This window comes from Amblyraja radiata, chromosome 31 (assembly GCF_010909765.2).
Source record: "Amblyraja radiata isolate CabotCenter1 chromosome 31, sAmbRad1.1.pri, whole genome shotgun sequence".
In the NCBI taxonomy this organism is placed as follows: Eukaryota; Metazoa; Chordata; class Chondrichthyes; order Rajiformes; family Rajidae; genus Amblyraja; species Amblyraja radiata.
Window position 1 is genome coordinate 32048784 of NC_045986.1, and position 72089 is coordinate 32120872.

The following is a 72089-nucleotide window of genomic DNA, read 5'->3' on the forward strand; positions in this document are numbered from 1 at the left end:
TGAACAGATAGTAGGTCCCAGGAAAACCAGAGCAGTCAGAAAGAGTGTGATTATGGAACCGCTCCTTTTATTTCTACTGAGCTGTTAATACTCAATTTTTGGCTGAAGGGCAGAGCAGCAAATGCTTATTGTTTATTTAATGGTCAGCATTGCTGATAAATGTCAGCTCATGATCTCAATTAAAATAATTATCAACAACATGTTTCCAATTGATTAATTTGCATCCATCATTATCATGTTTTATTTTTAATGAAAGCATCTACTCCCTATATTTGCTTTTGAGTCAGAGACTGAGGTCTAGTGACGGTCAGCCCAAAGTGACATTTGAAAGACACGGATTAGATGTTGAAAGAGGGAGAAGGGAAAGAGGAGGTAAAAGGAAAATATGGGAGTCAGGAATGGGAGATGAGTGTATGGAGGAGTGAAAATATGGGAGTCAGGAATGGGAGATTAGTGTACGGAGGAGTGAAAAGCACAGGGTGATACGGTGCTGGGAGATGGTTGGAGAAATATCTGAAATTATGAGTTTGTGGGTATTGGAGAATTCAATGTTCATACGATTGTGTTCCAAGTTACCAATCAGAATATGAAGTGCTGTTCTTCCAGTCTATATATAGCTCCTCTGGTTATGGAGGGCAAAAGGACAGAAAGAATGGTGCGGGAGTGGGAGTTCAAATGGTTAGCAACCAGAAAATCCAGTATGCTTTGGTGCACCGAGCGCAAGTGTTGAACAAAACGGTCGCCTTTTTTACTCTTGGTCTCATCATGTAGAGGAGGCCACTCGGGGAATACAGAGGTTGGAAGAGCTGCATTGGGACAGGTTGCAGAGTCCCTTGGATGGAAATAAGAGAGGAGGTGTAGAGATAGGTGTTACATAGAGTCATACAGCATGGAAACTGGCCCTTTGGCCCAACCAACCAATATGTCCCAACTGCCTGCCTTTTGCCCATAATGCCGTCCTATCCATGTTTATCTTTTTTTCTTTTTTCTTTATTTATTTAAAAAAAATGTTTTTAATTTTTGTTAGAAGCAAGTACAATAATGTGGTACCACAGTACCTAATACTTATTGACATATTACATTTCATATACAACTTCTTATTTTTAATTTAATAGTAAAGCAGGAGTACGGAAGAAAATAATAGGAAAGAAGAGATTGACATAGAGTAGTGCGTGAAATAGTAAGATAGCCCGAAAGAAGACAAAAGAAAGAAGTAAAAAGAGAAAGAGACGAAGTAGAGAAAAAAAAAAAAAGATTGAAAGTGATATACCTATTTTATGTTCCTGGCCACCCGTCACCTGATTCTGAAACATTTTATTTCTATGGTTGTGTTGCACCATATGCTTGTAAGAAGTCGATAAAAGGAGACTAAATTACTAAGAATTGGTCTGCTTTACCTGTTGGGAGGAGTTGCATTTCTTCAAGATCTGCCGTTTCCGACATATATGAAATCCACATTTTAAGCGTCGGTGTTGGCACATTTTTCCAAAATTTAAGTATGTTTTTTTGCCGTTATTAAACCATAATTAAGGAGAGATTTTTGAAACGTATTTAGCTTATTCCCATCTTCCATTGATTCAAAGATAATCATCAAAGAAACTGGCCCTTTGGCCCAACATGTCCACACCAACCAATATGTCCCAACTGCCTGCCTTTTGCCCATATCCCTCTAATGCCGTCCTATCCATGTTTCTGTTTAAATGTTTCTTAAACATTGTGATAGTACCTGCCTCAACAACCTCCTCCAGCAGCTCATTCCATACAGGCACCACCTTTGTGTAAAAAAGCTACCTCTCAGGTTCCTATTAAATCTTTTCCCCATCTCCTTAAACCTATGTCCTCTGGTTCTCAATTCCCCTACGCTGGACACAAAACTCTGTGCGTTTATCCAATCTATTCCTCCTATGATCTTGTACACCTCTATATGATCATTCCTTATCCTCCTTCACTTCAAGGATTAAAGTCCTAGCCTGCACAACCTCTCCCTATAGCTCTGACCCTCAAGTCCTGGCGACATCCTTGTAAATCTTCTCTGCACCCTTTCTAGCTTGACATCTTTCAGATAACATGACCAAAACTGAACTAAAATTGGCCTCACCTATATCTTATATAACTGCAACATGACCTCCCAACTTCTATGTTGAATACTCTGCCTGATGAATGTCAATGTGCCAAAAGCCTTTATGATCCCCCGATCTACCAGTCAACACTTTCAAGAAACTATGTGCCTGCACTCCTAGATCCCTCTGCTCTACAAAACACCCCACAACCCTACCATTCCCTGTATAGGCCATGTCCATGTTAAGACTTGCCAAAGTGCAACACCTCACATTTCTCTGTATTAAATACCATCAACGATTCCTCGACCCACCCCCCAAACTGATTAAGATTCCCTGTGATTGCAGGAAAAGTGCCCGAGAGAGGACAATTAAGTACCCACCTAACACAAAAATCCACATCTCTTTGGGATGTTGGCGGCATCCTGGCAATTACTTTGGAAATCTTCTCGGCTCTTTCCAGCCTAACATCCTTCCTAACCAAAACTCACTAGTTTACACCAAATGCAACCTCGCCAATGTTTTCTACTAAACTTTCTATTTGTAGTAGAAAGTATATTGAAAACTTTAAGATTAAACACATGCGGTCCTATTTGAAAATATTAATGAGAATAGATGCCAAGCAAAACTTGCGTTCCTTTCCATATGAGGATTGAAATTGGTTCTCTCAAGTTTCAGTGATCATCGTTGCCTACAGCTTTTGACCTGTATAAATGCTGTGTGAGAATCTGTTGAACTGATGAGTAACCGATTATCTGTGATAATTACATTGTCCTGAACCAATGTTCAAAGCATGATCACCACAAGCGTGGTTTGACAATTTCCTACAATTCAGGCGAATTATACCAGGTTAAGGCAGCACTAACCAAAAATCCACATTCAGAATCCGTAAGTTACCAAAAAAGATACTCGATTACGTATTAACCAATCAATTCACACTGCAATACAAAATATGACAGGAAAAAGTAATTCATTTTTTTTCATTTATTCTTCACTTGAAGATCCAAGTTTGTTTGGGTTTTGGCATTTATAAATAAATTCAAAAATACATAATTTAAAAAAAAACACTGCCTCCATTCATCAAGTAATAAAGTTATTAATGTCCAGCCAATGGCTTTTAATAGCTACCAGCATGATTAGGTCATGTTTAAACATACAAAAATATTTTGTGCTCTTTGCATTTAGATCTCAATATAAACAGAATGCGAGCTACAGAGGAACAAACCACAAGCATCAGGAGGACTTCAAATCACCAGCTTTTGTGTCGATATTTAGTATTTTCATCAGTTTGAACATATTGATGTTGTTATCTGAACGGAAAAAGTACATACAAGTTGATAGACCCATTGATGATTTAGTCGCCAGTGATGAACCTGAAACTCGACCGGCAGAGACACGCTCGGCAGCTGCACGCACACAGACATGGGCCTCATTCGCAGTCAGGATCAAACTCGAGTCCCCGGCGTCACAAACGCTGCCGAACCGCCACTGGAGCGCTCTCGTCACCCCACTCAAGTGTCCCATCCCCACCCAGGGGGCAGCCGGAGACGTCCGGACCGACAGGACACCGGCCCGCAGCCAGCGCGGAGAGCCCACAGGTCCACAGCCAGCGGCAACTCCAGCCCAACCCCGCTCCAACTCCAGAGGAACCCGCTCCCCGATGGGCCGCTACGGCGACGTGCCAGTTCGCCCACGGCCTGGCCGAGCTGCACCCCCTCAGCCGCCACCCCAAATACAGGACGGAGCCGTGCCGCACCTTGCATGCCACCGGCTTCTGCCCCTACGGTACCCGCTGCCACTTCATCTATAACCCCGAGGAGGAGCGAGGGCCCCAGCCTCGCCTGTGCCAGTGTGCCAGCCTGGGCTCGGCCTACTCAGGCCCGGCGCTCAACTGGGCTGTGCTGCAGGTGGCCTTCAGCCCCGACCTGGACTTGGAGCTAGCCGGGACTCTGGGCTTGTGGCTGGGCAAGGGAGGGGGAGGAGGTTGCTGCTGCCACCAGCACCACCAACACCAACAGCACCAGCAGCTCCAGTGGGCGCTCGGCCTGCCTATGGCCGGCAGGAGCCAGTCCACAGATTCTCTCTCCAACCAGGACGACTCCAGCAGCAGCGGCTGAGTCGCCCATCTTCAAGCAGAGCCAGCGGCTGCCCATCTTCAGCCGGATCTCGGTGTCGGACTGAGGGGAGAGGAATGGAGGTGGAGGGCTGCTGGCCAAGCCGGCGGGACAGGCAGAGCCGCGCTGGTGCCAGAGGTTGCAGCGCTGCCCCGCCAGCCCAGGGCCACTCCGGACACCTCAGGGCAGGGACACCGGGCATGGGATGAGGATGGCCCAACAGCAACTGAACAGCACCCGCAGCGACGGAGAGCTGGGCCTGACCCTGACTATGGATGAAATGCAAGCCTGCACACAATGCAGCACCACCATTACCGAGACTGCTTATAGCTAGTGACCTATGACCTGGGCATGCGCAGTCGGAATACCGAACTCGCTTATTTGACTGAAGATTTTCACATAATTTAATTAATCTAGTATGCTTGCTTGTTGACTTGGGTATGACAAATCTACCTCATGAAGATTAATGTTTCTTCAGAAGCAAGTTTATAAGGATAGGTTTTTGTGGAAGACCAAGTCGCAGAAATCCAGAAGAGTTGCATTTTTGTAGAGCCCATCTATTAATCTCTTTTCATTATTCAAATTTTAAAATAGGAAGCAAGATCGCTAGTCAATAAAATACAAAAGCAATAAATGTTGTAATAAAAAGCAGCAAGGTGTTGCAATTTTACCAATAATAGATCTCTCCTGTTCCAGGTGACACCCTGGTTCTAAACCCAACTCTGACAAGGATCTCCATTAAAACACACATCCCACTTTTGAAAAGATTCATCAATCTACTGCACAGCGTTGTACGCTAATTCACACTGTGTAGTGTTGTACACAAATGCACTGTAGTGTTGTACACTAATGCACTGTAGTGTTGTACACTAATGCACTGTAGTGTTGTACACTAATGCACTGTAGTGTTGTACACTAATGCACTGTAGTGTTGTACACTAATGCACTGTAGTGTTGTACACTAATGCACTGTAGTGTTGTACACTAATGCACTGTAGTGTTGTACACTAATGCACTGTAGTGTTGTACACTAATGCACTGTAGTGTTGTACACTAATGCACTGTAGTGTTGTACACAAATGCACTGTAGTGTTGTACACTAATGCATTGTAGTGTTGTACACAAATGCACTGTAGTGTTGTACACTAATGCACTGTAGTGTTGTACACTAATGCACTGTAGTGTTGTACACTAATGCACTCTGTACAGTGTTGTACACTAATGTACTGTAGTGTTGTACACTAATGCACTCTGTACAGTGTTGTACACCAATGTACTGTAGTGTTGTACACTAATGCACACTGTAGTGTTGTACCCTAATGCACTCTGTACAGTGTTGTACCCTAATGCACTCTGTACAGTGTTGTACCCTAATGCACTCTGTACAGTGTCAGCATTTGTTTTTGATATTTTCAGCAGCTGTTTGGCTTTATCTGGATGTCAAAACCAATTAGAACAGTTTTACAAGGCATTAAAATCAGACACTTGGATATGTAGCTTCCTATAACAGAGGCGCTTGTATGGGGAGGTTTTCAACATCCCACTTGGAATTACTGCCAGATTGTCTACCTTATCTTAACTGCACAAAAAAAAAACTTATTTGGTTCATCCTCAATGATCAATGGAAAAGAAATTGCAGTTAAAACTGACAAAGAAGATAACTCCAGATGAGGTCACAGATTCAAATTATGAAAGAGTACAGAAGTTTGGGGCACAAGGACGTTGTACGTACTTTAGGACTAAAGTGCTGAAACAAGGTCCAAAGTATTTCTTTACCTCTTCAGAAAAATGGGAGACGGAGGATATTGCGAGAATCTTCATTCTCCTTTGCATTAAAAATTCAAAAGACTGAGTGCCAAAATACATTAGTAGTATCACATGAGACTTTGAAAATAGAGATAATTTGTTATTTTCACATTATTCAAGCACTGGAAAAGTTTACTGCAATTTTTATAATTCGTCAAAGGAAAATATGAAGTTATTTGTTTAGATTTACTCAAATTATTATATTAATTAAAAAAAGTTACATACATTCTGAGCACCTTTGACGAGCCAATTAACTGATCTAACATCAGCAACCAGCTGCTTTAATGGCAGACAATACCAGGGGAATTAAATTACAAGAAGTTATTGAAAGTCAAGCTCCCTCCTACCCTCCCCACATCCATCATCTGGCTTACCCACTTACATTAAAGCTAGGTTTTACAGGTGCTCGTATTCATGAGCAGCAACAACACTGAACGACAATCCAAAGTGCCTCAACATCCTAATAGTGCACTTGCCAGCAATGAATCATCAGGATCGGGACCATTCTCCCTTTTCACTACCAAGACAGCTGAAGACAATTAAAACACTTCTGGCCAAGATCAGACTGAACTGGTGGTCCTCCTGCTTTGTGGAAGTACCGATGTAGACAATGCATTGACCCACTAAAATATCTAGGCAATATTACCCAGACAGATTATGACTAGACGCCCTTGAGCCTCTAAATCTATTAAAGTCTTAACTTTCAACTCATCTCACACAAGATAACGTTTTAATGAGTCTTTGATAGGTCACCATAAAAGCAGATCCACTCAAGGATCTAGCTAGTCAGATACAGAAATCCCTTCTTACAGTTACAAGGATTAAGACCTGATGATTTAAAGGGATGAAGTTAATGTGGTGGAACCTATTAAAGTGACGTTCTAAGAAAGCAACACCACTTTTCTGAACCATGTTTTGACATTGTTTTTGATAGACATTGCTACTGAATGATCAGGAGGTGCTCAATGGCAAATAATGTTTAGTTAACTGTACAAGATTGCAGAATTGTGTTTAATCCTGATATAGGTCAGAGTTGCATCTATAAATCCTCAAATACAAAAAGGTGACCAGTAGTTTCAGCCATCAGAATCAATTAATAAAATCGGTATGGCTCAAGTCCAATGAAGCACAGCAAGCCTTTATTCTCACTAGAACATCAGTGGAAGTTTTAGACCAACACCAAATGTCTGGATTGTGAGGTAGCAGCAACTCTTCAGGTGAATGGTGGCCCGTGAAGAGGGGTGGCTCACAGTTAGGGAGACTCAAAGCCTCTGTGCAGGACCAGTGTGCACTTGCTCCACATCGTAACTTGCTATCTGGCCGCTTTCTTCTATCGCCACCATCTTCATAAACCCAGCTTTAAACCCCACCCATTGCTGATGTGGTTTTAAACTAAAACCCAGAAAATGTCGATGATAAACAGTGGGAAAAGAATTCTAATTATAATGCACATATATAATTTCCCTGAAAATTGATTGCATTTTTTTTTTTTTTTTTTAAAGTCTTCACCAAAATGTTACCTGATATTTCAGAAAACAGTAGAATCAAATATGTTATTGAAAATCTTAAACGTTAATGCATTTTCAAAAAGTGAAATGCACAATTTACACCCAACTCAAAGACTGAATGAATAAATTGAGGTCAGTTACAAAACAAGCCATTGCACTATTCTTAAAAGAACAGAGGCATTGATGAACTGCACTGACTGCAGGTGCTCTTTTGTGCCCCAGCAGACACTTCATTCCTCATAGGACAATTAATGCAAACCTAAAGAAAGGCTATAAAATAAAAATGGAAAGTGCTGAAAACACTCAGTGGAAAGGGAAACGGTTACATTTCAGGTATGAAATCTGTCAGAAAAGGGGGTGTCAGCCTGAAACATTAACTTGGTTTCTCTCTCCATTTATACTGCCTGACTTGCTGAATGTTTCCAGCATTTTCTGTTTTTAGTTCACATTTCCAGCACCTGCAATTGTCAGCAAAACACAAAGTGCTGGAGGAATTCAGCAGGTCAGGCAACATGTATGGAGGGAATCGATAAGTGATAGGACCCTTCTTCAGATCCAGTGGGGTTTTTTGTTTACCAAGGCCAGATAATTATTACAAATCTTACCTGTTCCTACAATTAAAGACATCCAGATTTATAAATGAATCGAGTAACAATCAATTCAGATGCTGGAAATCCAAAGTAAAAACAGAACATGCTGGAAATACTCAGATGGCCCAAACAAAAGATGACATGCTGCTCCTCAAGTTTGTGATGGGCCTCATTCATGAAGGGTCTTTAACCAGAAACATTAACTTTTTCGCTTCCCACAGACATGGCCAGACCTACTGAGAATTTCCACTATTCACTGGTTTTATTTTAATTTTCCAATTTTTCTGGTCATGTTATGAAAGTGGCATTTTATTTACAAGAATTGCTAGAATAACGTATTCCCTGTTGCAAATTATATGCCTTTTACTGATACTACAAGCTCCCATTTACAGACAGGGCAAGCAAAAAAATGATTCATTATATCTAGCATCAGTGACCAGGAAGGGCCATAGACTTTAAACCGGTCAGTGCATAGCAGCATTTGTGTTGGATTCAGCCCACCATAAAAGACCATGATTAATAGCCTGGACCCAGCTTTTGGTTAAACACTGTCAATATGGGACAATTGCTAACAGAGGTATTTAAAATCAAATGGCTACCTCTGCTACTGGAAATTCTGTGCATTTATAAAATGCCCAGATTTAAATCAGAATGCAGTGAAAATATTACCGATTCCAGTCTTTAACTGTTAAATAAGGTCCCTGTCCTTACTGGCATGAAGCAGTTTGTTTCGCTGCTACATACATCTACTATCATATTTAAAAGATACGTTTTCTGATTAGACACTGAAGATCTTGAACAATCACAAACAAGGATATTATACAATTACTAAAAACGCACCATGGACACTAACTGTAGAATGTTACCTGAAATTAGAGTTTTCTGACCGACAAAAAGAGTTGTCACCAGCTGCAGAATTCCACTTGAAGTACAATGATTTACAATGTGATCTCAGCAACAAACAAACATTTCATATCTTAATGGTTAGAATAACTATTTTCTAAACTTAAAAATTCTCTCACTAAACAACACTGTGTAAGCAAAGATGAGGTTCAGCTGTGGTCAATTGACCATTAATCCTACCTTCATTTGTTAATTTCCATCCCCTCAATTACACTTTTCAGGAAAATTAGCATAGCCAGTAATTACTAGAAAAGATTTTAGGATTCATTATATTTAATCTGTGCTCTAGCAGGCCATAAATATGATACAAATCATCCATTATTGTAATATAAATGAGATTTTATTCTTCATTTGATATGCAATTATTAATACTGTTGAGAAATACGGCATTGACAAACTATTCACATTAGGGATCAGATCTTTAAAAAAAAATCCAGTTCCAAACAAAGCCTGGTTCTAGGTTTGTGGTTTAGCACCATTGACAGGGTCAGGCTTGGGATTTCTTTTCCTGGTCAAACAGCAGTGAAAATTGGCATCATATAGAAAGGACGGAGTAGTTTACAATGAAAATACTTCCTTTTCACCAGGACGCAGCCTGATCACATTATTATATTTTGGAGTGAAAGTCATTTATATTCTGTTTAAAAAACCCATTATCTAATCTTAAAGGCAGACAGTCTTTAAAAAAGACACAATCTCAGGCAACCAGAGCTCAAAACTGATTGTATAAACAAAAAGATAATATATCACATGATGCACCATTGTATCCAACAAGTGTAAAATTCACACATAGATCTACAGGTGAACCAGATTGTCTTGATTGTTCCACTGAGCTTGTGTCACTTCATGCACACTCAGATCCCCTCCCTGAAGTTCAGTTTTTACAATGTTCAAAGTATAGGAGGGCATGACAAGAAATGCCTACAGGAGACCATTAGGAAAAGCCTATTTCAACATCACCATAGTCTGTGTTGGTGCAAGTTCCGACTGAGGACCGACCGGACATCTGATGTGAACCTGAAAAGTTGCAAGAAAGAAAAATTAAAAGTTAAAAAAGCATTTGGTTTAAACAGAGCAAGGAAACTATACATCACCTCTACATTCCGTCTGCAAATGCTGTCTGACCCGCTGAGTCACTCCAGCATTTTGTTGTAAACCAGCTTCAGGGTGAGCTCGTCAAGCCCGTCCTCCCTGGAGGATTGCGGCCTACACGAGGAAGTCGCCAAGCTCGTTGGACCCTGGGGACCCTCGGCCTGGAAGGGGAGCCAGGAGAAGAGCCAACATCTAGGTTATGAGGATGAAACAACCGAGCCGGCCCCTTCTTATCCCCAAACAATAGACCAGGAGGAGGGAGCGAGAAGCAAGGTGGGTAAGAGAGGGAGAGGGATACCGCACCATCGTGGTCGGCTGTGGGAGGCAAGGAGAGTCACGACACATCCAATGAAGGAGATGGCTGAAGGTGGCAACAAACTGGGACTTGCCTGGAACAATGGTGCCTCTAGCATGTGGGCGCTGTAGACCATTTCTGGACACTTGCAAATAGAGGATTAGAGGTATGGAAATTCTCCATAGAACCGTTTGTAAGAACAATAACTTCACATGTAACAATATCAGCACCATTGTAGTAACTCAGTGGGTCAGGCAGAATTTCTGGAGAACATGGATAGATGGGAAGAGAGGAAGGGACAAGACAAAGACAGATGTGAAGGGGGGTTTGATAGGCAGATGGTTGGATAAAGGCCAGAGATGAAAACTTGTAGGTGGAAGGCAAGGGGGAAGGAAGAAGACCTCTGACCCATGAAGCCCATATTCTGCACCCCCGTCCTAGACAACCACAGGAACAGGTTGTCAACTGGAAGAGCCAGAGTTCTAGGTTTTGACGATGAAACAGCAGCTGGCGTCTATATGGCTGAGCATTGTTTAAGGAGATGTTCACCCAAAGGCAGGTAGTTTATGGTTGTAGGATGCTGTAATGTCTCCCTGATCCCAGAGTTGAGGATAGAGCAGTGGCATAAAGTCTGGATGTGGAGAGTGAGTAGGCAAAGGTCACAGCTGCAACAGTACTAGTAGTAAGCAGCAGCAAAGGAAAGAGACCTCAATAAGTTAGTAAACTCTTGATTATTCCATGTACCACACACACTAGTGAAACAGAAATAGTAGATAACAGCCTGCACAGCTAGAATGCATTAGATTCTTGGGAGCTGCTCAGGACAAAACCTGACAGAGATAAGATCAATGTTTTCATACGATATGTTGGCGCTTTGGGGGAGAACTAAACTAGTTTAATAAGTTGGCCCAGAGAGGTAGTGACGAAAAATAAAAATCAAGTTCAAAAAAGATTGGGAGACATATATAGAACCAGATGATGGAGGTTTCGGACAGAGCTAGGTAAAAAGATTCCAAAGTCTAAGATTCGATAACATCCATGCTCCATGAATCTGAGTACAGGTGCACAACCTTTTATGCGGAGTTCCGGAAACCGAAAAGCTCCGAAAACCGGACATTTTTCCCAGGATGTCGTCTGCACACCAAAGCTCGCGTTTGGCGCCAAACTTGACCCGAAACGACCCACGGTCAACCCAGGTCTGTACTACTGTAGCGGCTGCCACCTCCCGGAGACCGGGGAGACACTTAAACATCTGTAAATCATTGCTTAAATGTTAGTCAGTTAGTTTGGAGGGCTTTTATGTGAAGGGGGAAACTTTAATTCTTAGTCCCCTACCTGGTTGGAGAGGCGGGGAGCGGGCAATGCCTTACCGGGTCGCCGTGCAGTAAGCTCCGGAGCGCTGTGGCCGCCGACTCCCAACATCGCGGAGCTGGGGCTGCGGGCGTCCGGCCGCGGGCGGCGCCTGTTGTAGCTCCGACCCCGGCAACTCTACCCCTGGCTGCACGGCGCTCCAAATCCAGCGCCGCCCGCGGCCGGACGCCCGCAGCCCCAGCTCCGCGATGTTGTGTGTCGGCGGCCACAGCGCTCTGGAGCTTACCGCACGGCGACCCAGGTAAGGCATTGCCCGCTCCCCGCTGGTATCCCAGCGCTGCGACGCCGCCGACTCCTAACATCGCGGAGCTGGGGCTGCGGGCGTCCGGCCGCGGGCGGCGCTGGATTAGGAGCGCCGCACAGCCAGGGGTAGAGTTGCCGGGGTCAGAACTCCAACCGGCGCCGCCCGCGGCCGGACGCCCGCAGACTCAGCTCCGCGATGTTGGGAGTCGGCAGCCACAGCGCTCCGGAGCTTACTGCACGGCGACCGGTAAGGCATTGCCCGCTCCCCGCCTCTCCGACCAGGTAGGGGACTAAGAATTAAAGTTTCCCCCTTCACCCCCCCCCCACCACATAAAATCTCTCCAAACTAACTGACTAACATTTAAGCAATGATTTACAATGATTCCCCGGTCTCCGGGGAGGAGGCAGCCGCTCCAGACTTTTCAAGCCGCCCGCGCTACCCACCTAATCTACGCTAAAAATCTTCCATTCGGAAATCCGAAAAATTCCAAAATCCGAGCAGTGTCTGGTCCCAAGGCTTTCGGATAAAAGGTTGTGCACCTGTAGTTTGGAGAACTGCAGGCACAAGCAAGCAAAAGGACCATGAAGCTGTGACAAAAGCACTGGACTGAAAAAGGAGAAGGAAATATTCTTGAATACAATATGTTTGAGAACAATAGAGAAGAAAAGATGGGGAATGGTAGAACCGAATGTAGAGAATTCTGCAGTGCTGGAAAATATTGCAGAATTAGCAGAGTTTGTACACTCTTCCCATGACCATGTAAGTAAGTGGCAAAAGAATCAAAGGGAAGTTGATGAGCCTGCACAAGACAATGTGTTGCATTTCTGCAGGGAAATGGAATTGATAGGATTGCTCTGCTGAGAACTGGCATGGGCCTGATGGACCAAATGATCGCCTCCTGTGCCATAGGAAGAAATAAAGAATCTGTTTAGAATTAAGCAAAGGTGTTGATCACATCACTGCGACTACTCCTTAGGCTGCTAACTAGCAAGGAGGAAGGCTGCAGGGAAAGTGCAAACAAGACTGATAATGTACTGATAATGGGGGATTTCAACTATCCAAATGTAGACTGGGAGTAGCAAGATAACAATGGGAAGGAGGCTCTGAAATGTGTTCAGATCGTCGATTAATTTCTGGCCAACAAAGCAGCATTTCTGGATTTGGTTTTGAGGTATTAAGGACATTGTAGGAAACCAAAGAGGAAACTGCAGGAGCCCTGGTTGAAATTTACGAGTCGTCTTTAAATACAGGAGAGGTGCCGGACGACTGGAGGGTGGCAAATGGTGTGCGTCTATTCAAGAAGAGCTGCAGGGAAAATGCTGGGAACTATAGGCTAGTAAGCTTAACATATGTAGTCGGAAAGTTACTGGAGAGTATTCTGAGGGATAGGATATGACTAGGACTGATTAGGGACAGTCAGCATGGTTTTGTACGTGGGAGGTCGTGTCTTACAAATCTGGTTGAATTTTTTGAAGATGTGACTAGAAAGGTCGATGAGGGCAGAGCTGCATATGTTGTATATAGGGACAAGCAAAGCATGGTTCTGCATGGTAGGTATGTATGCTCTGGAAGGTATGACTGCATGGAACCCAAGGAGATAGTTGAATGGATATAAAATTGGCTTCATGGAAGGAAGCAGAGGGTGATGGTAGAAAGTTGTAATTGGACTGGAGGCCTGTGACTAGCGGTGTGCTTCAGGGTTCGGTCCTGGACTCGTTACTATTTGTCATCTATATCAATGATTTGGATGAGAACAGACAGGGCAAGATTAGCAAGTTTGCAGATGATACAAAAGTAGGTGGTTTTGCAGATGGTTGTAAAAAATGGCAGCAGGAACTTGATCGATTGGCCAGGTGGGCTGAGAAATGGTTGATGAGTTTGATACAGAGAAATGTGATGTGCAGTATTTTAGAAAGTCTAACATGGGCAGGACCTACACAGTGAATGGTTGGGCTTTGGGGAGTGATGTAGAGCATAAGGATCTGGGAGTACAGGTGCATGGTCCCTTGAAGGTGAAGTCGCAGGTAAATAGGGTGGTCAAAGAGAAATTTGGCACATTGGCCCTCATCGGTCATTGGTATTGGGTATAGAAGTTGGGAGGTCATGTTGCAGTTGTATAAGACATTGGTGATGCCACATTTAGAATATTGTGTTCATTTCTGGGCACCATGTTATAGGAAAGATGTTGTCAAGCTTGAAAGGGTACAGAGAAGATTTACAAGGATGTTGCCAGGACTAGATGGTCTGAGCTCTTGAGTAGACTGGGACTATTCCTTGGAGTGCACGAGGATGAGGGGCGATATTATAAAGGAGTATAAAATCATGAGAGGAATTGATCAGGTAGATGTACAGTCTCATGCCCAGAGTGGGCAAATCGAGGAAAAGAGAACATGGGTTTGAGGTAAAGGGGAAAAGATTTAATAGGAATCTGAGGGATACCTTTTTCATACAAAGAGTGGTGGGTGTAAGGAACAAGCTGCCAGAGGAGGTAGTTGAGCCAGGGACTATCCCAACATTTAAGAAACAGTTAAACTGATAAATGGATAGGACAGGTTTGGAAAGATACGGGCCAAAACACAGGTAAATGGGACTAGTGTAGCTGGGACATGTTGTCTGGAGTGGGCAAGTTGGGTCGAAGGGCCTGTTTCCACCCTATATCACTCTGTGAATCAGGAACTGGATGTGCTGGAATCTTACACGGAACACGTCACACACAAATCCTCCAGATAAGTTGCCAGACTCGTTCAGTTAACCCAGCACTTTGTATTTCATCTACGATAGAGTAACTAACAAAGCATGATGGCTAAGAGCAGTTACGGTAAAGGATATAGTTACGAAGGGCAGTTTTAATGAGACAAGACACTTCAAAGCTTGGCAGGCATTAACTGAACATTTTTTCAGCTTGGCACATTGCCCCGATGATAGGGAAACTAAATCTATGAATGGCCGAGAATAAAATTGCATTGAAAAGTAACGTGAGAACTAAATTAATTACCAAATATTCAGAAGCAAAGTAAAAAAAAGAAATGAGAGAGCATGAGCAAAAACAGGCAACAAACCTAAAAAAACCTTAAAATGTATTAGTATGTGAACTGAAAGAAGGTAACAAGTAGGCCAGAGACAAAGGGGAAAAAAGTGTTCATGTATGCAAAGGACATGGCTAAAGTACGAAATGAACATTTCACATTAGTCTTCACCAAGTAAAATGCTGAAGGAGTCTTGACAAAAAGCTGTAATGTATCGATGGGATAAAAATACTGGAAAGACAAGTTCCAGATGGGCTGCAGCGTGGCTTTTTTAAGGGAAGGGAGAATTAGAGGTTCTGGTGAAAATCCTCCAAACATCTATAGATTCAGGATGATGCCTGAAGAGTGTAAATTACAAATATTAAATCTTTGTTTAAATAAAACATGCAGGAATAAACTCAGTAACAGATATATCCGAGGACACTGTGGGAAGCCAAAGAAGAGATTGCAGGCACCCTAGCTGAGATATATAAATCATCATTAGGTATGGGTGAGATGCCCAAGGACTGGATGGCTAATGTTGTGCCCCTATTTAAGAAGTGCTGCAAGGAAAAGCCTGGGAACTATAGATCAGTGGGCCTAACGTCTAAGGTAGGCGTTATTGGAGAGTATTCCGGGGAATAAGATATAAATGCATTTGGATAGACAGGGGCCGATTAGAGAGAGTCAGCAGAGTTTTGCACATGGGTGATCACATCTCATGAATCAGACTGAATTTTTTGATGGGGTAACTAAAAAGGGCCAAGCTGTAGATTGTCAATATGGAGTACAGCAAGGTATTTGATAAAGTTCCGTCTGGTAGGCTGCTCTAGAAGGTTAGATCGCATGCAATCCAAGGAGAGCTAGCAGACTGGATAGAAAACTGGCTTCATGGAAGGAAGTTGATGATGGTGGAAGATTGTTTTTTGGATTGGACGCCTGTGACTAATGGGGTGCCTCAGGGATCAGTGTTGGGGCTTTCGCTGTTTGTGGGTTGTGTCATGTTACAGATGACACGAAAGTGGGGGGCATCGCAGATAGTGAAGGAGGTTTTCAAAAATTGCAGCAGGGTCCTGACCAGTTGGGCAGGTGTGCTGAGGAATGTTTAATGGAGTTTAATACAGGTGTTGCATTTTGAGAGGTCAAACCTGGGCAGGACCTTCAGAGTGAATTGCATGGTTCTGGGAAGTGATGTAGAGCAGAGGGATCTTGGAGTAGCAGGTACATAGTTTCTTGAAAGTGGCTTCACAGGTAAATAGGGTGGTCAAGAAGGCTCTCGGCACATTGGCCTTTATCAGTCAGTGTATTGAGTATAGAAGTTGGGAAGTTATGGTACAGTTGTACAATAAATTGGAAACGCCACATTTGAAGTATTGTGTTCAGTTTTGGTCATCTTGTTATAGGAAATATGTTATTAAATTGAAAGGGTGCAAAGAAGATTTACAAGGATGTTGCAACGACTTAAGGATCCGAGCTATAGGGAGAGGTTGAGCTGGCTAGGGCTATATTCCTTGGAGCACAGGAGGGATGGTCTTATTGAGGTGTATAAGATCATGAGCGGAATAGATTGGGTAAATTTTCGGATCACTGAACTCACCTTCCCCCCAGTAGCATCATTTGAATTCCTCGCCTTCAAAGCCCTTTCCTCCATGACAGTCATCCTCATTTACCGGCCACCTAAACCAAACCCCTCCTTCCTATCTGACTTCACTGAACTCCTCACACTTGCCTCATCCCTCTCCCCACGTCTGCTGCTACTTGGTGACTTAAATATTCACATGGACTCCCCCACCTGCAAGCTCGCATCTGAATTCGCCTTTTTACTTGACAACTTCTCTCTCACTCAGCACGTCACCTTTCCCACCCATGACAAAGGTCACATCCTTGACCTGGTCTGCTCCACAAATCAACCGGTACTCGACCTCCATCCATGCCTCTTCCCCCTCTCTGATCATAAGCTTATACGGTTCACCATCCCTTCTCCGACACCTCGCCCCCGCTTCCTCCGAGAAATCACCTTCCGTAATCTAAAATCCATTGATCCCCACCATCTCTCTGACCTGCTCTCCACCACTCTCCCCCTGGACTCAACCCATATCTCACCTGATGATCTCACAAACCATCTCAACTCCACCTTGTCTACCTCCCTTAACACTATGGGCCCCCCTCAAAACAAGGACCGTAACTTTCAACACATCTTCACCCTGGTACACACCTGCACTTCGTAAACTGAAACAGACTGGTCGCCGACTTGAACGACTCACAAATAAATCATCTCTCACAGTCCACCTTGAAGCTTACAAACTCCACCTCACGGACTACAAAGATGCCCTCATTGCTGCAAAATCTGCCTACCTCTCCTCCATATTCACTGATCCCTGCCTAAACCACAGAACCCTCTTCTCCACAGTGGGCAACCTCCTCAAGCCTCGAGCCAACACTCTCCCTACCTCTACTCCGGATCTCTGCAACTCATTCCTCCACTTTTTCGCTGATAAAATCAGCACCATCTATCAATCTTTATCCCCTGTACCCGACTCCCCAGCATCTACTCCACCACCTACCAAGGCCCCTCCTTTCAACATCTCCACTGACCTCCTTACCCCTCCTCCACACTGCTTCCTCTCCCAGTTTGACCTGGTCACCCCTACTGAAATCTCCAAACTCATCAGCTCTTCCAAACCCACTACCTGCTCCCTCGACCCTCTCCCCACTCCCCTGCTGAAGTCCTGCCTCCCCGTTCTCTGCCCTTACCTCACTAATCTCTTCAACTCCTCATTGTCCCAAGGAATTGTCCCCTCCGCTTTCAAAACTGCTGCTGTCACACCAATCTTAAAGAAACCTGGTCTTGATCCCTCCTCTCTCATTAACTACCGCCCAATCTCAAACCTCCCCTTTCTTTCAAAAACCCTGGAGCGTATCGTTGCGTCGCAACTTCATTCCCACCTCCTTGCGTATAACCTACTTGAACCCCTCCAATCTGGCTTTCGCCCCCTCCATAGCACAGAAACTGCTCTCCTCAAAGTCAACGACCTCCTCACCTCTGCTGACACTGGTTCCCTCAACATCCTCATCCTCCTCGACCTGAGCGCAGCCTTCGATACAGTGAACCATAACATCCTGCTCACCAGACTCAAAGACCCCGGCATTGAAGGCTCTGCACTCAGCTGGCTCCGTTCCTACCTTTCCAACAGATCCCACTTCATCTCTCTCCACAACCACACCTCTGCTACAGCCACAGTCACTCAAGGCGTTCCCCAAGGCTCCGTACTCGGCCCCCTCCTCTTCATCATCTACATCCTTCCCCCTTGGTCAGATACTCCGCCACTTGAACCTGGACTTCCACTGTTACGCCGATGACACCCAGATCTACCTCGGCACCAAATCCCCCCACAACCCCCCCCTCTCCCATATCAACTCCTGTTTGTCAGCTATAAAAACCTGGATGCAACATAACTTCCTCAAACTCAACAGCGATAAGACAGAATTCCTCCTCATAGGCTCCAAAGCCACACTCAGCAAAATCAATAACCCCACTCTCACCATCGACGGCACCACTGTCTCCCCATCTCCCCAGGCCCGCAACCTTGGCGTGATCTTTGATTCCACCCTCTCCCTTGAGCCTCACATCCGCCATGTCATTAAAACCTCCTTCTTTCATCTCCGCAACATCGCCAAACTCAGACCCTCTCTCACACCTCCCGCTGCTGAAAGACTCATCCATGCCTTCATCTCCTTCCGACTGGACTATTGCAACTCACTTCTCCTTGGCATCAGTTCCACCTACATCAACCGACTCCAACTGGTCCAGAACGCAGCCGCCCGACTCATCACCCACACCAAATCCTGGCATCACATCACTCCAGTCCTCAAACAACTTCACTGGCTTCCCATCTCCCACCGGATCACCTACAAAATCCTTATCCTCACCTACAAAGCCCTCCACAATCTGGCCCCCCCATATCTCACTGACCTCCTCTCCCCCTACCAACCCTCACGGTCCCTCAGATCCACATCAGCCGGTCTCCTCTCCATCCACAAGTCCAACCTCCGCAGTTTTGGGGACAGAGCCTTCTCCAGGGCAGCTCCCAGGCTCTGGAACTCCCTCCCCCAACTGATCCGCAATTCCGTGTCCCTCACCATCTTCCAGTCCCGCCTCAAGACCCATCTCTTCACCTCTGCCTATCCTTAGCCCCACGTCCCCCTCCCTTTTCATCTGTGCATTAATTGCCTCATATTGTGTTTTGAATTGAATTCTGTCTTTACTTTGTGTACTAGTCATGTCTCCACTATTTATTTCATTCCCCTTACATTTTTTTCCTCTACCTGCTAAATTTTTGTAAGGTGTCCTTGAGACTCATGAAAGGCGCCCATAAATAAAATGTATTATTATTATTATTAAATGCACAGAGTCTTTTACCCAGAGTAGGAGAATCAAGAACCAGAGGACATAGGTTTAAGGTGAGGCGGGAAAAATTTAATAGGAACCCGAGGGGCAACTTTAAAAATATATATATATGCAAAGGGTGGTGGGTGTATAGAATAATTTGCCAGAAGTAGTTGAGGCAGGTAGTATCATGATTAATAGACATTTTGACAGGTACATGGATATAATAGGTTTAGAAGGATATGGGCCAAATGTAGGCCCATAATGCCCTTTAAATAAACACAAATTCCAATAACTGCAGGTAGCTTGACAAAACAAAATCGAAACATTCTATATTTCAAAATTCAGTCAACCTACCTTAATGCATCAAGCATAGGTAAAAGATTTAATAAAGCTGTATCTCCAGGATCACTAAACCAGGATTTGATAGGAATAGCATTATCTGTGAGAGTGAGGAGAAACAAACATGTGTAATATACTCTACTTGCCGGAGTTTATAAGAATGAGGGGGGGACCTCATTGAAACATACCAAATAGTGAAAGGCCTGGATAGAGTGGATGTGGAGAGGATGTTTCCACTAGTGAGAGCGTCTAGGACCAGAGATCATAGCCTCAGAATTAAAGGACGTTCCTTCAGGATGAGGAGGAATTTCTTTAGTCAGAGGGTGGTGCATCTTAGGAATTCATTGCCACAGAAGGCTGTGGAGGCCAAGTCAATGGACATTTATAAGGCAGAGATAAATAGATTCTTGATTGGCAAGGGTGTCAAGGGTCATGAAGGCAGTAGAATGGGGTTAAGAGGGAAAGATAGATCAGCCACAATTGAATGGCAGAGTAGACTTGATGGGCCGAATGGCCTAATTCTGCTCCTATCACGTATGAATTTATAGCTTCCCCAAAGGATAAAGGCCAGGGTACTCTATCTCATTCCGAACAGTAGATGATCTGCCATCTACATATACTTCCCTCCCCCTCCACAACCCCTGCAACCCCCCCCCCCCAACCACCCACCCATATATACACGTTCCATTCACTTTATTGTAACCAATGCCAAAGTGCCATTTATAGCAACAGACATTACCAATTCACAAAAAGGTAGTTTTCTCTTGCCAAGGTTTAATGCAATTTGTTCCTTGCAGGTTACAAGCTTAATTGCAAAATGCCATAACACAATAGATTCCAGTACGAGGTTAACTGTGATCGTGGAAGCGGGCACATACATTGGCAAATGCTTGTAAATTAGTCGTTCCACACATAATGGTTATGGCGTGGAAGGAGGCCATTCAGCCTGTTGGGTCTCTAGCTGCTCCAAATGCTATTCTCACTCCCCTCCTTTCTCCATGGCCCTCCAAAGTCTATCCCTTCATATACGCAGTCAGATCACTTTTGTAAACCATTATTCAAGTTGCCTTCAATACTACACCCAGCAGTATCTTCAGAACAAGAAGCACTCATTGTGTTCAAAGAAAACTCTATCATTTTTGGTTCTTGAAAAAATCCCAGGGATTTGCATAAAAAACAGTTTGCCTTTATCTAATATCTTTATCAGTCATAATTTTAGTAACTCAACAGATCCCACTGCAAACACCTTGGTTCTAATAACAATTCTAGCTCCTCAGATCAAACAACACAACTAAAGGCAACTCGGGTTGTGAATACCCAACGGAAAAGACAGTAGATAAAGGCAGTGTGGGAAATTCAAACGCGAGCCAGGAACAAGAACTGCCTAATAATTGTTCTGTTCAGTTTCATCAATCATCAAGGAAGGTTACAACGTAGTTACGCCATCATCTGGGGAGTAAGCTACAAGAGTATGTGGACCCACAGGTGTGGGCAGAAGACCCTAATCTGGTAGGATTTCAGATTGATCCCATCCAGGTAGCTCTCCAGAAAAATGTAACACTGCCTTCTATACAACAGTACCCACTGAAGCAGCAGGCAATACCAAGCATTGATCAGTTAATTCAAGGATTGCTAGAACAGGGCATTCTGGTTAAATGTCAATCTTATTGTAACACGCCTATCCTCGCAGTACCCAAAGCAGGGAAACCGGATCAATATAGATTGGTTCAGGATTTGCAGTCCATTAATCCTATCGTAGAACCACTTCATGCATTGGTGCCTAATCCAGCTCACATTTCAGCCCAAATTCCAGCACAGGCACAGATCTTTTCAATTGTGGACTTACAACATGCCTTCTTCTCACTACCTCTGCACCAGCACAGTCAGTACCTCTTCGGCTTCAACTACAACAGACAACAGTACACATGGACTCGATTGCCTCAGGGATTTGTGAATTCGCCACAGTCTGAGAATAAAGGCGAGGTCATTTAAGACTGAGGTGAGAAAAAACGTTTTCACCCAGAGAGTTGTGAATTTATGGAATTCCCTGCCACAGAGGGCAGTGGAGACCAAGTCACTGGATGGATTTAAGAGAGAGTTTGATCGAGCTCTAGGGGCTAGTGGAGTCAAGGGATATGGGGAGAAGGCAGGCACGGGTTATTGATAGGGGACGATCAGCCATGATCACAATGAATGGCTGTGCTGGTTTGAAGGGCCGAATGGCCTCCTCCTGCACCTATTTTTTATGTTTCTATGTAGGCACCAGCATTATGAAGGCCACTTTATGATCAGCCATTTCAATTATACTGCACAATCCTCTCTGATTGCTCCACTGCAGTTTTAACACAAAAACATGGAGACAAACATCGACCAACATCGGCTCACTGCTCCTCCAAGATTGATCCTGTGGCACGAGGACATCCCATTTGCACACAGATCTTGACTGCGATCTACACTACCATCAATCCAGCATCCTTTCTCGATAAACCACTGGAAGAACAGATAGAATCAGGGCATGGTTACCTATTTGTAATCAAGAAAGACACTTCTATTAGGGAAGATTTAATAGATATCCCCATTGCAGACCCTGACCTAACCCTGTATGTAGATGGGAGTGCATCAATCGGACCCCTAGGAGAAAAGCTTTCTGGATATGCCATTATAGATCAAACAGGAGGTAGTATAGAAGCAGCTGCCTTTGAAACACCATTCTCTGCCCAACAAGCAGAACTGTTTGCCTTAATAAGAGCCTGTATTGTAGGAGAGAATTTAAGGGTGAATGTTTACATCGACTCTAGGTATGCCTTTGGACTGGTCCATGACTTTGGCCAGTTGTGGAGAAATAGAGGATTCTTGACTTCCGCAGGAACTCGGATATCCCACCAGAAATTGGCATCAGGCCCGTTACAAGCCATTATGTTGCCAAAACAAATTTCTGTGATGAAATGTAGCGCCGATACGAAAGGTGAGACCCCAGTAGATACAGGATATCGTCATGCTGACCAAGAAGCTAAAGAAATGTCCCGGGAGCGCAGGGTGGTTGTACATAAAATGATGAGATAGACTAAACGTGTAGATAAAGACAAGTTTCCCTCGGAAAAGCCAATGCCAACTATCCAAGACGTCACTAAGTTACAGGAGGATGCCCCTGAACGAGATGTAGAAATATTGGCACAATTAGTTGTATGGTTGTTCAAAAGGGAACTGCAGATGCTGGAATATCGAAGGTACACAAAATTGCTGGGGAAACTCAGCGGGTGCAGCAGCATCTATGGAGCGAAGGAAATAGGCGACGTTTCGGGCCGAAACCCTTCTTCAGACTCAGACAGTCTGAAGAAGGGTTTCGGCCCGAAACGTCGCCTATTTCCTTCGCTCCATAGATGCTGCTGCACCCGCTGAGTTTCCCCAGCAATTTTGTGTACCTTAGTTGTATGGTTGATTGTTTATCAGGATTGTGGGACAAACATGTATGTCTGACGAACTAGCTACATGGGTCATTGAATGTGTACACTTTGCAACAAACAATACACTATTAGCTACATGGTGGCATCCGGGGTTGCAGACTCTGGCTCAGAGGATTTGTTGCCGTTGCCTGATCTGTCAGCAACATAATTCCGGGAAAAGTGTAAACTGTGGAAGTGCGGAAACACCCTTACCCATGGGTCTCAACAGTTCCGTATGCCTTTATATTCTGCTTTTCCTCCACCATCTCTCCACTTGTTGTTATAAAATCCTCCACATGTAGTTCCAAATGCCTTTATATTCTGCTTTTCTTTTCCGTATAAATATTTTGATCTTCTTTCTGAAATGTTTCCAATCCTTGGGCTAATACTTATGGTGGGAATATTATAAGCCACTTCCTTTGATCTAACATTGACTTTTAATTTCTTCTCTTAGCCACAGCTGGACCACACGTTTGGTTTTTGCGTTAAAAAATGGATATAAGTTTCTTGCAATCGACACACAATTCTTCGAAGATTGACCATTATTTACGGTCAGACCTTTTAAATATAATTTCGCAATCTACCATACCTTTTCACGCCTCACGGTTTTTCAATTTGCTTTATTCAAAACTAAGCCCTTAGTTTCAGAGTAAACTGAACTAGTTTCAATTTTTATGTAAAATTCTTCATTATAATTACCCTTCCCTGAAGGCCATCTAACTACCAGGTCATCAATTAATTCTCTATCATTACACAATACTACATCCAAAATAGCTTGTTCCCATGATAGTTTCTCAATGTACTGTATTACAAAACCAATCCATCCTCCACACATTTTCACCGCTAATTTTGTTTGCCCAACCTATATCCTAGTATATCATTATTGAATTAACTTCATTACTTTCACCTCTGATTTCCTTACTTGCACTATAGCCTGTATTAGCACGTGACGGGGGCAGCAAAGGCCATGCACAACTCCCATCAATGTTTTCTGCCTTGGCTGTTTCTTAGTTCTACTCGGCGAATCTTCTATCTGATTTCTGAGCTAAGATTCTCCCTCCACACTTTACAACTATATCTATATAATGGCTATTATACTGTACCCATTTACTCTTATTTATGGCATTAGTTTATTATCTTTTCACAAATCCTATATGTGATTTTTTACAATACTGGAAAGTTTTTGACGAACAAGATCAGTACTCACTTTTTTACACCAATACACTGTTCTTAACAAAAGTCTACCCATCATGTGAAACCTTATAAATAGCAGATATAAATTAGATAACTTCAAGACCGAAAGTCAAAAACTTTTTTCATAATAAATTTACACCTTTTTCCACCAGTTTGGACACCAAACGTATGACATTAAAAACTCTGCCACATTTAGTCATGAATATTTAATTCATAAATAAAGTTCATATGGACCCTCATACATATATGTTTTGATAGTGATCATGGGAAATATCTTCATCTATACCAGGAGAAAAATACAGCAACGTAAAGATAATACAGTACAGTAAAGATCCCGTAACGGTCGTTGTGCTTGGTGTCCATTGTTATAATGACCGTTATTCGGGTCGGAACCTCCGTAAGTTAAATCACGGAGGCTCCAAACCTCTACTGCTTTTCAAACACCCAAAGAGGTATCCTATGGAAGTAGCGATCTTTGTGCGAGTTAATAATTTTTCTTAATTTCCAATTTAATATCAAAAACATCATGGTGTCAAAAACGCAACGACCGTTTACGATATATTTTCCGACTTTTTAAAATCAATGAACAAAATGTTTTTGGACATAAATCGGTCATCAAAATTAAGAAACTGAGCCAATCTTCAATTTGGCAACACACTGTCTCTTGTTTACCTTTCGTACGGACCAAGTCGCTAATTTCATTCCTTCATGTCAACTTCCGGAAGTTCCGCAACGACCGTTACAGAGACATTTTACTTACAAAAAAAAAATCAGCCCAAATCAAACGATCTGACGAATTATCGGCCGTCGATAGCTCAAATACATTAGGTAATGTAGCGTTTAGATCACATTGCAGAAAATGCTTGGTTCTCGCTAATAATGTAATGTTCGTTTTCTGGGACACCAAACATTTGCGTCCACTGCAACAAACGTTTGTGTAACGCGCGTTGCGGGTCCACTCAGATGGATGCAGTATTCTACTACATGATCAGGTGAATGAAGTGGAAACGGTGTTTGCAATTTTATTGTTCCATGTGGTATTCATAAACATAGAAAGGAATAAGAAATACGTGCACTTACTGTGCCAACTATTACACAAAATGTACTTGTGTATTCTGATGCCATTTTTAGAAACTTTCATTCAATATGCTATCTTTTCTTATATTTGTTGTTGATACTAGGTTCGTCATGAACCCAATAAAGCTCTTGTCAACTTTTTTGAAGGAATTTGAAATTTGACCCCATGTCACATTTTTGTGTGCAGTATTGTAATAAGTCACATATGCATTCAGAGAAAGAACTTTAGCACTATCTTTGCACCATTCTCCCAGTTCTTTTGATTTGAGGTATATTCTGATTTGAGGTATATTCGTACAGTCCTCGCCCCCAGAGGTGAGGACTGTACAGAGCTGGTCGGGTGGGGGGGGGGGGGGGGGGGGGGGGGCAGAGGAACAACTCCAGGACTGTTTGGAGTCGGTAGACTGGGCAATGTTCAGGGACTCGGCAACGGACCTGAATGAATATGCCACAGTCGCTACAGACTTCATAAAGAAATGTGTAGACGACTGCATCCCAACAAAAACCTTCCGAGTGTTTCCTAACCAGAAGCCTTGGACGAACCATGAGATCCGCATTCTTCTGAAGACCAGATCCCGGGCATTCAGGTATGGAGATAGAGGTCTACAAGAAGTCCAGATATAAACTTGGTAAGGCCATCATAAAGGCCAAAAGGGACTTCTGCTACAAGCTGGAGGATGAGACGGATGTTCGGCAACAGTGGCGGGGCTTGAATGCAATCACCTCCTACAAGGTGAAATCAGGAGGCAGCTCAAATGTCAGCAAAGCATCACTCCATGATGAGCTCAATGCGTTCTACGCACGCTTTGATAGGGAGAACACTGATGTGCCTTCCCCAGCCCCCATTCGCCGTGATGGTATTTCAGTCAGTCACAGAGGCCGACGTCAGAAGATCCTTTAGAGGGGTGAACCCTCGGAAAGCGCCTGGACCTGATGGTATACCCGGGCGTGTTTTAAAAACCTGTGCGGACCAACTGGCTGGAGTTTTTACGGAGATTTTCAACCTCTCACTTCTAAGGTCTGAGGTTCCCACCTGCTTTAAAAAGGCATCAAGAAGAGCAAGGTGACGTGCCTCAATGACTATCGACCAATGGCACTAACGTCTGTGGTGATGAAGTGCTTTGAGAGGATGATCATGGTGCAAATCAATTCCTACCTCGGCAAAAACCTGGACCCACTGCAGCTCGCTTACCGCCACAACAGATCAACGGTGGATGTGATCTCACTGTCTCTCCACTCTGCTCTGGACCACTTGGACAACAAAAACATATGTCAGGCTGTTATTCATTGAATACAGCTCGGCATTTAATATCACCCCCTCCAAGCTGTTTACCAAGCTCTCAGATCTGGGTCTCTGCGCATCCCTTTGCAATTGGATCCTCGACTTCCTCATTCCCAGACCACAGTCTGTCCGTATTGGTGGAAATGTGTCATCCTCGATAACAATCAGCACGGGAGCACCTCAAGGCTGCGTGCTCAGCCCCCTGCTGTACTCACTCTATACTCATGATTGCGTAGCCGGTCATAGTGCGAACTCCATCATCAGGTTCATCAACGACACCACTGTTGTCAGACGTATCACTGATGGGGACGAACTAGAATATAGAAGTGAGATCGATCGATTGACCAAATGGTGCCAGCATAATAACCTGGCTCTTAACACCAGCAAAACCAAGGAACTGATTGTGGACTTCGGAAGGGGTAGGACGGGGACCCACAGTCCCATTTATATCAAAGGGTCGATGGTTGAAAGGGTCAAGAACTTCAAATTCCTGGTTGTGCATATTTCCGAGGATCTCTCCTGGTCCCAGCACACTGATGCAATTATAAAGAAAGCACATCAAGTTAAGTCAAGTCAAGTTTATTTGTCACATACACATACGAGATGTGCAGTGAAATGAAAGTGGCAATGCTCGCGGACTTTTGTGCAAAAGACAAACAACCAAACAACCTATAAACACAATCATAACACACATATTCTTTTACATAATAAATAATGGAAGGAAAAACATTCAGTAGAGTTAGTCCCTGGTGAGATAGGCGTTTACAGTCCGAATGGCCTCTGGGAAGAAACTCCTTCTCAACCTCTCCGTTCTCACCGCATGGCAACGGAGGCGTTTGCCTGACCGTAGCAGCTGGAACAGTTCGTTGCAGGGGTGGAAGGGGTCTCTCATGATATTGTTGGCTCTGGAGTTGCACCTCCTGATGTATAGTTCTTGCAGGGGGGCAAGTGAAGTTCCCATAGTGCGTTCGGCCGAACGCACTACTCTCTGCAGAGCCTTCTTGTCCTTGGCAGAGCAATTCCCAAACCAGATGGTAATGTTCCCGGACAAGATGCTTTGCGCTGCGTAGAAGCACTGGAGGATCCTCGGGGACACTCTGAATTTCCTTAATTGCCTGAGGTGGTAAAGGCGCTGCCTTGCCTTACTCACGAGTGCTGAGGCGTGTGATGCCCATGTCATATCCTCGGAGATGTGGACTCCCAGATATTTAAAACAGTTCACCCTATCCACAGGATCCCCATTTATCCTCAATGGAGTGTACGTCCTCGGATGATGTGCCCTCCTAAAGTCCATGATCAGCTCCTTCGTTTTTTTGATGTTCAAGAGGAGGCTGTTATCCTGGCACCAGAGTGCTAGACCAGCCACCTCCTCCCGGTAGGCCTTCTCGTCGTTGTCTGAGATCAGGCCCACCACCACAGTGTCATCAGCAAACTTAATTATTGAGTTGGAGCTGAACCTAGCCACACAGTCATGTGTGTACAGGGAGTACAATAGGGGGCTGAGGAGGCAACCCTGGGGCGATCCTGTGCTCAGGGTGAGGGACTTCGATGTATTCCCTCCCATCTTGACTACCTGGGGCCTGGCAGTGAGAAAGTCCAGGACCCAGGCACACAGGAAGGTGTTGAGCCCCAATTCCATTAGCTTCCCGGCCAGTCTGGTGGGGACTATCGTGTTGAAGGCTGAACTGTAGTCTATGAACAACATCCTCACGTAGCCCCCCTTCTGGCTGTCCAGATGGGAGAGAGCGGTGTGCAAGACCTGGGAGACCGCATCGTCCGTGGATCTGTTCGGACGGTATGCGAACTGCAACGGGTCCATGTTCCGAGGGAGGAAGGCGCAGATGTGTTTCTTCACCAGCCTCTCAAAGCATTTCATGACTACCGAGGTAAGGGCCACCGGACGGTAGTCATTCAGGCAGGCTGGGGAGGCATTTTTTGGTACCGGTACAATTATGGATTTTTTGAAGCAGGCAGGGACCACGGACTTGTCCAGGGAGAGGTTGAATAATGTAGTGAGCACTGGAGCTAGCTGCGTAGCACAGGACTTGAGTACTCGCCCCGAGATGCCATCGGGGCCTGCAGCTTTTGTCGTGTTCACCCGTGTCAGAGCCCTCCTCACGTCGTGCTCGGACAGCGAGAATGTGTGCACATTCCTCCCTTCAGCTTCGGTAGCCAGCCCGCTGGCGGTATTGTCGAAAGTCGGCAGACCTGTCGGCAGTCCCTCTACTTCCCGAGAAGATTACGGAGAGTCGGTATGTCAAGGAGGACTCCTTCGAACTTCTACAGGTGCACAGCAAAGAGCATGTTGCATCATGGCTTGGTTCGGCAACTTGAGCATCCATGAGCGGAAAAGGCTGCAAAAAGTTGTAAACACTACCCAGTCCATCATTGGCTCTGACCTCCATACCATCGAGGGGATCTATCGCAGTCGTTGCCTCAAAAAGGCTGCCAACATCATCAAGGACCCACATCATCCTGGCCACACACTCATCTCTCCGCTGCCTTCAGGTAGAAGGTGCAGGAGCCTGAAATCTGCACCATCCAGGTTCAGGAACAGCTTCTTCCCTACAGCCATCACTGTTAAACACACCTTCAAACAAACTCTGAACTATAACAGCCTATTGCATGCAAGAATTTCATTGTCCTATCTGGGACACATAACAATAAACTGTCTTGACTTGACTTCCTGACAGACTCTGGTTTTCATTGCCCATTTTACTATCCTATACAATTAATTTGTTCTTTCCTGTATCAAACCCGTAAAATCCTTTTAATATTTCAAAAACTTCAATTGCCGCACTTCTTGTACTTAAAGGAATGGGAATCAAGTTTGTGCAACCTGTCCACCAAGTCTCATCCTGGCATTTTACCAGAAGTGAACATCATATAGAATGACTAAGAAAGAGCTGCAGATGTTGGAAAAATCGAAGGTAGACAAAATTGCTGGAGAAACTCAGCGGGTGAGGCAGCATTTATGGAGAGAAGGAATAGGCGGCTTCAGGTCGAGACCTTTCATCAGTCTGAAGAAGGGTCTCGACCCGAAACGTTGCCTATTCCTTCTCTTCATAGATGCTGCCTCACCCGCTGAGTTTCTCCAGCATTTTGGTCTACCATCATATAGAATGAAGACATGTTGCCATAATATCAAACGTAGTACAGCTAGAGTAGATTCTACACCACATCTTAAGTTACTGCGCGATTTGCACTTTTAAAATATTATATCCCCAGTGATTCATTTCATGGAAATCCCACAAACAACAAGAGCTCAACAGGAGAAGCTAAAAATTACTGAAGAATTAAAAAGTAACAATCTTACCTGGGTGACTCCTGTACGCACTTGGCGAATTATCTAATATTACAATGCTGGAGAGGTCATTGTGAATGGCTGCAAGATCTTTCACATAGCTGCCCAATTCAAGTGTACAATGCTGAGGAAAAAAAGGATTTCAGTAAGGTATCAGGTTGCACTTATCATTAATTAACAAAAAAACAAACGTCATTTTCGTTTGACAGCTTTTTAACCAATTTACTTTCACTCAAGTTAACAGGCCTTGCACTGGCTCGGCTGACACTATTTGATACTCACTCAGGGAGCATTATTTACAATGAAACAGGGATGTGTAGCAAAGCCCTTAACTGTGTTATGCTATTCAATTAGAGCATTGATGGGTCTGTAACTCTCCTCCATGTACCCACCTTTGACCCATAACTTTTATTACAAAGATCTATAATAGAAAAACCACTGGTCCAAGCCAAAGGCTCCAAAGCGGGAAAGCTCAAATAAGGTCACGTTTCCTGTTATAATGGCCAATTAAATCAATTTCAGCATTGAAGAAACACAATAAAGGTTTAGCTAAAAGTTCTCTCTGAAAAAGTTGCTGATGTTCCTGCCACGTGATTCAGCTGTGCCACCTGTGTTACGGTTTAAATAGCGAGACGAGTTGGTTGTGAAAGTTTCTAGATAGAAAGATAGAACGTTTCCAGAAAGGAGCTAGATAGGGCTCTTAAAAATAGCGGAGTCAGGGGATATGGGGAGAAGGCAGGAACGGGGTACTGATTGAGGATGATCAGCCATGATCACATTGAATGGCGGTGCTGGCTCGAAGGGCCGAATGGCCTACTCCTGCACATATTGTCTATTTCCCCTCCGTTGGAAGGTCTGTCATAGTTGGACTAGTTTGGATGCTAAACTCTCTACATACTCTGAGCAGCTGCTGTTGTAATCCCAGGAAGTTATTATTTTGCCAAGATCTCAATGCTGAAACATTTGGCTCATATTGGAGTACATGGCCCATGCATACACATGGAGCAGAAATGATGCAATCCAAAGCAAGCTGTGAATAACTAGAGGCGGCTGAGAGAGTTAAGACGTGGGCGATGAGATGACTGCCGATTGTCAGCTGAACGATGTATCAAAAAGATGACCTACAGTAGACGAGGATAATGGTGTTTTCATTTGGTGTTGTTGATTACATACGAGGACCAAACATAAGATTACAAACTGGGACTAAACTTAATGCATTATTGTACACCCCAACTTGATTTATTCTCATATTCAGAGTTCCCAGAAAGTGCAAACAAAAACACAAAACTGGGAGATAGCAGTACTGCATGAGAGGCAATGAGCACAAGTGCACCTCTGCATATAATTTACTAACCACTCAGCTCGCGCCAGCAATATCATCACTCTCCCCTCCACCCTATCACAGATCTACTCTTTCATTTATTTTACCCGCCTCTTTTAATCTACACTTAAAACACCACTTACTAGTCTCAGTCCTGGTGAAGTAATTGAATCAAAATGTTCTTCATTTCTTTCAGCAGATCCAACTGGACAGCGGAATGTTTTACTTTAGGATAGGTTTAATCTACCAGTAAAATCTGCAGTGCCAATGATTGAAGTACTACAACATTTTAACTAGTTCACAGCATAGCTGAAAAAAACAAAATGTTGCAGGTCTTAGAAGATATCATATGTCCAGCAAAAGGAGAAATAAATAAAAAATTTGTCAGAGGCAAAGTACAAAATTACTATGTTCATTCTCAACACGTTGGCAGATTTTCTGATTTTTGTCTTGTAAACATCATGCAAAAACCATCCTACTGAAGCTCCCAATGTTTAGAAAATCACTTTGAATTGCCCTGTATCAGATCTGGGAGGTAACCTGGCATGAAAAATGGAAGGCAGATACAACAAACCAGTGAGACTGGCATAATTTCATGGGGGAAAAAAAGGCATGGAAAAAGATGGCATTTCAATATAATTAGCGTTTCAATATTTTCAATTACAGGAGAGCATAATGGACCCCCATTCTATATTGATTTGGGCAAAGCAGTGGTAAAACTCATTTCCTATCACTGCACATGTGGAAACATTGCATCATCCACAGCTAATATCATAATATCTTGCGATATTATACATCAAGTTAGTCTTTGTGAGGAAATTAATGTTAAGTATGGTAATGTGCTTTATCATACAGAATGGAAGCAGCTCAGCATGATTAATATCTTGAAAAGATTGGATGTACTACAGCCCCAGAGAACTGCCTTTTGATAGCAGAAATCCAAACAGAAATTACTTTGTTAATGTTTGGTATTAAAGTGACTTAACATTAGTTACCCCTTTCACAAGGTTACAGACATTAGAGGGAATTTAGGCTGATAATCTAGCCCTGTCACTGGGCCAAACAGAAGTTGTGCACCAGTCCCTTAATAATTCTTTAGGAAAACTGTTTTAAATTAACAATTAACTCAATGTCAAATGCCACAATGTTCCAAATGTCCTCAATTTTACATTAACACCTCCCACTTGAAAAAAGGACAGGTACACAAAATGCTAATGGAATGTTACTTTATATCCAATAGAACACAAAAATATGCTGCAGCTGTACAAAAACCTTGGTTACAATATATCTGTAGCTCCTGCAAAGGAAGCAACGCTACAAACCAGTATACTGACATTTCCTACCTTCATTCCTGAAAAGACTATCTCTAGTTTTCAGGTAATGTCTATAGTCCTAGATTTTCCAAATGTAAATAGAAAAAATATTTTTTTTCCTTGATCTGTTGAACATTTAGATTAAAGCTACTCTTGACACAAATTATGGAGAATGCTGAAGATTGCACGATTGTTCCTCTTAATTTAACCCTTGGGAGTCCAGATTCATTAAATCTGCTTAAATCTGATTCACACAGCCATCTTCATCAAATTCAGCCAAAGTAGTTCACATGAGGAGCAAACTGGCAATGCAGTTCTGTTAGTCACTGGAGGACCCCACTAAACCTCTGGGGAAAGATTTCCATTGGTTTTATTTATTCCAGGAATACAAACTTAAATTGTCATGTTCACAACTTCGTACTGAAATAAGCAATATTTTTTTAAAAAGCAGGAAAAAGTAACGTCTTATTTTATAAGACATGGCTGATCCAGTTTTGGCATCCACATCAGATTATTGTTCTTTCCCCATACCCCTCAAATCCCATGTTCAATGTCCATCAATTGTGGGCCGGATATCAAATAATGTTGAGACGGGTACAGGAAGGAGATCAAGAACCTTGTGTCATGGTGTCGAGACAACAACCTTTCTGCAAGAAATTGCAGCAAATTGTTGGCGCAGCCCAGATCATCACACAAACCAACCTCCCTTCCGTTGACTCAATTTCTGCCTCACCCTGCCTCGGCAAGGCCAGCAACATAATCAAGGGCAAGTCACATCCTGGCCACCTCTTCTCCTCTCTCCCATCGGGCTAAAGGTATTGAAGTGTGAAAATGCACATATTTTGATTCAGGGACAGTTTCTTTACATCTGTTATCAGGCAACTGAATCATCCCATCACGACCAGAGAGCAGTCGTGAACTACTTAATTGGTGAAACATCAGACTATCTTTGATCAGACTTTATTGGCTTTACCTTGCACCAAACATTATTTCCTGATCCTGTATCTATACACTGTAAATAGCTCGATTGTAATCATGTATTGTCTTTTTGCTGATTGGTTAACACTCAAAAGCTTTTCACTGCACCTCGGTACACGTGACAAAACTAAACTAACTGATGAGACCACACTGGGAGTATTGGGTTCAGTTTTGGTCACCCTACTGTAGGAAAGATGCCATTAAGGTGGACATATTGCAGAGAAGATTTATGAGGATGTTGCCAGGATTTGAAGACCTGGGCTATAGGGGGAGGTTGGGCAGGCTTGGACTTTATTCCTTAGAGTGCAGGAGGCTGAGTGATCTTATAGAGGTGCATAAACCCATGAGGGGCATTGATAGGATGAATGTACACAATCTTGAGGGGGAAAAGAACCAATAGGACCCATGGGGCAACTTTTCAGAGGGTGGTGGGTATATGCACCAGTTGCCATTGGAAGTAGTTAAGGCAGATACAATACCATTTAAAAAGACATTTGGACAAGTACGTGGGTAGGAAAGCTTTAGAGGGATATTGGTCATATGTGAACAAATGGGATATCTTGGCTGACATGGCTGAGGAGCCCGTTTCTGTGCTACGTGACTATGACACTCCTATGGTGGACAACCCCTTACTCTGAAACTATGCCTCCTGTCTTCCATCATACTCAAAACGCAACAACTCGTGTTTCAATAAGACAACTTCATTCACACGTTGGCCCCTTCATCTGAGGGATCAAGGCATGAACATTCTCTGCATTATTTCCTATGCAAGCACATTCTTCCTTAAATCCAAATACAGATCCAAAACTATTACAGTATTACCAGTCCCAAATGCCCTGTAAATTTGCACCAAAGTTTCCCCATGTTTATTGGCCTTACTTTTGGTAATAAAAATCAATATTACATTCACCTTCCTTGCTGTACCTGCATGCCAACTCATTGTACTTTGTGTAACTTCTCCATCCCTTTGAACTTCAGCATTTTGTCGTCTCACATTTTTCAAATAATTTGTTGCTTCATTCTTCCACCAAAGTGGATCACCTCACATTTCCTGCACTACACGGGATCTGCCATTATCTTGATTATTCACTTAACCTATCTACATTCCTTTGCAGACACTATGCACCCGCCACAACACTTGCTAACACACCTACCTTTGTATCATAAGCAAACCCTACTATGATGCGCTCAGTCCCTTCATGGAAGTCATTAATATGAATTATAAATAGTCAAGGCCCTAACATTAATCCTTGTGGCACCTCACTAGTTACTGATTCAAAAATTATCCACATCCCAATTCATTTTTGAGTATTTTCAGCACTAGAAACAAATGCCTAAACAATGCCACTAACAATAATTTGAATGAATGAGTAAAAATAAAAGGGAGATGATATCTAGTTTTAAAGAGAAAACCATATGCACAGGAAAATAGACCACACACAAGAGCAATACGTTAGGCAAGAAAATATTTCTGACGTATCCTTACTTTCTACGTTGTTATGGAGGCTGTGCTGTTCCGTACCTGTCTGTAGTAGCGACGGTTTAATATCTTCTTGTTGTTGTCTAGTTTGTCTGCTACAGCTGCACCATAAATCTCCATACTAGCAGTGAAAATCACTAACTCATACCACTGGCTGGCCTGGTAAAGAAAATAAGTCATTTGATTATGAAATCAATTTACAATTTAAATTAAAACTACCCGTGTTATAATGGAAAATGTAAGGTTTTAATACTGATTAAAGGTTACTCAATATTTTAAATGATCCACTAGGCTCGCTTCCAAGCATGAATGTCTCAGAAAATATTCACAAAATACAATAAACTGCTCAGAAGTAACTAATTGCTATCAATAACATTTACTATGATCTACTTAAGCGTACGATCACCTTCAGAAAGCTTGTTTGAAAATTAGATAGTTCAAAAGCAGTAATTTCCACTCAGCATCACCGTTATTTCCATGACTGCTGAATCAACTTTAAAAAGTCACTCACATCCAACCACAACAGCCCTCATTACCATGGTACCGTCAATGTAGCAACATATCCTCTGGTATTCTCTGGATATTATGTAGTGAGCTGGTAACTGCCTATAAACATTGAAACATAGAAAATAGGTGCAGGAGGAGGCCATTCGGCCCTTCGAGCCAGCACCGCCATTCATTGTGATCACGGCTGATAGTCCCATATCAATAACCCGTGCCTGCCTTCTCCCCATATCCCTTGACTTCACTAGCCCCTAGAGCTCTATCTAACTCTCTCTTAAATCCATCCAGTGATTTGGCCTCCACTGCCCTCTGTGGCAGGGAATTCCATAAATTCACAACTCTCTGGGAGAAAAAGTATTTTCTCACCTCAGTCTTAAATGACCTCCACTTTATTCTAAGAGAATGACCTCCCCTTTATTTATGAGAGAGGCCAGATCAAATTATTTTGCTACTTGCAAAACTGTAGAATCACTGTACTTAAACCACTGAAACTGCAGCCCATTAATTTATGCTTGTAGTATTGAAGCACTTAAGTATGAAGATATCCAATTCAATCTTGCGTAGCAACAGCAGTTAAGGTGGCCCCACAGCTCACACCCTGCCCTCTCCTTTTTGTGCTGCCATTTTCTTTCAAGAAAAAATACGCAATCACTTTGCAATTCCCTTGTAACTAAGCCTCAGCATAAATTAGCATGCATGGATCAGAATTCCAGCAACACACACAGTCAATCTCTGAAGCGAGAAAGGTAGCTGAAAATAAGCAACACCTTTCTCTTCTTGTCAGGAACATAATTTAGGCAGATTACTGCAACTAAAGTCTTGAATTTGAACGTTTAATGTTTCCAACTAACTTACCACTTCCAGAAAGAAGTCAACGTGAGGCCTTTTATGTACAAAAAATCTGATTGGTTGTCTGTCAACTAGCACCTGAATAAAAAAAGCATCATTAAATAATAGTCCATATATAAAACTCATGTTATGATTAATGATCACAGCCAAATGATCTCCTGGCCAAACTCAAAATCCATTAATGAAGTCTATTTTCCAGTAGTAATTAATTCCATTTATTACAATTAAAATTTAATGTCACACACACAAAAACAACTTTAAAAAAAGTAAATCTGTTCACCTAGAGATCTCATTAAGAGGAATAGTTCTAGTACTATGGTCAAGCATGAAAGAAAATGGTATTGCTATTGCCCAATACTCATGTCCCACTTGTGTTGTCCACATGTTAACATTCCTTACTAAATGGATCTTTCACCTCGTTTATTGTACCTGAAGGTTCTTTAGTAACTTGTCAGTTTCTTTGTTGAACTAAATTAAGGCGCCTGTTGCAATCAAAAGCGCTTGAACAATTGGTTGGGAAGAAAGCCTAACTGTAAGAAAGACGACTGCGCCTCCTTTTCAAGAGCAATGGTCTTTGCTCACCCTCTCGTCAACTCAAGATTTTTTACAAGCAACCATCCTTAGCCCTCTTCCCTGCTTAACCTACTCTCTTTTCTTTTGCACTTCACCCTAATACTCAGAGTTTCCTTTTCCGAACCTTTTCACATCTGTAATTCCATCTCCATTCTATGCAAAATCTATCTCAAACCATAATATGTAACGTCCGAGCTCCTCAAAAATAGTCCATATATAGGACTACACAAAGAACAGCTGATCTAGAAGAATACTTGGAAGATTTCAAAATATTTCTCGGAGGTTAATAATTTGATATCTAATACCCATCTTATTAAAAGTATCACTTGTCCACTTCATACAAATACTAAATTCCTGTAATACTTTGGTCAATTATTCGTGTCTACACAAAAGTATCTTTCTTCTTTGCTCATGCAGATCGAGGACAGGAAACATTTGTGTTTAACATTCAAATTGAAACCAGTAGACCATTAATTCTCAACACAAAATACTTCCTGTCCTCCAAGTATTTATTCATGTGTGTATATTTATATCATGGTATATGGACACACTTCAAGTTCAAGTTCAAGTTCAAGTGAGTTTATTGTCATGTGTCCCTGTATAGGACAATGAAATTCTTGCTTTGCTTAAGCACACAGAAAATAGTAGGCATTTACTACAAAACAGATAAATGTGTCCATATACCATGATACTGTTTTGATACCACTTATCTGTTTTGTAGTAAATGCCTACTATGTTCTGTGTGCTGAAGCAAAGCAAGAATTTCATTGTCCCATACAGGGACACATGACAATAAACTCACTTGAACTTGAAAAAAAAACCCCAATTGATCTCCAAATATGGTGATAACTCATCAACAGTTTCAGATTTTGAAACAGCACAACACTTTCTGTAAGTAACTACATTTTACAGCTCTTTTCCTACACTTAATGACTTATTGCATTACTACAATTCCCGAGTATAAATTACTATTCAAAAATTAGCTTCTATTTAGTAAGAATATTTAATCCAGGATAAAACAATTTCAGATTTTTAGGGAGTCCGGGGGAAAGAATTAATTAGCTTTCAGAGTCAGAGTAATACAGTGCCTTCGGCCCAACTTGCCCATGCCAACCAACATGCCCACCTACACTAGTCCCGCCTGCCTGATTTTGGCCCATAATTCCTCTAAACCTATCCATGTACCTTTCTAAATGCTTGTTAAAAGTTGCGATAGTACCTGCCTCAACTACCTCCTCCAGCAGCTTGTTCCATACACCCACCACCGTTTGTGTAAAAATGTTACCCCCTCAGGTTCCCATTAAATCTTTCGCCCATCACCATAAACCCATGTCGTCTAGTTCTCGATTGCTCTACTCTGGGCATGAGACTGAGTGTTTAACTGATCTATTCCTCTCATTTTTGCAACACTTTTTTAGTGATTGTGATCTAAACATTATGAAGTCATGGAGTCATACACACAGAAACAAGCCCTTCGGCCCAACTTGTCCATGCCGACCAAGATGCCCTGTACTTGCTATTGGTCTGTATCCCTCTATACCTTTCTTATCCATGTACTTGACCAATAGGAATGCAGAATAAACTAACAATGGCTGTGAAGGGGAAAACTTCAGACAGCAAGATTAGGTAGATGGTAGAGATATAATTGCGCAGAAAATAGCGAAGGCAATTTAATTCAGAAAAGTGATTCAACAATTCTGAATCTGAGGTCGTTATGCTGTAACATAAATTAAATATAACACAAATTATGAATCAGGGAACAATATTTGCATTACATGGGCCAAATTGGTTAAAATGTGATTTTGACTGAGAATGTTTCCATGTACCCAGCCCGGAGTAATCAGGCACCAATATACAGTTGCTAATTTAACTGCAGGTAGCCATTGAATTGACAAGCAACAGCTTTTATTGACACTTGTGCAATATTACTCCATTAAACAATGTAACATATAGCCTTTAAGATGTTTATCTTGCAATAACAAAAATAAACTTAAAGCTATTAAAAGACTTTCATTTGAGAAATCCCGTGGGAAAAATATCCATTATGTAGCAATGTTACAAAATTTTGAGATTTTAAAAATCAAGTCTGCAATTTATCCCATCAGATAAAGCATAAAAATAAGTTTCATTTGACACCTAATTCACTTTCATATCTCAAGTATTTAAAAAGTTATGGCCATTTTCATACTCGGAAATTAGCATCTTGTTCCCTATTGATTTTCTATGGACATAACAAAAAAGCTGTGATCGTGAACAGTCAAAAGCCCATAACTTTCTTAAAAATTAAGAGAACTGAATGAAATTTTCAGTTATCATAGATTGAAGCATTCTGAAACAAATATAAAATAATCTTACTTGGATGACCTGAAATTAAAGCATATAATTAGTTAGTTACCTAATTGTAGCTAATTTCAGACTTCAATTACTAGATCTAAACATCTATCCATTTCTTATAAATGATTAACATTTTTAAATAGCCTAAATGTCCAAATAATATTCACAAATAATTCACAATAAAACATGATTTTTAAATCTCATTTACATTAATTTATAGGCCAAATGGAAGGAATTCAGTGTTCAATTGCTGTAAATAAATGCCCATTTAAATCAGCTTTCCAGTGGGTCCCTGTGAACGCGCTGGTTTAGAACGTTCACATTGCGGTAGATTTGTGCCCCCAAATGCCCAGAAAAATACTGCGGGATATAATGGGCCCAAAATGAGCTACTCGCAATATTGAACTTTGTATAAAGGGATCTTAAGAAGCCCTTTTTAATGTAAAAATATACAGCCGACCTTCAGTTGTCTGCTTTATGAGACCCTGCGGTTGCTGGTGGTCGCGGGTTTATAGATTGATTTTTAAACTACTATAACTATTATTCAAGGCCTTTAAAACTAATAATAGCTTTTGCGACGGGGTCTTTCAGCGATTTTTCGTTAATAATTTACTAGGCTGAACATCTTCGATTGGAACAGCCTAGAAAAAAATCGCGTTTTAAACCCGCCCCCCTCTAAACGGCGCCAAAATCGCGCACACCCGCAGCGACAGATTTTCAGCGACGCTTCAGGTAGGCTTTGCAACATACCTACATTATGAAAGTCTGAATTATCTAGCCCTGAATCCCCTTTCCACCACTGACACAATTGCCTTCATACACAATTTTCTGCAATACGAGCTTTCTTAGGAACATACCCATTTGTGTTATAGCAAACCCCAAATTATCTGAAACAAAACATTCTCAAATATCAAATAAAGACACAAAATGCTGGAGTAACTCAGTGGATCGGGCAGGATCTCGGGAGATCATGGATAGGTGACGTATTGGGTCAAGATCCTTCTTTATCTTAAGGGTCTCGACCCGAAACATCACCTATCCATGTTCTCAAGAGATGCTGCCTGACCCACTGTGTAACCAGCAATTTATGCCCTTTTTTGTAAACCAGCATCTGCAGTTCCTCTATTCTTAAATATTATATTTCTGAACTTGGGGCTGAATTCTTCAAGGCAATTGACTTTCCAAAGTTTTAAAATGTTGTACAACTAAAAAAAGGCAGGCAGCAGCAGCTTATGCTCTGCACATTAATATTTATTGTTGGTCCTTCCCATATCCAACTGTTGCAAGTGCTGTGGAATGTGGCCCCTTGTACTATTGCAGAAATAGAAAACACTGCAACCATTCAGCAGGTCAGGTAGCATATGTGGAGAAAAATAGAGATAATGTTTCAAGTCCAAAACCCTTCCTATACTGTCTTGTTTGCATCAAAATCTTATGTTTGAAATCAGGAAATAAGAATGGAATTTAGTTGGGGACATCCTTTGGGTATTCTGGCTCTCAGTTTTGTGCACGGTTGTTACCTGCCGACAAGAAAAATGCTCCCTTTGTTCAATAAAAATATCACACCATTCAAATGCTGCTACATTACTGCTAAATAGTTATATTATTAGCACAATAAACAAATTGCCAAGGGAACTCAGCAGATCAGGCAGTGTGTTGTGGCAGGAAATAGACAGAACTTTTTTGGGTTAGAACCCTTCCTCAGACGGATTGCAGCAGCTGCGGTTTTTTTTGTTAACTAGTTAGAGGGAATGCATTCTAGGCTATTAAAAGCTGCAAGTGAGGAAATTGGAGAAGCTCTTAGTACAGTTCTTTCCAATTCTTCATGATAAGTGCTAACTTGGTTGCACTGCTTAAAAGAGAAATGAGATCATTACTCAGTGGTGGATAAATTATTGAAATCCATTTTAAAGGGATAGTATAATAGTCATATAGTCAGTCATACAGCATGGAAACAGGCCCTTCAGCCCAACATGCCCATGCCGACCAATGTCCCACCTGCTCCTGTTTGACTCACATCCTTCTAAACTGCGAGGGCACAGATTAAGGTGGAAGACAAAAATTTTTTAAAGGGGTCTGAAGGGAAACTCTTTACACACAGAGGGTGGCGCATACATAGAATTAACAACCAGAGGAAGTGGTAAAGGTAGGTACAATTATGACATTTAAAATGACATTTAGATGGTAGATGGAACGGCCCCGGCATACCATGTGGGAGTATCGCATTAAGGTAACTTAGTTGGCATGGATGAGTTGGCTGATGGACCCGTTTCCGTGCTGTCTAACTATAACAATTACTCAATGGACCTTTTAAAAATCAGCTGTAATAATCTGTTACCACAGAGGGACCAATTCAGATACGAACTCGTCATAGAAACCATTAACTTTTCATGCAATTTTAAATTATCCTTCACAAGTGACTTAAAAACATTTCTCTAGAAATTAATGGAATCAAAAATCAAGCCAAACTAAAACATGGCAGTACAAAGCTAGTTTCTCATCAAAACTGGGGTGTACATACTCAGACATTAAAAAACAAAACTATTTATACAAACCTGCATCCATTTCTAATCGGATTAATTAATTTCTAATGAGGTAAATTGCCTCACCTTGAGCATGAAATCTGGTGGTGTTCCTGGCCTCACTGTTGGTTTCAAAACGCCATCATGATGCGAGTGTATTAATGTTTCATCCAAATCCAAAACAAGAATCTTCTTTTTCATTTGATCTGCAAAGAGTTGGGTGAAAGGAGGAAAAACTTCAGTCTAGAAAATAATATCCTTCAATCAATGACCACCAAGACATTTCATGATTGGATTCCTATAAAGTGTGATTCTGATTCTGATAATTAGTGCTGTTCTATACCCACCAGTGCTGGGACCCATGCGAATTATAATATATGCAAGTGACGAATGAGAATACAGAAGGCATGATCACTGAGCTCGCAGATGAAACGAAGATCGGTAGAGCTACTGATAATATAGATGATATACTTAGTCATATTGGTGTTGGTGAAATGGGCTAAAAAATGTCAGTCAAAGTTTAATCTAGATAAAATGTGTGGTATTGCATTTAGGAAGTATAGCAAGGTTTAGATATAGACCACAAATGGTAGGGCCTCGGCCCGAAGTGTCACCCATTCCTTTTCTCCAGAGATGCTGTCTGATCCGCTGAGTAGCTCCAGCATTTTTTTAATCTATCTTTGGTTTAAATCAGCATCTGCACTTCCTTCCTACACATGAATGGTAAGGCCTTGGGGAGTATTGAGAAACAGAGGAACCTCTATGTACAAGTCCAAAGATCCTTGAAGGTAGCAGCACAGGTAAATAATGTGCTTAACCAATCCCCTTCTACAGATACTCTCCTCCACCTAGCGGAGCTGGTCTTTACCCTTAATAACTTTTCGTTTGACTCCTCCCATTTCCTCCAAATACAAGGTGTAGCAATGAGCACGCGCATGGGCCCCAGCTATGCCTGCCTCTTTGTAGGGTATGTCGAACAATTCTTGTTCGAGACATACCAGGGCCCCATCCCTGACCTCTAACTCCACTACATCGATGATTGCATTGGTGCTACCTCCTGCACCCACACACAACTGACTGACTTCATCCGCTTCACCACTAACTTCCACCCAGAACTAAAATACACCTGGACTACCTCCGACACTTCCCTACCATTTCTTGACCGCACTATCTCCATTGCAGGTGATAGACATCTGACCGACATCCACTATAAACCCACTGAGTCCCAGGGCTATCTAGACTACACTTCTTCCCACCCTGCTTCCTGTAAGGACTCCATCACCTACTGCCAATTCCTCCGTCTACGCCACATCTGCTCCCAGGATGAGGTGTTCCACACCAGGGCATCGGAAATGTCCTCATTCTTCAGGGAACGGGGGTTCCCCTCCCTTACTATAGATGAGGCTCTCACCTGGGTCCCTTCAATACCCTGTAACACTGCTCTCTCGCCCCATCCCCCCACTCGTAACAAGGGCAGAGTCCCCCTAGTCCTCACCTTTCACCCCACTAGCTGTCACATACAACAAATAGTCCTCCATCATTTTTGCCACCTCCAACGTGACCCCACCACTCGCCCCATCTTCCCATCTCCCCCCCATCTGCTTTCCGCAAAGACCGCTCCCTCCGTAACTCCCTGGTCAATTCTTCCCTTCCCTCCCGCACCACCCCCTCCCCGGGCACTTTCCCTTGCAACCGCAAGAGATGCAACACTTGTCCCTTTATCTGCCCCCTCAACTCCATTCAAGGACCCAAGCAGTCGTTCCAGGTGCAAAAGAGGTTCACCTGCATCTCCTCCAACCTCATCTATTGCATCCGCTGCTCTAGATGTCAGCTGATCTACATCGGTGAGACCAAGCGTAGGCTTGGCGATCGTTTCGCCGAACACCTCTGCTCGGTCCGCATTAACCAACCTGATCTCCCTGTGGCTCAGCACTTCAACTCCCCCTCCCATTCCGAATCTGACCTTTCTGTCCTGGGCCTCCTCCATGGCCAGAGTGAGCACCACTGGAAATTGGAGGAGCTGCACCTCATATTCCGCTTGGGCAGTTTGCACCATAGCGGCATAAACATTGACTTCTCCAATTTCCGGTAGCCCTTGCTGTCTCCTCCCCTTCTCAGCTCTCCCTCAGCCCTCTGGCTCCTCCTCCTCTTCCTTTCTCCTTTCTTCTCCCCACCCCCCTCCACCCTACTTCAGTCTGAAGAAGGGTTTCGGCCCGAAACGTTGCCTATTTCCTTCGCTCCATAGATGCTGCTGCACCCGCTGAGTTTCTCCAGCATTTTTGTCTACCCATATCATTGCTGCCCTTCATTAGTCGAGGACAGTATTGAATACAAGAGCAGGAGGTTGTGTTCCAACTTTATGAAACATTGGTCATATCCCAGCTGGAGTACTGCATGCAGTTCTGCTCACTACACCTTAGCAACATAGAAAAATAGGTGCAGGAGTATGCAATTCGGCCCTTCGAGCCAGCACTGTCATTCAATATGATCATTCAGATTTATTTAGCCCCAAGAGCTAAATCTAACTCTCTCTTGAAAACATCCAGTGAATTGGCCTCCACTGCCTTCTGTGGCAGAGAATTCCACAGATTCACAACTCTCTGGCTGAAAATGTTTTTCCTCATCTCAGTCCTAAATGGCCAACCCCTTATTCATAAACTGTGACCCCTTGTCTGGACTCCCCCAACATCGGGAACATTTTTCCTGCATCTCGCCTGTCCAATCCTTTCAGAATTTTATATGTTTCTATAAGATTCCCTCTCATCTTTCTAAATTCCAGTGAATAGAAGTACGTTCCACCCATTCTTTCATCATATGTCAAAAGGAAAAACATGATAAGTGTGGGAGAGTGCAGAGGAGATTCACCAGAGTCTTAACCAAAAATTGACTGCTGAAGAACTCAGTGAGTCAGGCAGCATCTGTGGAAGAAAATACAGATGAATTTTTCATTCGGTACACTTCTTTAGACAAATGTTGCTCGAAATGGAGCATTTTCGTTATGACAAAAGACTCAACAGGCTAAGCCTTTTCTCTCTAACGTGGCAGAGATTAAGGGGTATAGATAGGGTAGACTGAAGGAAACCTTTTCACAAGAGGAAGATAAAACTAGGGAACACAAAGGGTAAGAAAGGTAGAAAGGATCTCAGAGAGGCCTCTCTCACCCAGAGAGTGTCGAGTACCTGGAGAAAATAAAGGAAGCAGGGTGGCTGACAGCTTTTAAATGTCTAGATGAACACAAATCACCTTGGCATAGAAGCCGAGCTCTCTAATCAGACTCAGCTTTATCTAGATCCTAATTCCCCGTGCATATTCCATAAATAATAGGATCCTATCTATATTCCAAAAATTCATATAACGAGAAAATTCAATTGACAGGAAACAAAAGTCTTCCATATCAAATCTCTCCTATCATGCAAACAAATATATCACACACACACAACATATTAAATGATTGGATAACATTCAAATAGTCGACATGAGCAATTAGTGTACAAATTTTGCAACTCTTGATCTCCTTATCATCCTCAATTTCCTTTAAATCATTAATTTTTATTCTACTTCACCCACAGTTACGATGTACTATCCTTGTACTTTTATCTGTGAACTTCCATAATTAGTCATCCGTGACCAATAAACTTTCGCTGATGAATAATCCACATTCTAATACCGTAGCGTGCCTCAAATTAATTTACTTATCCAGTTTTGCCCTTTCCCCATCTGTTCAGATTAATATATTCCTTTATTTTTGGGCTCCTGTTATATTGTAATGAAAAATAACAATAGCACAATCTTTCCCAACAGTCAAGATTCCAAGATAATACCAGGTTAAAAATCACACAATCAACCAACAGTCTGCTAACATTCACTCTCAGCACTCACATTAACAACCCAAGACCCTACAGAGAAAATAGAACAATACAAAATCATACAACGGAACAGGACTGGAGCAAGTTATTCAGCCCACAATGTTTGTGCTGAACATGATGCCAAAACAAACTGATCTCATCTGCCTGTACATGATCCACATCCTCTATTAACTGCCAATCAAAAAGCCTCTTAAACACCACTATCATATCTGGCTCCACCATCATCACCCCTGGCAGTGTGTTCAAGACCCCCCACTACTCTCTGTGCTGCCTCGCACATCTCCATTAAACTTTCCCTTTCACCTTATAACTATGCCCTGGTACTGGACATTTCCACCCTGGGATAAAGGTTCTGACTGTCCACTCTATCTATGCGTCTCAAAATGTTATATTCTTCATTCAAGTCTCCCCTCAACCTCCAACATTCCAGAGAAAACACGATGGAGGTCCCACCACAGAACCCTGCAGAACTCCACTGGTCACAGACCTCCAGGCAGAATATCTATCTTCTGCCACAACCCTCTGTCTACCATGAATAAACCAGTTCTGAATCCATATGAGCAAGTCATCACAAATCTTGTACATCTTAATCTTCTGGATCAAGCCACCATGAGGGGCCTTATGAAAAATCTTACTAAAATCTTACTAAAATCCATGTATACATCCACTGCCCTACCTTCATCAATCCCCTTTATGGAGACACGACCTGCTGCGTACAAAGCTGTGCTAGCTATCCCTAATTAGCCCATTCTCTTTCAATTCTCTCCAAGATACAGAAAATCTCAAATATGAACAGAAATTGCTGAAAATACTCAACAGTTCAGACAGCAACCATAGAGAAAGAAAAAAACTTTCAGATCACTCATGCTCACGGTGGTGCAGATGGAAGAAATGCTGCCTCAGTCCCAGAAACCCAGGTTTGATCTTGACCTCAGGTCCTGTCTGTGTGGAATTTGCATGATCTCCCTGTGACCACGTGGGTTTCTTCTGGGTGCTCACGTTTCCTCCCACATCCCAAGACATGCAGGTTTGAAGGCTAATTGGCCACTGTAAATCTGCATGGACTCAGTGGGCCAAATGGCTTTTTTCTATGCTGTATCTTTCAATTCAATTCATAAGACATGTTCAAAGCATATGGAAAATCAAAATTCTAAATGCGAGCAAACATATGATTTAACACCAAGCATTATGCAAATAAAGTACTCATCAAGTAATATTCAATCTCCGGAACAGACTGCCAACATATCCAATCCACATATTATTCAAACGTCACTCTCCTACACTCCCCAACTCAACTCTATGCTTCTTACAACTGAACTTGTGGACAAGTTCTGCTTGTGGCTGCCAATATGCAAGAGTCACAAGCTGTGCAGAAAACATACAGATTTTTTTAATGAAGTTTTGCATGTCTCAATCTGCAGACACATAAAAAGTTTTACTTGAGCTCGACAAACAGTATAACTGGATCACTGGATTAGTACTTACTTATTCTGATGCGGGAAAGAGGAGATAGAGGCAAAATGTCATAGCGCACTGTCTGGTATTGGATTATCTACAAGACAAAATTAGCAACATTAGTTAAGATGGATACCCCTGCTTTCATTTACTCATTCTTCCTGGTAATAATTGTGCTAGAACACCGTCACACACAGATTACCATGAGAAAAATCCAATAATACGTTGGAAGTCCTCAATGCAATCTAATTTTCAGACATGAAGGCCAAGCATCATTACGAGTCATGACAAGCAGACTGCAATCGGAGAATGCCCGAATGGCAAGCTGTGAAATTGTACGCATGTCTGCCGTTTTGCCCTCTGAATGGAGCTACATTTCCCATCATACCCTCTTCTTTTCAGGTAGTTATTAGATTAGGCCTCATGCCAATCAAATCCAATCCTGACCTATAAAAAATACACGTTGTCACCTCAGTGCCCAAGTCCCTCCACAGCCTGAGGGCCAAACCCAATGTCAATTTCTACAAAAAAACAAATCATGATTTAGTAGACAGGGGTGCTTAATCCTGGTCCAAGAGTCAGGTTCAAATTGGTTAGCCCATATGTTAGTGTACCTAACGGTTTGATTATGTTCCAAACGTGCATAACATACAACATGCCAGTAACTGACAGGCCACCAGTTTACAGCTGCTTCACTCTGCGTAACTACACTTACTTTAAATTTAGATAACATAACATAAATAGGAGCAGGGAGTAGGCCATGTGGCCTCGAGCCCATTCCGTCATTCAACAAGATCACAGCTGAGCAATATTAGATGGTCCAAAGCAGGATAGCAGAACAATCAATAAAAGTCCACATGGCTTAATCAAAACAGTGTAAGGCCAGAACTGACAACCCAATGTGGTTGAATGCAGAACCCACAGCAGTTCAATTTCAATAAAAATGCTTGCCATGTTGGCTTCTCTGTGCCAGAATATACCTTAAAAAATAGACCTGTCTGCCAATGCACATGCCGTCGGTTCAGCCAGATCATAAGGACACAAGGAACAAGTGTCGGTCACCTGCCACTTTAATCTCGTTCCATCATTCATCAGGATCATGACTGATATTTTCACAACTCAATTTTCCTGCACTAACCCCATATCGCAATTTCTTTAATATCCAAGGATTTATTGCGTTGTCACTCGAATGTACTGAGTCACCACTCCAACTCAAAACATTCTCCTCATTTCAATCTTAAATGGCTTGCTCCTTATACCAAACCTGTGCACTTGAGTTCTAGATTCCTCAGCCAGAGGAAACATCCTTTCTGCACCTAGCCTGTTCAGTCCTTCAATAATGTTTAAAAATTTAATGCAATTGCCTCTCATTCTCCTAAACAACAGTAAAATGTTTTAGCAGCAATCAGTACATTTCATACCATACAGCATTCTGCACTGACTTTGAACAGATGGTTTGAACCTCCATAGCAAGTTCAGAAGTTCAAATAAAATTAGGGGCTGCATGGTGGCGCAGCAGTAGAGTTGGTGCTTACTAGACCAGAGACCCGGGTTCAAACTTCGCTACGAGTGCTTGTCAGTACAGAGTTTGTACGATCTCCCTGCGACCTGCATAGGTTTTCTCTGAAATCTTCGGTTTCCTCCCACATTCCAAAGACATACAGGCTTGTAGGTTAATTGGCTTGGTACAAGTGTAAAAATTGTCCCGAGTGTAGGATAGTGATAGGATGTGGGGATCGCTGGTCGGTGCGGACTTGGTGGGCTGAAGGGCCTGTTTCTACGCTGCATCTCGAAACTAAACTAAACTAAATTGGTCAAAATAGTGTAGGCAGCATAACATCTACATGCTTTCAGTACATTGCGAGAGGAAAGGCAATGCACCATTTATATCACTGCAAAGATTAACAATCCCTCAGTCACGACTATACATTTCAGATGCAAGTTACTGGTTCTTCTTTAAAAATGTTTTCACTGGGGACCTCTGATAGAAGGTCTTCTGATCACTTCAAACGTTGAAATGCAATTTACTCTGTTCCATTCATTCTGCCTGCAGCAAATAAACTTTGAATGTAACTCTCAGAAAGTGGAAGTATAATGGTAAATTATTTCAGCATGACACATACTGCAACAGAATGAAGCAGAATTCTATTTATCCCTCTTTTTTCCCCTCCTTCCAATGTTGAATTGTTTCTCAGAAGTGTGCACTACAAAATGCTACCTCTGTTGAGGCATTATTATTCCTACATTACTTCCAGCATGACTTAGAACATAGAGCACAGGGCAGGAATGGGCCATTTGGTCTACAATGTTTGTGTTAAAAATGATGCTAAATTAAACTGATCTCATCTGCCTGTATGTGATCCATATACCTTTAATCCTTGCACTTCCATGTGCCTATCTAGAAAGTTGGATCCCGAAGGATAACGCCGTTCAATTCTGTATTCAGAGTCACCATCCATTTAAAACAGAAAAAAGTGATTTTACACAGCTGCAATATAAAAAATACACTTCTGGATAAGTTTGTGTCACTTTGGAAATTCAACAAGGCGCTTCCTGGCATGCTGTCATTATTGATCCTGATTCAATCTCTGCATAAATAACCAACTAATAACCGAGCTACCAATGCAATATTCCCTAAGCAGCATTCCATGGGATTGTGATCAACGTTGTTACACTGGGCACAACCTGGTCTTCATGTGACCCCTATCAAATAGTCAATTTCTTTCATCTTGTGCCCTTCCCAAAAAAATACCAACGTGATTATCCACTTGCCCGATTCTTCTGCCCGACTGTACCACCTTGCAACTAAACCTCACTTATCTGTTTCTCCTCTGCCCTTTCTCCAACAATTTATTGCCAGTGGACTATAGCTCTTCCTCGTCTAGCAAACAGCAAGAACCTCCCCCTCCCCCCCCCCAAGATGTAAAAACAAATACAGGTGCACAACCTTTTATCCGAAAGCCTTGGGACCAGACACTTGTCGGATTTCGGAACTTTTCGGATTTCCGAATGGAAGATTTTTAGCGTAGATTAGGTAGGTAGCGCGGGCGGCTTGAACAGTCTGGAGCGGCTGCCTCCTCCCCGGAGACCGGGGAATCATTGTAAATCATTGCTTAAATGTTAGTCAGTTAGTTTGGAGGGATTTTATGTGGTGGGGGGGGGGGGGGGGGGGTGAAGGAGAAAACTTTAATTTTTAGTCCCCTACCTGGTCGGAGAGGCGGGGAGCGGGCAATGCCTTACCGGGTCGCCGTGCAGTAAGCTCCGGAGCGCTGTGGCCGCCGACTCCCAACATCGCGGAGCTGGGGGCTGCGGGCGTCCGGCCGCGAGCGGCGCCGGTTGGAGCTCCGATCCCGGCAACTCTACCCCTGGCTGCACGGCGCTCCAAATCCAGCGCCTCCCGCGGCCCGCGGCCGGGAGCCCGCAGCCCCAGCTCCGCGATGTTGGGAGTCGGCGGCGTCGCAGCGCTGGGATACCAGCGGGGAGCGGGCAATGCCTTACCGGGTCGCCGTGCGGTAAGCTCCGGAGCACTGTGGCCGCCGACACACAACATCGCGGAGCAGGGGCTGCGGGCGTCCCGGTAAGGCATTGGCCGCTCCCCGCCTCTCCGACGAGGTAGGGGACTAAGAATTAAAGTTTCCCCCTTCACATAAAAGCCCTCCAAACTAACTGACTAACATTTAAGCAATGATTTACAGATGTTTAAGTGTCTCCCCGGTCTCCGGGGAGGACGCAGCCGCTACAGTAGTACAGACCTGGGTTGACCGTGGGTCGTTTCGGGTCAAGTTTGGCGCCAAACGCGAGCTTTGGTGTGCAGACGACATCCTGGAAAAAATGTCCGGTTTTCGGAGCTTTTCGGAACTCCGGATAAAAGGTTGTGCACCTGTACCAGAGAGCAGAGATTTAAGGTGACAGGGGTAAAGTTTAAAGGAGATGTGCGGGGCAGCTTTTCCTTTTACATGAAGTCGATAAGTGCCTGGAAAGTGCTGTCAAGGTTGATGTTTGGGCTAGATATGAAAGTGGCAGTTGAGATTTAGGATAGGCATATGGATGGACAGGGAATGAAGGGGTATGGATAATGCACAGAGAGATAAGAGATGGTTTGGCATCATGTTTGTCATGGACATTGTAGGCCGAAGGGCCTGTTCTTGTGTTGATCTTTGTTTGTTTTAATGCTGCACCCCACCCCCCCCAATCTTCTATTCGCCCAATAGTCTTCCCCCACCACATCATCTAATTATTCTCCCCCCTTCTGTCAGGCAGACGATACAAACGCTTGAAAGCTGGTACCTCCAGTTTCGAGAACAGCTACTTTTCCACAGTTATCAAACTCTTAAGCAGGTTGGAAACAAGTCGTTCGGCACAATTTGCCCACACCAACCAACATGTTGCAGCTACACTAGTCCCACTTGCCTGCACTTGGTCCATATCCCTCTAACCTGTCCTATCCATGTATCTGTCTAACTGTGTATAGGGATAGGAGAGCCACTTCTATGTAGAATCAACAATCATGTCTGGTTGGAGAAGGCAATTGGTTTGCTTATTGCAATTGCCACATCAGTCTCCACAGTATTTTACTGTGAACCCCATCATGTTACAAATGACCACAGATTCTGGGAAAAAAGTGCTAAAGAAACTCAGTGGGTGAGGCAGCATCTATGGAAATAGGCAATGTTTCGGGCCAAAACCCTTCTTCAGACTGATGTAGGGTGGGGGGGCGGGAAGAAGAAAGGAAGCGGAGGAGCCAGAGGGCTGAGGGAGAGCTGAGAAGGGGAGGAGACAGCAAGTGCTACCAGAAATTGGAGAAGTCAATGTTCAAGCCACTGGGGTGCAGACTGCCCAAGCGGAATACAAGGTGCTGCTCCTTCAATTTCCAGTGGTGCTCACTCTGGCCATGGAGGCGGTCCAGGACAGAAAGGTCGAATTCGGAATGGGAGGGGAAGTGCTGAGCCACAGGGAGATCAGGTTGGTTAATACGGACCAAGCGGAGGTGTTCAGCGAAACGATCGCCAAGCCTACGCTTGGTCTCACTGATGTTGATCAGCATCTAGAGCAGCGGATTCAACAGAAGAGTTTGGAGGAGGTGCAGGTGAACCTATGTCGCACCTGGAATGACTGCTTGGTCCTTGAATGGAGTCGAGGAGGGAGGTAAAACGACAAGCGTAACATATCCTGTGGTTGCATGGGAAAGTGCCCGGGGAGGGGGTGGTGCGAGTGCTAAGGGAAGAATTGACCAGGGTGTTACGGAGGGAGCGGTCTTTGTGGAAAGCAGACAGGGGGGGGAGATGGGAAGATGTGGCGAGTGGTGGGGTCACGTTGGAGGTGGCGAAAATGACGGAGGACTATTTGTTGTATGTGACGGCTAGTGGGGTGGAAGGTGACGACTAGGGGGACTCTGCCTTTGTTCCGAGTGGGGGGGATGGGGAGAGAGAGCAGTGTTGCGGGGTATTGAAGAGACCATGGTGAGAGCCTCATCTATAGTAGGGGAGGGGAACCCCCGTTCCCTGAAGAATGAGGACATTTCCGATGCCCTGCTGTGGAACACCTCATCCTGGGAGCAGAGCGGCGTAGACAGAGGAATTGGGAGTAGGGGATGGAGCACCGCAGGAGATGCTACACTTGTCGCTTTACCTCCCCCCTCGACTCCATTCAAGGACCCAAGTAGTTGTTCCAGGTGCGACAGAGGTTCACCTGCACCTCCTCCAACTTCATCTATTGCATCCGCTGCTCTAGTTGTCAGCTGATTTACATCGGTGAGACCAAGCGTAGGCTTGGCGATTGTTTCGCCAAACACCTCCGCTCGGTCCGCATTAACCAACCTGATCTCCCTGTGGCTCAGCACTTCAACTCCCCCTCCCATTCCGAATCCGACCCCAGTACAGGATACTGAGTTGGATGATCAGCCATGATCATATTGAATGGCAGTGCAGGCTCGAAGGGCCGAATGGCCTATTCCTGCACCTAATTTCTATGTTTTCTATGTTTCAATGTTTCTGTCCTGGGCCTCCTCTATGGCCAGAGTGAACACCACCGGAAATTGGAGGAGCAGCAACTTATATTACGCTTGGGCAGTCTGCACCCCAGCGGCTTGAACATTGACTTCTCCAATTTCTGGTAGCCTTTGCTGTCTCCTCCCCTTCTCAGCTCTCTCTCAGCCGTCTGGCTCCTCCTCTTCCATTCTTCTTCCCCCCCGCCCCCCTACATCAGTCTGAAGAAGGGTTTCGGCCCAAAACGTTGCCTATTTCCTTCGCTCCATGCTGCCTCACCCGTTGAGTTTCTCCAGCACTTTTGTCTACCTTCGATTTTCCAGCATCTGCAGTTACTTCTTGAACAGATTCTGGGATATTGATCCTTGCCACCTCAATCGTTGAGCTACCTGCAAGTAGCAGCAGCTTTGGCAAAGTGAATGTGCCTTGCAGCATTTTAAAAGCACGCTGGCAGTGAGCTAAATTTAGACTCGCAGCAATTAGAGGAGTAAGTGGCTCCTGCAGCAGGAGAGGCTGAGGGAGCATATTCTTTATTTCAAGAAAAACAATGGACGAGGAAGAAAAAGTATATTAAAAGGGTAAATGGGACATTTAACAGTATAATATCTGATGATTTACATCCATGCAAAGTCACCATGCAAAGAGCGGAGGTGCAGAACCTGGCGGACACGTGCTCAAGTAACAACTTGTCACTAAACACCTCCAAGACCAAGGAGCTGATTATCGACTTCAGGAGGACATAATGGGGAATACGCCCCAATCTCCATCTACGGGGACAGTGTGGAGAGAGTGTCCAGCTTTTAGTTTCTGGGCACACACATCTCAGAGGACCTCGCATGGTCCACCAACACCGCTGCGATGGTCAAGGAGGCACAGCAACGACTGCTCTTCCTGAGAACATTGAAAAAGACTGGTCTGCCCCAACAGCTGCTGACAACCTTCTACCGCTGCACCACAGAGAGCATACTAACGTATGGCATCTCTGTGGGGTATCTCAGCTGCACGGAGGCGGAGAGGAGAGCTCTTCAGCGCGTCGTCCACAGAGTGCAGAAGATTATTGGGACACAGCTACGAGCCTTGGAGGGCATCTACTACACATGGTGCCTCAGGAAGGCCGTCAGCATCCACAAAGACTCCTCACACCCTTGTAATGGACTGTTCGAACTCCTACCTTCCGGCAGATGTTACAAGGCCTTCTACGCCCGCACCTCCAGACTCTGGAACAGCTTCATCCCCAGAGCTATAGCGGCTCTGAACCGGCCCTGCTGAGTGCTGCCCCCCCCCCATGAACTGTCTCCCTTTGATGGTCACATCGCACATTGACCCGGCACAGACACATTTGCACTTTAGACTGTTTTGACTGTTTTACTGTTCTTTTTATAAATCATGTTTCTCGGGGTATCTAAATCTAAATCTAAATCGAAACAAAAAAATCCAGCAATTCAAACCAAAAATGAAACAAATTAACATTGGATAGAGATTACATTTTCTTGCCCAATCCACACGATTTGGGTGTCCTAATGTGCAACTCCAATTATTTAAAAGTATGTTATATTAGGATCTCACAATGCCAATTTATGAACATCTTCCTCAGTTGCTGAACTAAAATTCCCAAATTAAATTTAGATTTCACCTTTCTATAAAAAATCTGACACATGTACATCCGCCTACATTTGCTCCTGATGTTGGGGAAGTCCAGGACAAGGGGTCACAGCTTAAGGATAAGGGGGAAATCCTTTAAAACCGAAATGAGAGGAACTTTTTTCACACAGAGAGTGGTGAATCTCTGGAACTCTCTGCCACAGAGGGTAGTCGAGGCCAGTTCATTGGCTATATTTAAGAGGGAGTTAGATGTGGCCCTTGTGGCTAAAGGGATCAGAGGGTATGGAGAGAAGGCAGGTACGGGATACTGAGTTGGATGATCAGCCATGATCATATTGAATGGCGGTGCAGGCTCGAAGGGCCGAATGGCCTACTCCTGCACCTAATTTCTATGTTACATCATTCCCCATATGTTTCCCCCCCCCACCAGATCCCCCTCCACCCCCACACTCACCCCACCCCCACACTCACCCCCACCCCCACCCCCACACTCACCCCCACCCTCACCCCCACCCTCACCCCCACCCCCACACTCACCCTCACCCCCACCCCCACACTCACCCCCACCCTCACCCCCACCCCCACACTCACCCCCACCCCCACCCCCACTCACCGAGCGGACGTGCCTCCGCGCCGCCTCCACACAAACGCTCCAAACCTTCACCGTGAACGACACGAAGCTGCGGAGACCCATCAGGAAATACTTGCTGAGCATCGTGGGCCGGCCCCGGGCCGCGGCTGTGACTGTGACTGAGGCCGGGCAGCGGGGACCGGGATCGGCTCAGACCCAGACTCCGGGAGCGGCTCAGACCCAGACTCCGGGAGCGGCTCAGACCCAGACTCCGGGAGCGGGGACCGGGAGCGGCTCAGACCCAGGCTCAGGCTCCGGCCTCAGGTCCACTCGGCCTCGGGTCCGGGCCCCGCGCGCCCATCACCGCGTCGCCGCCGCCATCTTCACCGCTCTTTAAAGGGCCCGCGCGCTCTTAAAGGCAACGTCCTCGTCACTGAGCCGACCGGCTCGAGCCTCACCAACTGATCTCAGACAGCGCGCGACAAGAGGGGGAGGGGGAGGGGGAGGGGCAGGGGGGAGGGACAAGGGGCAGGGGGAGGGGCAGGGGGAGGGGGGAAGGTGGAGGGGCAGGGGGGCGGGGGAGGGGGAGGGGCAGGGGCAGGGGAGGGGGAGGGGGCGGGGCAGGGGGGAGGGGGAGGGGCAGGGGCAGGGGAGGGGGAGGGGGAGGGGGGAGAGTTTGCTGCACCGTCCAATGAAGTCAGCTGATGATGAAGATGCTCTCCAAAAGGATCTCTACTATGGTTGAGTGGTCACAACAATGGGACATGCAGTTCAACCCTTCCAAATGTGAAACCATGCGTGTCTCCAGAAAGAGGAATCCAGGTGAAACATCTTACAATATACTTGGTGCCACCCTTGAAGAATCCAAACAAACCAAGTATTTTGGCATCAAATTGCAGAATGATCTGCGTTGGAATGGTCAGACTCATCATGCAACGGTGAAAGCAACAGGTGTCCTAAACTTTCTGAGGCGCAACTTTCATCATTGTTCAACTTCTGTCAAGGAGAAGCTATACTTCACCCTCGTTAAACCTCATTTGGACTACGCAGTTGCAGCATGGGATCCATATACAAATAAAAACAATTCTTCCATCGAACGTGTCCAAAGACAGGCAGCTCGATTTGTTACTAACACCTATGAGAGAGAAGCGAGTGTCACCAAACTTCTGAATTCTCTGGGGTGGAACCCTCTCCAAGACAGACGTGAAGCTCACCGTTTGACCTGTTTTTACAAAATGTTAAATGGTCAGCTCGACATAGATTACAAGACCTACACCAAACCCAAACCAATTAGCAGACGAGGGCATTCGATCCAATTTGTGATCCCAGCTACAAAGACAGATGTGTACAGCAATTCGTTCTTCCCACGCACAATTAAAGCATGGAATAATCTCCACCCAACTATAGTTATCCAACCAGATGCAACTAAATTTAAAGTAGCTCTTTCTTCCCAATAACCCTTTCTGGCTTAAGCCCTCCCTTCACCACATCCGGTTTAAATTCCATTTGGAATATTTTGGAGGACCAAGTAACCAAGAACCAAGAGGGGGCTGGGATACGCAATGGGGGGGCTGGGATACGCAATGGGGGGGGGGGGGGGAGAGGGGGCTGGGATGGGCAAGGAGGGGGGGAGGGGGCTGGGATGGGCAATGGGGGGGGGGGGGGAGGCAGGGCATGATCCAGCGGGACGACAGGGGGAGTGCGAGGTGGGACAGGGCAGGGCAAAATCATCCTACATCCCGTAAACTTTTCATAATTGCTCAACATCACGAGTGGTGGAGGTTGACGGGAGACCTGATAGAAATACTTAAATTATGAGGCATAGTTAGAATGGACAGTGAGAGCCTTTTACCTAGGATATAAATATCAGATATTACAGGGATTAGCTATAAGGTGAGAGGGTCAACTCGTGCTGGCCAAGCTGAAAAATATCACTAACCCCTTGCTGGACCCTCCACAGTTTGCATACCGATCAAATAGATCAGTGGATGACAGTCAACCTAGGCCTGCACTCTGTCCGCCAGCACCTAGACCGCCAGGGGACCGATGCATGGATTTTGTTTGTTGATTTTAGCTCTGCATTCAACACCATTGTGCCAGAGCTACTACACTCCAAACTTTCCAAATTTACTGTGACTGAACCCCTCTGTCAGTGGATCACCAGCTTCCTAACAGACAGGAAGCAGCATGTCAGGCTGGGAAAGCACATCTCGGACCCGCAAACCCTCAGCACAGGAGCACCGCAAGGCAAAGATGATAGAGCGGAGCAAGGTGGTCCAATGCAAAATCCAATGGACTGACGTGTAGTACGCAATTGAGCGTAACCTCCGCCATTTTGGGAAACCTAACCTGACTTCCGTTATGCTCTTGCAGTGTAATCAGCGTTGCGGGGGAACAGTATGTGTGAGCGATATAGCTCATCTACCAAATTCATCTCGAGAGAAGAAGGCATTATGTAAAGAACATTGACTAATGCAATGTCACTAAAATCTGCGGAGTGGCAAAACTGAGATACTTTAAAGGGTATTAATGACGGGGAGAAACTGTGCAGTAATGTGTCTAAATCAGGGAGTATACATTTATTTTTTGACAAAAGGGAGAAATGTTTCAGCAAAGAAAGAGATTACATGAGTGAATAATTTAATGACTTCATACTTTGCCACATTGAAACTTAAATAAATCCAATTAACAGTGTAAGGTAACAGTTTAGGGAATATATATATATAAAACTTCATCTTATTTCTCCTATTTCTCTTCATCTTATTTCTCATGATGTACATAAACCATAAAGACAATTATATTTACATAAACATATATTCATAATTATATCTCTTACTCAGAGTCCCTCTTCGCTGCGCAGGACAAGAGGATTTTCCCATCGATGAAAAATAAAAGAGTTATTAGTGTTTAAAAAATGTTGAGATTCTCTCTCCTGAAGGCCATGCCCCTTCCAGAGGGACTATAAAACCCAGAAGTGTTGAGTGCCTCAGTCAGTCTCTGCAAGAAGAGGGGGCGAGGGGGTCATGTCTCTCAGTCTGAGCTGTGAATAACACTGAACACATGTCTACTAAACTGAGTTTTACTGACCCACACTCCAAAGACATATGGGTTTGTAGGTTAATTGCCTTTGGTAATTCGGTAATTGTAAACCTGTCCCTAGTGTGTGGGATAGAGCTAGTGTACAGGGTGATAGCTGGGTGGTACGGACTCGGTGGGCCGAAGGGCCTGTTTCCGTGCTGTATCTCTAAACTAACTAAAAAGATGTTTCCACTAGTGGGATAGTCTAGGACCAGAGGGCACAGCCTCAGAATTAAAGGACATTCCTTTAGGAAGGAGATGAGGAATTTCTTTAACCAGAGGGTGGTGAATCTGTGGGATTCATTGCCACAGACGGCAGTGGAGGCCACAAGTGAGTGGATATATTTAAGGCAGAGATAGATAGATTCTTGATTAGTATGTGTGTCAGGGTTTATGGGCAGGAGAATGGGGTTAGGAGAGAGAGATAGATCAGCCATGATTGAATGGTCGATGGGCCGAATGGCCTAATTCTGACTCTGTGTGTTATGGTCTTCTCTGACTTAATGAAATGCAAGCAACCACTTTATGCAAAGAGCAATGAGTCGGAGGGCAATTATTGTCCCGCAGACAACTACTGCCCCAGGTGGATATCATGATGTGTGCAACACACATTCATTGGCCACTGGTGGGCAAAGGGTTAATGTGGTAATTGGCTTGATTGAAGCTGATTAGGAAATTGACAGCTGCTGCGTATAAAAGGCGGAGTTGTGGGAGTGTCTGAGTGCAGTTGTCCTGGCCTGTGGATGGGAGCAGTGGTCCTGGGCTGTGGATGGATGGGAGCAGTGGTCCTGGGCTGTGGATGGATGGGAGCAGTGGTCCTGGGCTGTGGATGGATGGGAGCAGTGGTCCTGGGCTGTGGATGGATGGGAGCAGTGGTCCTGGGATGTGGATAGATGGGAGCAGTGGTCCTGGGCTGTGGATGGATGGGAGCAGTGGTCCTGGGCTGTGGATGGATGGGAGCAGTGGTCCTGGGCTGTGGATGGGAGCAGTGGGCCTGGGCTGTGGATGGATGGGAGCAGTGGTCCTGGGCTGTGGATGGGAGCAGAGCTCAGGTTAGAGACAGGGAGTCTCCCCTTGTGTCTGATGTGGATCTACATCTCCAGGGCATGAGGTTGGTGAGAACACTACAGCTTTCTACTGAATTGTGTTTGCTTCTTTGATTAATTCTGCTGAATTTTCCTTTCAATTGTTGTCATTTTCAGTGTCCAGGGATTTTAATGAGTATTTTTTCTGGTGCAACTGGAATTGTGCTGTTTCTGTGCTGTATCTCAGAACTAAAATGGTGTTTCCACTAGTGGGAGAGTCTCGCACCAGAGGGCGCAGTGTCAGAATAAAAGGATGTAGCTTTGAAATCTTATTTATGGAATTCCCTGCCACAGAGGGCAGTGGAGGCCAAATCACTGGATGGATTTAAGTGAGAATTAGATAGAGCTCTAGGGGCTGGTGGAATCGAGGGATATGGGGAGAGGGCAGGCACGGGTTATTGATTGGGGACGATCAGCCATGATCACAATGAATGGCGGTGCTGGCTCGAAGGGCCGAATGGCCTCCTCCTGCACTTTTTTTCTATGTTTACTAAAGTGAAGATACCCTAACTTTATCACAACTGAATCTGGCTGATGTAAATGTGGAAACAAAGACCTGTAGATGCTGCTTTATACCAAAGATACACATTGCAGGAGTAACTCAGTGGGTCAGGCAACATCTCTGGAGAAACAAGAGATTTTAGGATGGAATAGAAGAAGGGTTTTTACCCAAAATATCACCCATCTTTTTCCTCCAGAGATGGTGCCTAACCTGCTGAGTTTCTCCAGCACTCTTATCATGGTCTCCTCTATATCTTACAGCTCCGCACTTACTCCCCATCCCCCTACTCGTAGCAAGGACAGATTCCCCCATGTCCTCACCTTCCACCCTACCAGATGTCACATACAACAGATGATCCTCCAACAGACCCACCACTAGCCTCCCCTTCCCATTCTCCAATTTCAGTGGTTTCTCCCTCCTGCCCCTTCCCAGCTCTCCCACAGCCTTCTGTCTCTGCCTTTTCCTTCCTTTCTTTTTCCCGCCCCCCCCCCCCACCCCAACTTTAGTCTGAAGAAGGGTCTCGACCTGAAACGTCACCTATTCCTTCTCTCCATAGATGCTGCCTCACCCGCTGAGTTACTCCAGCATTTTTGTCTACCTTCGATTTTTCCAGCATCGGCAGTTTTTTCTTAAACCACACGGTGGGAGTGTTGACCACAAATTGGACGGTCCTGCAGTGCGGCGGATCACCACATGGTGGGAGTGTTGACCACAAATTGGAACGACCTGTTATGTGCATTCACTGCACATTGGGAGCGCTGTCTACAAATAAGATATTGTGCTCTTTACTGCGAAATGGTTCTTTATTGCTATGTGACCCCTTGCCTTTCCCCGTAATGCACCCATTGCCCAGATGCCAAACTTAGTAAAAGCCCTGAAACCAGGGAAGATTTGGGATGAAAATTAAGGAACTGCAGGTGCTGGTTGACAAAACAAGACACAAAATGCTGGAGTAACTCAGCGGGTCAGGCAGCATCTGTGGAGAACATGGACAGGTGAGATTTTCGGTTGGGAGCCTTCAGACTGATTTCTGGGTGTGGTTCCATTTACTTCATGAAGGCAGTGGCAAGAATGAATTTGTCTCCTGGATAGTTGTCCAATTTTGTTTTTAATTGGGGCACTCACTTTATGAAGACTGGTTTTCAGTTGACAACTAATTGTTATGATTAAGAAGACAGCGAGGAATTTAAAATGGATCTACATTGTACTTGGTTGAGGAAAGTTAATGTGAACTAGTTGTTAACCACTGGTGTGAAATGGTTAATGTTAACTACCTTAATCACAGCTTGTTTATTATGAGTTCTTGTGAAGGATTTTCAGGTGAAAGGAATGTGTGTGATGTGTGGAGTGGTCATTCATTGAGCTGTGGACTGGACAGACTGTTGTAGAGATTTGTAAAGATATTTGGATGCTCTTGCTCAAAAGACACAGAGTGCTGGAGTAACTCAGTGAGTCAGGCAGCATTTGTGGAGAACATGGATAGGTGACGTTTCACAGAGTGCTGGAGTAACTCAGCGGGTCAGGCAGCATCTGTGGAGAACATGGGTAGGTGACTGGAGTCTGGAGTAGTTCCTGAGGATTGGAGGGTAGCTAATGTAACCCCACTTTTTAAAAAGGGAGGGAGAGAGAAAACGGGGAATTACAGACCAGCTTTCGACAAGGTCCCACATAAGAGATTAGTATACAAACTTAAAGCACACGGTATTGGGGGGTTCAGTATTGATGTGGATAGAGAACTGGCTGGCAGACAGGAAGCAAAGAGTAGGAGTAACCGGGTCCTTTTCACAATGGCAGGCAGTGACTAGTGGGGTACCGCAAGGCTCAGTGCTGGGACCCCAGCCATTTACAATATATATTAATGATTTGGACGAGGGAATTGAATGCAACATCTCCAAGTTTGCGGATGACACGAAGCTGGGGGGCAGTGTTAGCTGTGAGGAGGATGCTAGGAGGCTGTAAGGTGACTTGGATAGGCTGGGTGAGTGGGCAAATGAATGGCAGATGCAGTATAATGTGGATAAATGTGAGGTTATCCACTTTGGTGGCAAAAACAGGAATGTAGACTATTATCTGAATGGTGGCCGATTAGGAAAGGGGGAGATGCAACGAGACCTGGGTGTCGTGGTACACCAGTCATTGAAAGTAGGCATGCAGGTGCAGCAGGCAGTGAAGAAAGCGAATGGTATGTTAGCATTCATAGCAAAAGGATTTGAGCATAGGAGCAGGGAGGTTCTACTGCAGTTGTACAGGGTCTTGGTGAGACCACACCTGGAGTATTGTGTACCTAATCTGAGGAAAGACATTCTTGCCATAGAGGGAGTACAGAGAAGGTTCACCAGACTGATTCCTGGGATGTCAGGACTTTCATATGAAGAAAGACTGGATAGACTCGGCTTGTACTCGCTAGAATTTAGAAGATTGAGGGGGGATGTTTTAGAAACTTACAAAATTCTTAAGGGGTTGGACAGGCTAGATGCAGGAAGATTGTTCCCGATGTTGGGGAAGTCCAGAACAAGGGGTCACAGTTTAAGGATAAGGGGGAAATCTTTTAGGACCGAGATGAGGAAAACATTTTTCACACAGAGAGTGGTGAATCTCTGGAATTCTCTGCCACAGAAGGTAGTTGAGGCCAGTTCATTGGCTATATTTAATAGGGAGTTAGATGTGGCCCTTGTGGCTAAAGGGATCAGTGGGTATGGAGAGAAGGCAGGTACAGGATACTGAGTTGGATGACCATATTGAATGGTGGTGCAGGCTCGAAGGGCCGAATGGCTTACTCCTGCACCTATTTTCTATGTGACGTTTCACCGTGCTGGAGTAACTCAGCGGGTCAGGCAGCATCTGTGGAGAACATGGATAGGTACAAAGTGCCTATATCCATCTACCAGTTGCAAGGGTTTGGCCCACCTCATCTCTTCAGCATTCTCCCCATCTGCATCTTCAATCTGAAGAAGGGTCCTGATCTAAATGATGCTTGTCCATTCACTTTGTGGTGACAAAGATGCTGCCTCATCTGCGAGTACCGCCCGCTATTTGTTTTTAGACCTAGTTATATTCCCCGAGTTGGGTCTGGTGATGGGAACACACTCTTTCCCTGCACCCCCCCTGGTGACGGGAGCCCCCTCTTTACCTGCACCCCCCCCCCCCACCCTGGTGATGGGAACCCCCTCTTTCCCTGCACCCCACCCTGGTGATGGGAACCCCCTCTTTCACCCTCCCCCCCCCCCCCCCCCCACCCTGGTGATGGGAACTCCCTCTTTCCCTGCATTCCCCCCCACCCTGGTGATGGGAACCCCCTCTTTCCCTGCACCCCCACCCTGGTGATGGGAATCCCCTCTTTCCCTGCACTCCCCCCCCCCCTGGTGATGGGAACCCCCTCTTTCCATGCACCCTCACCCTGTTGATAGGAACCCCCTCTTTCCCTGCACCACCACCCCCCACCCTGGTGATGGGAACCCCCTCTTTCCCTGCACCTCCCACCCTGGTGTGAACTCTTCCCTCAACACCTTGGTCACTCTGCTCCTTCCCTCTGTATGCTCACCTCCCAAACCAGTCTCATATTTCACTCTATCCCCTTCCACCCGTACCCCTCCCTCCAGCTTTACGTTTCACTCTTCTCATCTGTTGCACCTTTTGTCTCCTTCTCACCTCTAGCCAATGTCACAACCAATCACCCCCTCTCCCCTGTATCCACTAATCACATAACAGGCTTTGTCCTGCTCCCACCTCTTTCCCACTTTCTCTGCCCGACTCCATCAGTCTGAAATGGTCCCAACTGGAAACGACAGCATTTGTCCATTCCCTTTGTGGTCGGGTAAATGGTGCCTGATCTGCCAAGTACCTCCAGCACTTTGTTTTGGACCAGGTTACATTCCCTGGTTAAAGTAGTTTAATGTTGATGACACTTGTGTTTAAATCATTACAATTAAGTAATCTTGCCCCTTCCATTCACCCAACTGTAGCTTTGTTTGGAATTGGTCTAAATCTATACTTGGTTTAGTGTGTTTGTCTGTTGCCAGAATCCATTTCCTCTCCTCTCTGCTCCTTTCTAAAGGGGTGACCAATTAGTGTTATTTTCCACCCAGGATCTCCAAAGACTGGGTCCTCTGATGCTGGAAGAGTCTGCCAGGGTTAGACTATCTTCCCCATTCTGCCAAATGTTGCATAAACTGGGCCAAACTTCACTGCTGTTCCTTTACTTGTATGTCTCATTTAATTCAAAGTATTTCTTTGTCGGTTAAAGTAGTATCTGGTTTGTCATGGTGTGTTTCTCCAGATATTTGAACTGCCTGTATGCTCCTATCTGTTTCTGTTTGTGCACAGGGTTTCAATGTCCATGGTAAAGGGTACGGTATCAGGGGCAGTTTCGGGGAGAACACTTCATGTGACATGGTAAGCTTTACATTTAGAGACACAGCGCGGAAACAGGCCTTTTGACCCACCGAGTCCGCACCGACCAGCGATCCCTGCACATTAACATTATCCTACACACACTAGGGACAAGGTTACATTTATACCGTCAATTAACCTACAAACCTGCACATCTTTGGATAGTGGGAGGCAAGTGAAGATCTCTGAGAAAACCCACTTGGTCACTGGGAGAACGTGCAAACTCCGTACAGAACCCGTGTCTCTGGCGCTGTAAGGCAACAACTCTACCGCTGTGCCACTGTGCTGCCCTTCAACAAAGCTGGCATGTTGCTGTGCTAGTGAATTACAGTAGTCAATGTATTCTGCTACCCTGTAGGGTTCACTACAATCCTTTCAATGGCCGATCCTGTTTCTCATGACATTTAATTTCAATTGGAATCTCTTCCTCTCTAGGTGTCCAGTGTGAAGGAGGATGTCAGCAGACTTCAAATCACTAACGTGACATTGGTTTGTTTTGTATATAACTTGGTCTATGTGAATATGGTTATGGAGTTGGTACAAAGGTAAGGCCCCTGTTTAGAACCTTCTCTTGGGCTTCAGTGTGGATGAAGGTTTGGGAAAGATTAACGATAGTTTTCTCTAATTGGGCTCGGCCTGTCTCCGCTTGGGGCCCACTTTAGTTTAAAGATTACATTGCCCCCCCCCCCCTCATTAGGGTTTATTCACTAAAGTTGTCTGGGCCTACTTGAAGGAGTTTAACAGGGATCACTGGTATGTACTTGTGTCTCTATTTAGTAGTGAGTTTCTGCCTGTACCTGGGGCTGTTGGTCAGGGTGGGGACAGTGAAGGAGATATATGGGGGTGAGATATTGGTTCCACATGCCAATGTGGTGGATTCCCCTCTGCCAGCATGATACCAGTGATCACCTTCCAGGGAGGGGACAGTGAGGGGGATGTATGGGGACAGTGAGGGGGATATATAGGGGGGGGGGTGAGATATTGGTTCCACAAGCCAATGTGGTGGATTCCCCTCTGCCAGCATGATACCAGTGATCACCTTCTCCTGACACCACTTGACTGGATGGCGCTGCCTTCTGTCTCTGGGCTTTGTGTGGTGTGTACTTGTGCTTGAGGATACGGTGGCCTGAAGACTCGTCCAATCTGAGGTCTTGCCTGGGGAACGGCTACTTTGGTCTGACCCATGAGATCATTACCCTTGTCTAAATCCGCTTGCTCCCGATGTTGGGGACGTCCAGGACAAGGGGTCACAGCTTAAGGATAAGGGGGAAATCCTTTAAAACCGAGATGAGAAGAACTTTTTTCACACAGAGAGTGGTGAATCTGTGGAACTCTCTGCCACAGAGGGTAGTCGAGGCCAGTTCATTGGCTATATTTAAGAGGGAGTTAGATGTGGCCCTTGTGGCTAAGGGGATCAGAGGGTATGGAGAGAAGGCAGGTATGGGATACTGAGTTAGATGATCAGCCATGATCATATTGAATGGCGGTGCAGGCTCGAAGGGCCGAATGGCCTACTCCTGCACCTAATTTCTATGTTTCTATGTCTTCATTAGGCTCCCCACTTCCTCATTGTCTTGGCCTTCATCCTAACAGGGATTTATTCTGGGCTTTAACCATGCGTGGAACAAATAAACAGTGCTGGAAGAATTCAGCGGGTCGGGCAACATCTGTGGAGGAAATGGACAGATGACTTATCAGCTTGGAAGCCTTCAGACTGGAGTAGTGGGAGAAGGTGGGAAATGGGGCAAAGCTTGGCAAGTGATGGGTGGATACAGGTGAAGGGATGATGGGCAGATGGTGGAAAAAAGGACAAAGGCTAGAGGTGAAAAGATGTCAAAACATTCCAGAGGTGTGAAATGTAAAGCTGGAGTGAGGTTTGAGGGAGTAATGGGTATTCGGGTGTAATGGGATGGGTATCCGGGTGTAATGGGATGGGTATCCGGGTGTAATGGGATGGGTATCCGGGTGTAATGGGATGGGTATCCGGGTGTAATGGGATCAGAAGGGATAAAAGGGAATATGATTTCGAGATGGGGATTGAGTGTACTGATGAAGGAACACCCCCTCTTTCCCTACACTCCCCACCCTGGTGTGCACCTCACTCAACACTCCGGTCACCCTACTCCTTTCCCCTCTAATGTACGCTCATCCCTGTCCCACATTCCCCTCTTTCCCAGATCCCTCTCTCTGACTTTGCATGTCACACCTCTTCTTGTCTGACACTTGTCTCCTCTTCACCTCTAGCCTTTGTCACTACTCCCCTATCTGCTAATCAGCCCCCAACTGTATCCAGCATCACTCACCAGGCTTTGTCCTGCTCCCATCTCTTTCCAGATTTCTCCCAACTCCATCAGTCTGAAGAAAGGTCCTGATCTGAAACATCTGTCCATTCCTTTGTAGTCGGGCAGATGGTGCCTGACCCACTGAGTACCTCCAGCACTGTTTCTGACCTAGTTATTCCTTGGTTAAAGTTATCTGAGAGAAAGTGAGTTTAATAGTCATGGTTCTTGAGTCTTATTACAATTTACAAATCCTGCCCCTTCCATTCACCCTGCTGTAGTTCTTTAGAGTTGGTCTAAATCTTGCTGCAATCTGTTTGCTCTGAATAATTTGTTTGTTTCCACCCAGGATCTCCAAGGACTGGACGTGTGCTGCTGGAAGTGTCTGCTGGGGTTAGACTATCTCTTCCCGTTCTGCCAAATGTTGGCGTAAGATGGAATAAACTTCTTCCTCATTGCTGTTCTCCTGATACACAAGTCTCATTTAATGTTTTTGTCAGTTAAAGTAGAGTCTGGTCTGTTGCGGTCGGGTTTCCTCTGATATTGTGAACTGCTGCACGCCCTGTAACGTTCCTGCAACCTTATCCAGTCTATCTGGATTTGATCTTCATGGAGATGGTGTGAAGGTAAGGCCCCTATTTCAATCCCTCTTTTGGTTTCAGTGGGGATAAGTTTTTGAAAGATTAACAATGGGGTTTCCTATTTATTTTTGGTCAAGGGTTTTATAATTCAGGATGCTGGATCTTTAGCAATGAAAGCAGAGTTGGAGGAACTCGATGGGTCAGGCAGCATCTGTAGGCTGGCTCAGAGATTTGTAGGTTAATTGGTTTTAGTAAACTGTCTCTATTGTGTAGGATAATGCTAGTGTATGGGGTGATCGCTGGATAGTGCAGACTCAGTGGGCCAGAGGCTCAGTTAATTGTGTTTAATAAACTGTCTCTAGTGTGTAGGATAATGCTAGTATACGGGGTAATCGCTGGATTGTGCAGACTCGCTGGGCCAGACGGCCTGTTTCCACATTATCTCTAATTATTTTTTATTCACGATTCTTTCAATTCGAGGCGCTGGAATCTTGAGCATAAACAACAGTGCTGGAGGAACTTGGTGGGTCGGGCAGCATCTGAAGAAATGGACAGATGACTAATCAGGTCGGGAGCCTTCAGACTGAAATACGGGAGAAAGCTGGGGGTGGGGCACTGCTTGACAGGTGATGGGTGGATACAGGTGAGTGGGTGATGGGGTGATACAGGTGAGTGGGAGATGGGCAGATGGGTGGATACAGGTGAGTGGGTGATGGGTGGATACAGGTGAGTGGGTGATGGGTGGATACAGGTGAGTGGGTGATACAGGTGAGTGGGAGATGGGCAGATGGGTGGATACAGGTGAGTGGGTGATGGGTGGATACAGGTGAGTGGGTGATGGGTGGAGTAAGTGACAAAGGCTGAAGGTGAAAGTGATAAAACATGTTGGATAAGGACAAGAGCTGTGAAATGTAAAGCCAGAGGGAGGTGGATTGGGAAGGTAAAAGGGAAATATGGGACAAGGAGATGAGAGATGAGTGTACTTCCCTTCACCCCCCCCCCCCCCCCCCCCCAACACTGTACTAGTTGACTGACTAACTAATTGACTGACTAACTAGTTAATTGACTAACTAATTAACTCACTAACTAACCAACTAACACTGGTCCTTTCCCTTCCTCTGTATGCTCATCTCTCAAACAGTCCCATGTTTCCCACTCTCTCTTCAACCCATATCTCTCCTAGTTATTTGGCATTTTGTCCCTTTCACCTGAGCCTTTGGCACTCACTCCATCCATAGGCTAATCAGCCTCACATTGAGTATATAAGCTGGGATGTAATGTTAAAATTGTACAAGGCATTGGTGAGGCCAATTCTGGAGTATGGGGTACAATTTTGATCGCCCAATTATAGGAAGGATGTCAACAAAATAGAGAGAGTACAGAGGAGATTTACTAGAATGTTGCCTGAGTTTCAGCAACTAAGTTACAGAGAAAGGTTGAACAAGTTAGGGCTTTATTCTTTGGAGCGCAGAATGCATTTCGTTGTCTCTGTACTGTACACTGACAATGACAATTAAAATTGAATCTGAATCTTAAGTGGGGACTTGATAGAGGTCTTTAAAATGATGAGAGGGATAGACAGAGTTGACGTGGATAAGCTTTTTCCATTGAGAGTAGGGAAGATTCAAACAAGAGGACATGATTTGAGAATTAAGGGACAGAAATTTAGGGGTAACATGAGGGGGAACTTCTTTATTCAGAGAGTGGTAGCTGTGTGGCATGAGCTTCCAGTGGAAGTGGTGGAGGCAGGTTCGATTTTATCATTTAAAAACAAATTGGATAGGTATCTGGATGGGAAAGGAATGGAGGGTTATGGTCTGAGTGCAGGTAGATGGGACTAGGGGAGAGTAAGTGTTCAACACGGACTAGAAGGGTCGAGATGGGCTGTTTCTGTGCTGTAATTGTTATATGGTTATATGGTACCACCTATTTACATACCAGCTTTGTCCTGCATGCCTCTGCCTCTTTTCATTCTCTTTCATCAGTCTGATGAAGGTTGCTGACCTGAGATGTCATCTGTCCATTCCACTTGCAGTCAGGCAGATTGTGCCTGAACTGCTGAATGCCTCCATAGATACATAGAAAATAGGTGCAGGAGTAGGCCATTCGGCCCTTCGAGCCTGCACCGCCATTCAATATGATCATGGCTGATCATCCAACTCAGTATCCCGTACCTGCCTTCTCTCCATACCCCCTGATCCCTTTAGCCACAAGGGCCACATCTAACTCCCTCTTAAATATAGTAAATGAACTGGCCTCAACTACCCTCTGTGGCAGAGAGTTCCAGAGATTCACCACTCTCTGTGTGAAAAAGTTTCTTCTCATCTCGGTCCTAAAGGATTTCCCCCTTATCCTTAAGCTGTGACCCCTTGTCCTGGACTTCCCCAACATCGGGAACAATCTTCCTGCATCTAGCCTGTCCAACCCCATAAGAATTTTGTACGTTTCTATAAGATCCCCTCTCAATCTCCTAAATTCTAGCGAGTATAAGCCAAGTCTATCCAGTCTTTCTTCATATGAAAGTCCTGACATCCCAGGAATCAGTCTGGTGAACCTTCTCTGTACTCCCTCTATGGTTATAATGTCCTTCCTCAGATTTGGAGACCAAAACTGTACGCAATACTCCAGGTGTGGTCTCACCAAGACCCTGTACAACTGCAGTAGAACCTCCATGCTCCTATACTCAAATCCTTTTGCTATGAAAGCTAACATACCATTCGCTTTCTTCACTGCCTGCTGCACCTGCATGCCTACTTTCAATGACTGGTGTACCATGACACCCAGGTCTCCCCTTTTCCTAATCGGCCACCATTTAGATAATAGTCTGCTTTCCAGTTTTTGCCACCAAAGTGGATAACCTCACATTTATCCACTTTATACTGCATATACTCCAGCACTTTGTCTTTGGACAGAGCCACGTTCCCTGGTTGTAGTTGGCTCCTGTTACAGGGAAAGTAGAGTTTAATATTTGTGGTGTATTAATTTGACTGTTTTGTACATCTTTGTCAGCTCTTGGGATCTGGTCTTTCTGGAGATTACTTTAAGGTAAGGCCCCTGTTTCAAAACCTCTCTTGGGTTTCAGTGTTTGGGGGAAAGATTGGGCAGCACAGAGTTAGAGTTGCTGCCTCACAGCGCCAGAGACCATGGTTCAATCCTGACAACATGTGTTGTGTGTATAGTTTATACGTTCTGCCTGTGACCATGTGGGTTTCTCCAGGTGTTCTGGCTTCCAACACACCAAAGACACTGACAACATGTGTTGCTGTATCGTTTGTATGTTCTGCCTGTGACCATGTGGGTTTTCTCCAGGTGTTCTGGCTTCCAACACCAAAGACATTCAGATTTGCAGGTTAATTGGTTTCAGTAAACTGTCCCTAGTGTGTAGGATAGTGCTAGCGTACGGGTTGATTGCTGGATTGTACTGACTTGGTGGACCGGAGGGCCTGTTTCCACACTTTAGTTGGTCTTAATGTATTTATTTCAGTACAATGTGAAGAAGTGTCCTGTTCTGAAATGTCACCGACCCATGTTCTCCACGGATGCTGCCTGACCCGCTGAGTTACTCCAGCACTGTCTTTATTTATTTTGTAAACCAGCATCTGCAGTTACTTGATTTTCATCCCAAATCTTCCCTGGTTTCAGTACTTTTACAAACGTTGGCATCTGGGCAATATGTGCTTTATGGGGAAATGTAACCGGTCACAAAGCAATGAAGCACCATTTTGCAGAAAAGAGAACAATTAAATCTAATTTGTAGACAGCGCTCCCAATGTGCAGTGAATTTGTGGTCAACACTCCCACCGTGTGGTGATCCGCTGCACTGCAGGTCGCTCCAATTTGTGGTCAACACTCCCACCGTGTGGTGATCCGCTGCACTGCAGGCCCGTCCAGTTTGTGGTCAACACTCCCACCGTGTGGTGATCCGCTGCACTGCAGATCCATCTGACATGCGGTCAACACTCCCACCGTGTGGTGATCCGCTGTACTGCAGGTCCATCGGATATGTGGTCAACACTCCCACCGTGTGGTGATCCGCTGCACTGCATGTCCATCTGCCATGTGGACAAAGTACTGGTTTGACTCTGGTCAGGCAGCATCAATGGATTGTAACAATGTAGATGCAATATATATATATATATAACGTTTCAATGCCCACGTGTAGAGTACTGCACCAGGCAACAAGGTTGGGTGAACACTTGTGAAATATAGTGGGTATTTGATGGGGTAACTGGGGTGTTGCTGTGCTTGTAACTTGTGTCAGTGCTAGAGTAACTCGATGGGTCCAGCAACATCACTGGAGAACATGGATTGGTAATTCTGGATTGGGACTCTTCAGACCCTTAAGAATTTTAGTCTAAATGTATTAGACTACATTAATATTGGTCTAACCTGTGGGAGTCCTGACTGCAGAGTCACAATGGTCCTGGTTGGAGATGCATCTCCAGGCATTGTCCACATGTCCAAGTGTTTTTACCTTGAGGACTAGAATCTTCTCACCCAGGACTGTCCGACCCACTGAGTTACTCCAGCACTTTGTCTAATTGTAGAGAAGGACGTAGGAACATTTCAAACATTAAAATGTTATGTTAAATTGATTTTTCAGCATCAAGTCTACCTGGATTTGGTCTTTATGGATGTCATTGGAGGCAAGGTACGTATTTCTAACCCTCTTCAGTTTAATGGGATAAATATGTTCAATTATTGATGGCTTTTCCAAATTTGTTTCTTCAACATCGAGGAGCTCGCAGTCTCTGGTAGAGACCGATGGCGAGAAGCTCCAAAGAACGCAAAAGGTTCGACTAGACCCCG

The 72089-nt window shown here is 44.4% G+C and overlaps 1 protein-coding gene across 2 annotated transcripts; it reads right to left on the reverse strand.

Annotated features, from left to right (window-relative positions):
• Positions 1 to 9233: 9233 nt before the first annotated feature.
• On the reverse strand, positions 9234 to 55810 carry ctdnep1 (CTD nuclear envelope phosphatase 1). Of its 2 annotated transcripts, XM_033048494.1 has the most exons (9): positions 55682 to 55806; positions 55409 to 55584; positions 47240 to 47306; positions 41976 to 42094; positions 36466 to 36537; positions 35149 to 35265; positions 30027 to 30138; positions 19730 to 19814; positions 9234 to 9995 (listed from the first exon to the last, which is right to left on the reverse strand). In XM_033048494.1, the coding sequence occupies exons 2-9, from the start codon at positions 55508 to 55510 to the stop codon at positions 9935 to 9937; spliced, it is 735 nt and encodes a 244-aa protein (XP_032904385.1). In that variant the 5' UTR covers positions 55511 to 55584; positions 55682 to 55806; the 3' UTR covers positions 9234 to 9934. The 2 variants fall into 2 exon arrangements, with proteins under 2 accessions (XP_032904385.1, XP_032904386.1); XM_033048495.1 differs by lacking the exon at positions 19730 to 19814 and having other exon boundaries at positions 55682 to 55810.
• Between the last annotated feature and the right edge of the window lie 16279 nt (positions 55811 to 72089).

What these genes read in the sequence shown, in the direction of transcription:
- ctdnep1 (XM_033048494.1), bottom strand. Translation starts at nt 55,510, where the DNA reads ATGCTCAGCAAGTATTTCCTGATGGGTCTCCGCAGCTTCGTGTCGTTC. An exon ending in CGCGGAGGCACGTCCGCTCG is followed by an intron (nt 47,307 to 55,408) that starts GTGAGTGGGGGT and finishes TTTGTCTTGTAG; the next exon opens with ATAATCCAATACCAGACAGT. An exon ending in TCTTTCCCGCATCAGAATAA is followed by an intron (nt 42,095 to 47,239) that starts GTAAGTACTAAT and finishes AACTCTTTGCAG; the next exon opens with ATCAAATGAAAAAGAAGATT.